The sequence below is a fragment of the Nicotiana sylvestris genome, chromosome 3, assembly GCF_000393655.2.
Source record: "Nicotiana sylvestris chromosome 3, ASM39365v2, whole genome shotgun sequence".
NCBI classification, from domain to species: Eukaryota; Viridiplantae; Streptophyta; class Magnoliopsida; order Solanales; family Solanaceae; genus Nicotiana; species Nicotiana sylvestris.
This window is the reverse complement of record NC_091059.1, coordinates 121059447-121131535: the sequence shown is the minus strand read 5'-3', so window position 1 is coordinate 121131535 and position 72089 is coordinate 121059447. Positions and strand designations below refer to the sequence as shown.

Below are 72089 nucleotides of genomic sequence, written 5' to 3'. Positions count from 1 at the left end.
AGATAGAGATGATTGACAGGACAATAACAGCATGTCATATCAGATCTATAATTATAACAATAACAGCCTAAGGTAAAGACATGAACGTATACACAGGTATTATTAATTCATGATGGCATTGGGTTGCACGCCGCAACATGTTTTATTAGTGCTTGGGCGTGATCTACCCCTCCGGAGTCTGACATACCAACAGTGAGTGCATGTATCGTACAATGTTGAGTGACTGAGTGTGGTAAGCGAGAATTGAGACAGTCAGATTGAGTACTCTAAGAGTGTGAGTACGTGAGGTTTTTATTATGTTGCATCACATGTGACATGCATGTTGAGCTATAGATATGGAGATGTAATATTCGTCATATTAGTATTGAGCTTAACTGTTAAACCTGGAAGCATGTCTACATTCCTGTACTGTGTACCAACAGATTAAGACTTTCTCTGAGATATTATTGTCATATTTCCTGTCATTTTTGAAATTTTAAATTCTTTCGACGCTTATTCTAGAAAGTTGGCATTTTGGAAGTTCTAGAATTTCATAAGTTTGGTTTGAAGTAGATTTTTATGTTATCAATGTTCATTTCAGGTTATGAGACTTAGAATAGGTTTGAATTGTGATTTATGTCATGTACACAAAGTTTGGCGTCATTCCGGATTGTTCTGATAGGGTTTGGATGCGTTCGTCAAAGTTTGAAAGTGTAAAGAAGGAATTTCATTGTTGATTTGTAATTTGGATGTTGTTTGATGTGATCCGAGGCCTCGAGCATGTTCTTGTTATGTTATGAAACTGGTTGGTGTGATTGGAAGGGGTCCCGGAGGCCTCAAGTGTGTTTCAAGATGGTTTCGAAACAAGTTTGGCTGATTTGCAACTGCTGGTGCTGGTGTTTGATTTTTATCTTCGCGAACGCTAAGGGATTCATGCATTCATAAAGAAGGAATTTTGGGATGCTAGGATTTGCCCATCACGAATGCAATGAAGAAGACGTGAATGCGGAGTAGAGGTTGGGAAAGCCTAAATGAACGCGTGTTGGCAGAAGCAAATGCGAAAAAGAAGCGGAGCTGGGGTTTGCCCATTCGCGAACGCGGCTCGTGGCTAGCGAACGCGAAGGGCAGGGGTCGGAAGGCTTAGTGAACACAACGAGGAGGTCGCAAACACATAGAGGAATGGTTGGAGCTTTTGTTTTAGCCTTCGCGATCGCGAAGGAGCTCCCATGATTGCGATGAAGGACCGGTCTGGGCAGATTGTTTTAAATTGGAATTTTTGCTCATTTCACTCTTTTCCCTCTTGGTTTGGGTGATTTTTGGAGATCTTGGAGGGACGATTTTCATCATTTATGTCAAGGTAACTAATTCCCGGACATTATGAGTTAAATACATGGTTTGTATATGGATTTATACATGGAAATTAGTAGAAATTTGGGATTTTGAAGAAAAACCTAGAAATTGATATTTTTGGATTTTTACCACGAAATTGGACATGGAATTGGGAATAAATCATATATTTGAGTTTGTAGAGTTATGGGTAAAGTTTATTTTCGAAACGTTTTGGAATCCGGGCACGTCGGCCCGAGGGTTGACTTTATTGACTTTTTGAGCGGTGTTGGGAACTGTTATAGATTGATTAATTATAAGCATTGGAGTCCATTTTGATTGAATCGCACATTTGTTTGACTAGTTTCGGATCGTTTGGATTTGAATTGAAGAGTTAGAGAGGCATTTGGGCCGGTTATAGAACTTCGGAGCGAGGTAAGTCTCATGCCTAACCTTGTGAGAGGGGGAACTACTCCTGCATGATATTCATTATTGTGTGCAATTAGTTATGGGTTCTATGTACGCACGAGGTGACGAGACCGTACGTAGCTAAAGCATGATTTTATCCGGGTAGACTTAGGACCTTATCGTATAATATTTAAATTGTTTGGACTCATCTTGCTAGTTTAATTAATTGAAATTTTAACTAAAAATGGATTTAGAAACAAATAAATATGTTAGGCCAAGTTTTATCACCTTGAGTTGTTGCCAAGATATTTGATAAATGTAAAGGGGTGTACTTATTATTGTGCTCATATTCTTATTGTAAACACGTATCTTGTAATTCGGTAACTTCCTTCCTTTCTTGTGGAGTGCGCCGAGTGCCTCGGCAGTATATAGATGAATCTAAAGTTCATGCCACACGACCCTCGGTAGTCTACACATTATTCCGGATTAGGCCGAACGACCTCATCAGAATCGTGCATGATATCGCTAGTAGTCCGAATATTCACGAGATAAACCTTCCGCTGATGCCCGGCATTTTATGGTACTTCTTATTTATTTGGTAATGGTACTTGGCATTTTCTGAGATATTAAGGTAGAATACAAGATCGAGAAATTTATGATTTAAAAAAATAATTGGAAAATTATAAAATTACAGATTTACTCCACTATTGTTGTGCACTTCATATCTGTTATAAAATATCATATTATTTACTTGGACTTCTAGTAAGTGTCGATGTAGAACCCTCATCACTAATTCTCCGGGATTAGGCTAGATATTTACTGGGTACGCATTGATTTACGTACTGATGCTGCACTTTTGCACTAAATGTGCAAGATATGACAAGTCATTTAGTGATCATCTCTGCGCGTAGGCACATCTATTGAGGAGACTTTATGTGAGCTGCAATTCAGGTTACGCATCGTAGTCCACCGACTCCCCACTGTATTATTTATTTATTCTAACTTATTTACATTCTGGACAGAAGTTGTATTATTGTTGTACTCCTTAGAAAATTCTTATACACTTGTGACACCAGGTTTTGGGGGTTCTTACAGGTTGTTCGTTATTGTAATTGCGTATTTATTATCATTTTGCCCTGAAAATTCTATTTTATACCATTAAATTAATGGGGATTATGATTTTGAAAGAAATAAAATGAGTAAAAAAATTCATAAATCAATGTTGGCTTGCCTGACGGTGGCGTTAGGCGCCATCACGACCGATAGTGGATTTTGGGTTGTGACAGCGGGTCCTGAATGTCGTCTTCAGAATATCCGAGTCATGAATCTTCAATTGTTGATACCGAGACCTCAAACAATCTTAGAGAACATTCTAGCTCCCTAAAGCTGGTAAAATAAATCATCAATGCACTACAAAGGATACTTGTTGATTGTAACTTCGTTCAATTGCCTATAGTCGATGCACATCCGCATAGTACCATCTTTCTTCTTCACAAACAGAACCAGTGCACCCCAATGCGACATACTAGTCCTAATAAACCCCGTATAAAGAAGCTATTGAAGTTGCTCTTTCAATTCTTTCAAGTCTGATGGTGTCATACGATACAGAGGAATAGAAATGGGCTGAGTGCCCGGCAGCAAGTCAACACCAAAATCAATATCCCTATCAGGTGGCATACCCGACAGGCCTGCAGGAAACACATCCGGGAGGTCTTGCACTACCGGAGCAGAGTCAATAGTATGAGTATCAGCACCAACGTCCCTCACAAAGGCCAAATAAGACAGACACTCCTTTCCTAAATAACGAGCAAAATATGATGATACATACGAATAAGTGGAACTAGGGACAAATAATATAGAAGCATCGATGTGTCATAGCGAGATAATACCTGTGATCACTATGTCTGAAGCAATAGCCTCTGGCCTGGCAGGAATAGCACAGAATCGAGCCTAACCGCCACCTGATCAGCCTTCCACTCTAGGGCGACCTCTAGCTGCCTGAGCCCCGCCCGAGCTGGTTGAGCGGGTGGTGAAGTAACTGGTGTGGAAGTCGCAACCTAACTCCTCTGCTGAACAGGACCTCCCAAAAGGCGGGTATAATGCCTCTTCACATGACCAAACTCTCCACACTAAAAGCAATCTTGCTTTGACGATGCTGGCAAGTATTGAAGCGGATCCAGAGAACCAGAATAACTAATATAGGGTCCTAGCACTGAGGAACCTTGAATTGATGGAACACGAGATGATCTCTAAGCTGGGAGGGCATTGAGAGATTACTAACCTGGGCGAGCATTGTATGAACCATGTATAGATGATGCGTCATGATGAACCGCACGAGTTATCTGAGCAAGCCTATAAGGACGACCCGAATGACCCCCAGAAGAAACATTGCTGAAACCACTGAACTATGAGGCATCTTGGCATCCCTCTCCTCATGCTCCTGACTATCGACCATTTCTAGTTGCTAAACAATATCAACCACCTCGTCGGACCTAGCTCCTGATACATTCTCTCGAGTCACAACAAAGTGCAGGCCATAGTTGAGGCCATCAATGAACCTCCTAATCCTCTCCCTCTCTGTGGGAACCAACCAGATCGCGTGACGAGCCAACTCTGAAAATCTCATCTCGTACTAGGTCAGAGACATACCCTCATGGCATAGCTACTGAAACTGCCTACACAGCTCCTCCTTATGGGTCGGTGGCACAAACTTTTCCAAGAAGAGAACGGAGAACTCTTACCATGAAAGTGGAGCGGCATCGGCTAGCCCGATCCGCACATAGGCCTCCCACAATCTAAGGGTTGCCTGCAAAAGCTGAAAAGTAGTAAAAGAGACCCCACTAGTCTCCAAAATACCATCGTGTGAAAATCCGCTGGCATCTATCCAAGAAGTCCTGAGCATTCTCTAACTCAGTCCCACTGAATGATAGAGGCTTGAGCCTCCTAAACCTATCTAGTCTCTTTTGCTCCTCATCACTCATAATGGGACCCACTTGGGCTTGAGCATGTAACCGGCTAGGTTGGTAGTACCCCCGGTATCTGAAGACCCTGCATCACCTGCTCTGGAGTAGGGGAGACAGGAGTTTGAGCACTTCCCCCGGCCTGAGAAGTGGGTGGTGCGGCCTTAACTGAAACCACCTGAGCAAGGCTAGTGCATATAGTCAATATCTGGGCCAGAGCCTCCTAAAGCCCTAGAATCACAATGGGGTGGGCTGGTCCCACCGGCTCAACCACATTTGGAATCTGCTCCTAAGCTGGAGCAACTGATGGGTCTACAAGTGCTGCTCTAGCTGTCGTACGAGTTGTACCTCGGCCTCTACCGCAGCCTTGGCCTCTCGTGGCCCTAGCTTGTGGTATTGGTGGTCGTCCGCCCGATCCAGTAGCATGTGTCCTCATCATGTATGAGAGAATAGAATAACAGAAGTGTAGTTTCCGGAATCAACAAATTCGCACGACAATAATAAAAGAAAGTGAAGTTTTCCTGACGGTTCGACAACCACTCAAAGATAAGTACAGACATCTTCGTACTGATCCGCAAGCCTCTACTAAACCTGCTCATGAGTCGTGAGACCTATGTAACCTAGGCTCTGATTCCAAATTGTCACAATCCAAATCTCACATGTCGTGATGGCGCCTATCGCAATACTAGGCAAGCTGACAATCAGAATATACCATGCATCTTTAAATTTGGAAACATAGTAAAATAAGCTCAAGAGTAAAATTTCATAAATACTGATAAGTAAATACCGCGACTCAATACAATATCCCCCAAAATCCGGATGTCACTGAGTACATGAGCATTTAACTGACAACATAGTCTGACTGCTAAACATTGTCTAGAAGGATAGAACGATACAAATAACTAAAAAGAAGGAGAGTCAAGGTCTGTGGATGCCAAGGCAGCTACCTTAAAAGTCTCTGATAGATAAAGCTCCAAAGCTAGCAACCGTCGTGCTCAAAAGTACCTGGATCTGCACACGAAGTGCAGAGTGTAGTATGAGTACAACCGACCCAATGTACTCAATAAGCAACAAGACTAACTTTGGGCTGAAAGTAGTGGCGAGCTCAACTCATCCTCACCTGCACGGAAATACCCATCGTGCCATTACCTCACGATAACATACAAGCATAACAATATAAATGAAATGGCACGGCACCATCCTTCGTGCTTTTACTCTCAAATGATATGGCACGGCATCATCCTTCGTGCTTTTACTCTCAAATGATATGGCACGGCATCACCCTTCGTGCTTTTACTCTCAATAATGTGGCACATGATCACCCTTCGTGCTTTACACTCTTCCTCACATGATAATGTATATAAAATGGCACAGCATCACCCTTCGTGCTTTACACTCTTCCTCACATGATAATATATATATATAAAAAAAATGGAACGGCATCACCCTTTGTGCTTTACACTCTTCTTTACCAAGCATATGAATATCAATAAAATGACAAGGCAGGAAGTATAAAAAACATCGAGGAGAGTGTTTTAACGATATTCCAAACAAATTCCAAATCACAACTTTCCAAGTCAAAAATGATTCAACAACCTTTAAGAATCGTATTATTACAATACTTCCACAAATCTCACATCCATTACACAATTATAGAGTCCAGTATTTCAAGAACTTCGGCCGTAGTAATGTAGTAGTGATTTCGCATAGAGATGACCGAATTAGACATATTAATATATTCTCAAAATTTCCGTTAAGTTTGATCAAGTCATAATAAGCTAAGTCTTGAATTCTATCATCTAATATCATGTTCTTAGCATTTAAGAGTCAAGTAAGGCATGAAGCAGGAAGGTCACGAAGTTCTACAAATACAAATGTAACAAAATCTACCCTCGAGCAGGATTAAGCCCGGCACATACATATACGCTTGTCACATCATATATGTATCACCTCCACGTGTAGCAAACAATGTCAAATAGGAGGAAAAATTCCCTTAATAAAGTTAGGCAAGACAATTAACTCGAACAAGCCAATTACAATACCGAGCAAGCCAAGCGATGCTCCAAAAATGCCATCACATGCGTAGTGACCTCTGAACGGCTCAAAACTAGCCAAAAGCAACTCAAACACATCAAATAAAGCCCGAGGAAACAATTCCAAATGATAAAGATCGAATCTTAAATCAAATCCCAAATTCGGTCAAAAATCGCACCCAGGCCCACGCCTCGGAACTCGACAAAACTCATAAAATTCGATAATCCATTCAATTACTAGTCCAACCAAACTAGTTTCACTGAATTCCGACTCCAAATAAATGTTCAAAATTCAAAAATTCATATTATAAAACTTTAGGCCAAACCCCCAATTTTCTCTTTAAAATTTATTAACCAAAAGCTAAAATCGAAGATAGATTCATTGAGTATAACTAAAACCGAGTAGAGAACACTTACTCCAATTCATATGGTGAAAATCGCCTCAAAAATTTCCCAATTCCAAACTCCCCAACTCAAAATATGTTAAATGAACAAAACCCTCATTTTAACAATGTTCTGCCTCGTTTCTTGTGCCAAATAATCTCAAAACTCACTTTTAATACAGCCAATGGATTCCTTGTGAAATTCTAGTCAAGTTAGGATCTTGAATCACTCCATTTGATCTTATATTTAAAGAGATATGTTGGTTTTAATATTTGGAAATAGAGCTGATTTTTAAATACGAAGTCACTGGCAATTTCGTAATTAATCTGAACAATCTCGCAACCCAATTCGTAGTAAAATGACCATAAACTACTCATACGAGATCCAAATTCAATGATTCTTTTTGCTATGGCTCCGTAATTACGATACAGATCTAATGCTTCAATAAAACAGAAATTGGAACTCATTTGCTTAATGCAGTACCATTTTAGCTTGAAAAAATAACGTCGAATCATAAAAAAAAACGAGCGCAACACAATCCAAACATATCCGAAACTCACCCGAGCCCCTCGGGACCACGTCCAAACATATCAACAAGTCCCATAACATAACACGAACTTACTCGAGGCCTCAAAACACACATAACAACATTGAAAATGACGAATCACACCTCAATCCAAAAATCAATGAACTTGAAACTTCAAACTTCCACAACCGATGCCGAAACCTATCAAATCACGTCCGATTGCCCTCAAATTTTGCACACAAGTCACATTTGACATTACGGGCCTATTTCAACTTTTGGAACTGAAATCTGACCCTGATATCAAAAAGTCCAAACTTTGTCAACTCTTTCAAATTTAAAGCTCCCTAGTTGAGAATCATTCTTCCAAGTGAGTCCCGAATAAGCTGAAAACCAAAACCGACGATTCACATAAGTCAAAATACATCATACGGAGCTAGTCACGCCCGTAAACTACCGAGTGAAAGGCAAATGCTCAAAATGACCAATTAGGTCATTACATCCTCCACCACTTAAATATACGTTCGTCCTCAAACGTGCCAGGAGTCGTTCCAAAGCTATCAAATCACGATGTAACCTACTAAGCATAAACCCAGGGTGATTCCACGTCACCCTGCTCCATATAAGCCCTCCAACACAACAAAACTAGAGATCATTACTTCAACCTTGCTCCTTAAACCTTAGAACCCAATCTCTATCATATAGAATTCATTACGAGACTTGAATCCCTCATCTGCACATCATATAAGCCTGAACAAGCTGTATCATGCCATAACCATAACCCAAGATGTAATCACATGATATACCACATCACTTCGGCACTCACAGTGGGAATTGCTGACCACCATTAATGACCAAAAACAAATATGGTGCCGGTAGCAAACCTCCTATCGGTTAGAACCTCGTTCAAAACCTTCATGCCCTATCGATGATGAAAGAAACACGCATAACCGCTTAACCATTCATCTGATCAATAAGCCAAGAAACTCACTCGCCCGACCAGGGCCATTATCCAAATCCTTAACAACATATAGTGTTATTCTTCCAAACCTTCCTTATCCCAATATAATAGCGCAAATCTCAGGTCTAGAAACCTCATCTCAGCAAATACAAGCAGCCCCACCGACAAGTACCAACAATAATCATGTGGAGCCCCACACAACCCGATTCTGTGCCCCAACAATTAATAATTCAAACATGACAGATAACAATAAGAAAACTAAATAAGAAGACTACTAAGCAAGGTAAGCAGCCAGGGAAATTTTAGCATTTTACTATGAACTATTTTCAACAAGGTGAAAGCAAAATACACGAAATAGGAATAAAAAGTCACATTTCATCACTGTACCGTTGCGGCATGCAACCTTATCCCATTACATCAATCCACAAAGGGTACCCATCGAGCCATAATACTCGGTCTCACTGATCACATGTGCGTCAATATCAAGCACAACCGAGTGCACAAAAATATAACACTGGGAAAAATTATTAGGAACAAACAATACTGAGAAGGACAAGCACAACCATGGTGCAATAAGCAAATCAACATCATGAAGGTCACCTTGCCTATAATGTCATGAGTCCTAAACTGAATCACAATATATGTGCGAAGAATCATGTAACCCTCACATTCCGCCATAGCATAAGAGAGAAACATATAACATAAACCAAGGCGCGAATAACATCCATTACGCCCGATGATATATATATATGGTTACAACTATGCAAGAATAAACAGGTCCGTTCCAATATAGAATACACATTCTTATTAGGCTCAAAAGCAACCCCCAAACCAATTTCCAATCATCCCCCAAACATGCAATTAACCTTCCAAAAGCCCATAGCAGCCTTTCCATAACACCTACTATCCATCATCCAATCCTCGATATTTCTTCACAACTCGCAATCAAGGAATAGTTTGCCAACGAGAACAACCATCTCTGAGACTCACGAATACCATAATCTTCATATCTAATCTCAACACCGCCACTCAAAATTGGTGACACGTAACTCATACCCCCTTACCTTGCGGAAAAAAAATACTCATAAGTCAAAACACAATGTACCTGCCAACAGGCGAACTCTCCTCCGGTGGGAACATATAGTGCCAGCAAGACCTTAAACACCCTAAATCGATCATGTCATCAACAACTTATATCCTTCCCTCCAAAACTATCTACATCCTTGTACATGCAACCTTTCAACCCCACACAGTGCCTCGCCTCTAACATGCTAACTCGCAACACTATGAAAGTCTCATAGTCAACTCTGAACCATAAGCAAATTGAACACCTCATCACCCGAGAATCTTTCATTTAACTCAATCTAGGAGAACACCACCACAAGTAATATAGCTTCTATACCTGTAGAAAACATCAACTCCGACCATGTTCATAACCATGATAAATTCTCTAAAACTTAGTAACACATAATTGAGTAATCAGAACCAATCGCCTCTAACTTAATCGAGTCACGCAGACTGCCAACCCGAAAGTAACTGAATCCGATATGACCGCCCTGAGGGAACTTCCTAGGAACCCGAAGCCATTTCTTGTATCACTCGAATATTGACATGTAGACATTCCTTGACAAGGAAATACGACAGATCCGATTACCATTCGCTACCGTTTTCAAGCCCACCCATATTCAAAAGTCCTTAAAGGCTACATAAAACCTGGAACTCGCCAGAACCTTCTCGATAACCACTCATCTTACTCTGATCTTCAAATACATATCTAATACGCGTCGAGCAACCCGTGCTTCACCAACATATGATTATACAAAGAATTAACCAAACAATCCCTTGGTCCGAAAATTGATACACCTCATGATCCTATAATCCGGTCATCATTAGTAGACTCCACCACTTAGCTTGAAGCCATAGATCACCTCATCGGCACCCCAAAGTATCATATCTTCATAGCATGCCCCGATCCCGCATGACTATTTAGCTGAATACTTTAAAAACTCATGCAATACTGGTCATAGAACACCCCGAAGATACTGCCAAGTGCTTACCCATCATTGCAATAGTCAAACAACTTCCTCAAATGCTTTGAAATGATCACATATACACTTCATGGAATGGAAACCTCATACGAGACACACGATCCAAACTCATCATGCAGGAGATGGCTCACTGGTTATACTCAAATCGATACCTTGCCATGAACCCACCTTAGTCACAATAGCCAGTCCACCATCCAATCTTCCCAAATATGTGCGTACCAACCAGACATATGAACCCGCCTCATACCACAAATGAACGACTAGAAGATTTAACATTGCACCTGCTTCTGAGGCTAGACAACAAATCGTAATCTATCTGCAGCATCACTGATCGTCGGCACATAACAAATACAAAGTGCACAACACCACATATGAGCAATTGGGAGGAGTCAACGTCGTAGATTTCAAGCTGAAACAAGGCCGAATGATAAGGAGAGAATAAAGGGAATTTTTTCCTAAATGCCATGCAGCCTTCCGAAGATAGGTATGGATGTCATCATACCGATCCGCAGGACTCTACCAGACACTTGCTCATGACTCATAGAACCTACGAACCTAGTGCTCTGATACAACCTTGTCACGACCCAAAGATCCCTAGTCGTGATGGCACCTAACTTAACCCGTTAGGTAAGCCAACTAACAGATAATATAACTCAATAGAGATAATAAAAAATTAAAGAATAGATAATTGAACAATTACAATTTACCCAAGACCTAGTAGTACGACTCATGAGCTTCTAAGACTTAGAATTTACAAAGCTGGTACGAATAAATATACGTTTTGTTTGAATGATACATAAATAGAATAGTAAAATCTAAACTACCAAGGATAACAGGCAGCTATACCCGGAATGCGCGAACATCTTTCGAATCAGCACCCGACATCACCAGCAGCTCTGCTCTAGAAATATGTACATATCGTATAGAAGTGTAGTATCAGTACAACTGACCCCGTATACTGGTAAGTATTTTATCTAACCTCGTCGAAGTAGTGACGAGGCTTTTAGTTAAAAGATGCTTATTGTTGTAACATGTACATTAGATTAATAGTAAAAGCAGTTCAAAGCATAAAAGATAAAAGTACCATATATAACTCTGCGAGACAGTCAACAATTACTAAAAGGAATCAGAATAGAAGATTTACAGTCTTTCCTAGTATGAGAAGTATATCCAAGATATCAAGTCAAACGGCACGGTAACACCATTCGTGCTTCTATCTCTACCTCACCATATATAAAATAATTTTTGTGACAAATCAATTAGCACGGCAACACCATTCGTGCGTTCTACTCATCCTCCCAAATGTACGAGTAACAGAACCAACCAGATGAAAGAAATATCGATAACAGGAATTACAAAGTAGGAAATACGCAAGTAACAACAACGGACAAGGATACACATGTGGGTAGAGTAAAAGACTAAGCGAAAAGCACGTGAATAATAACAACAATTGGAAAACAAGAAATATCAACTTCAATTAACTAGCATATTGGAGGCCTAAGTACAAATACAACAAATAAAAAGAAAACACATAATCTTTACAAGTTGACAAATAAGAGCATAAATGGCTAGCATGGTGGAAGGCTTATACTAAAGTGCAGCAGAATAGATACGATATGAGCATAATTATAAAAGCAGGAAATAGACATGGTATTTACAAGTTAAGCGATAAAAGGTATGAGCAACACAACAACAATTGAGATAGAGATCAATGACAGGACAATAGCAAAATGTCATATCAGATCTATAATTATAACAATGACAGTTCAAGGTAAAGACATGAATGTATACACGGAAGACTAATATCAAACATAATGCATGTCCCTCATCCTTGCCTGAAACACCCATCGTGCCATGACCTCACGATAACATACAAGCATAACAATATAAATGAAATGGCACGGCACACCCTTCGTGTTTTTATTCTCAAATGATATGGCATGGCATCATCCTTCGTACTTTTACTCTCAAATAATATGGCACGGCATCACCCATCGTGCTTTACACTCTTCCTCACATGATAATGTATATAAAATGGCAAGGCATCACCCTTCGTGCTTTACACTCTTCCCCACATGATAATATATATATATATATATATATATATATATATATATAATGGGACGGCATCACCCTTTGTGCTTTACACTTTTCCTTACCAAGCATATGAATATCAATAAAATGACAAGGCAGAAAGTATAAATAACATCGAGGAGAGTGTTTTAACGGATATTCCAAACAAATTCCAAATTACAACTTTCCAAGTCAACAACCTTTATGAATCGTATCATTCAAATACTTCTACAAATCTCACAAATGATCCGTTACACAAGTATAGAGTCCAGTATTTCAAGAACTTCGGCCGTAGTAATATAGTAGTGATTTCGCATAGAGATGACCGAATTAGACACATCAATATATTCTCAGAATTTCCATCAAGTTTGACCAAGTCATAATAAGCTAAGTCTTGATTTATATCATCTAATATTATGTTCTTAGCATTTACGAGTCAAGTAAGACATGAAGCAGGAAGGTCACGAAGTTCTACAAATACTAATGTAACATAATCTACCCCCGAGCATGATTAACCTCGGCACATACATATACGCTTTTCACCTCATATATGTATCACCCCCGCAAGTAGCAAACAATGTCAAATAGGAGGAAAAATTCCCTCAACAAAGTTAGGCAAGACACTTACCTCGAACAAGCCAATTACAATACCGAGCAAGCCAAGCGATGCTCAAAAAATGACATCACGCATGTAGTGACCTCCGAACGGCTCAAAACTAGCCAAAAGCAACTCAAACACATAAAATAAAGCCCAAGGAAACAATTCCAAATGATAAAGATCGAATCTTAAATCAAATCCCAAATCCGGTAAAAAATCACAATGGGGCCCACGCCTCGAAACCCGACAAAACTTATAAAATCCGACAACCCATTCAATTACGAGTACATCCATACTATTTTCACTCAATTTCGACTCCAAATCGATGTTCAAAACTCAAAAATTCATATTATGAAACTTCATGTCAAAACCCCAATTTTCTCTTTAAAATTCATCAACCAAAAGCTAAAATTGAAGATAGATTCATAGAGTATAACTAAAACTGAGTAGATAATACTTACCTCATTTCATATGATGAAAATCGCCTAAAAAATTGCCCAATTCCGAGCTCCTCAACTCAAAATATGTCAAATGAACAAAACTCTCATTTTAACAATGTTCTGCCTCGTTTCTTGTGTCAAATGACTTCAAAACTAGCTTTTGATACTTTCAATGGATTTTTTGTGAAATTCTAGTCAAGTTAGGTTCTTGAATCACTCCATTTGACCTTATATTGAAGGAGATATGTTGGTTTCAATATTTGAAAATAGAGCAGATTTTTGAATACAAAGTCAGTGGCAATTTCGTAATTAATCTGAAAAATTTGGCAACCCAATTCTTAGTAAAATTACCATAAACTCCTCATACGAGATTTAAATTTGACGATTCTTTTTGCTATGACTCCGTAATTACGATATGGATCTAATGCTTCAATAAAAACAGAAATTGAAGTTCATTTGCTTAATGTAGTACCATTTTAGCTTGAAAAACAACATTGAAACATAAAAAAAACGAGCGCAACACAACCCAAACATATCCGAAACTCGCTCAAGCCCCTCGAGACCACGTCCAAACATATCAACAAGTCCCATAACATAACACGAACTTACTCGAGGCCTCAAAACACACATAACAACATTGAAACGACGAATCACACCTCAATCCAAAAATCAATGAACTTAAAACTTCAAACTTCCACAACCGATGCCGAAACCTATCAAATCACGTCCGATTGCCCTCAAATTTTGCACACAAGTCACATTTGACATTACGGGCCTGCTTCAACTTCCGAAACAGAAATCCGGCCCTGATATCAAAAATTCCAAACTCGGACAACTCTTTCAAATTTAAAGCTCCCTAGTTGAGAATCATTCTTCCAAGTGAGTCCCGAATAACCTGGAAACCAAAACCGATGATTCACATAAGTCCTAATACATCATACAGAGCTTTTTACGCCCGTAAAATACCTAGCAAAGTACAAATGCTCAAAATGACCAGTCGGGTCGTTACATTAAAAATTTTAAAATACTGAATAATCCCATTAACATCCCACAACCCGGTGTCATAAGTGCATGAGCAATTTCTAGGAAACAATATAGTACAATAACACGTACATGTGCTTGTGCAACAAAAATGCACAGGTAGTGTAGCGTGAGTACGAATACAACGTGTACTTAGTAAGTATCTCGCCTAATCTCGAAGAAGTAGAGATGAGATGTCGACTTTGACACTTACTAGTGGTCCAATAATATAATAAATCAAAGATTTTTATAAACATGATTGTAACTCAATAGAATGAAGCAATTAAACAATTCTTTATTTTATAGAAAATTACCAAATTTCCTTTTTATTTTTTTTACGTTTATCTCGGGCCAGGGAGAACAAATATCAACATTTATAATTTCTAAGGCAAACATTACAAGCATGTGCAAATCATGTCGAGGACGTACGGCCCGATCCAACAATATTTAATTGTGCACTGCCAGAAGGTCGAATGGCGCGAACCATAGATGCATCTATTTAATCTACCGAGGCGTTCGGCCCGTCCCAAAATAAATAAACACATTCAAGCAGTCAATCAAGAATTTATCAGGGAGCAACTACTCAGGAAAAGGCAAGTTTCTCTTTTAAAAGTCAAGAAATAATGTCTAGCCTTTTAGAAATTTATTTATACATTTGATATGTGTTTAAGCATTCTTAAATTGACAACAAGGTAGCAAATATTACAAGTAAAGCATGCTTTTGTGCCCTAGACTACCCGGACTTAAGCATAATAGTAGTTACGCATAGACTCTCATTACCTCGTGCGTACGTAACCCTCACAAATAGGAGCAAATAACCAATTAACTCATATATGGGGACAATTCCCTCTTACAAGGTTAGAAAGGAGACTCACCTCGCCCCGAAGTTCCATAACCGGCATTCCACGCTCTTCCGAAGACTCAATTGATGCATAACGTCCCAAAACTAGCAAATGATTATGTAAACCCATTAATACATGTTCGATTACTCATAATAATCCAATATATAACAATTTCTAACCCCGATCGAAAAGTTGACAAAAATGCTCTCGGGCCCACGTGCCCGGATTTCAAAAAAAATTGAAGATAAAGTTTGCCCATAACCTCACGAACTAAAATATATAATTTACTCTTCATTTCATGCCCAAAATCGTTGTCAAGATCCGAAAATCCCAATTTTCTAGGTTTTCCCTCAAACCCCAAGTTCTACCAATTTTAATGCTAAAATCTATACATAATCAATGTATTTAACTCAAAACTTGCATAAACCATTTACCTAAAGCTTGGTGATGAAAATGGCACTCCTAAGTTGCTCCAAATTGGCTCCCATGGAGGAAAAATGGTGAAAATAAGCCAAACCCTCGCTTTTAAAAGAACACACTGCCAGCCCGCTTCTCGCACCTGCGGTTCACCTGCCGCTTCTGCGGCTCCACACCTGCGGAAATTTCCATCGCATGAGCGGTCTCAGCTAACTCACCTGCGACCGTTTCTGCAGATCCAGGACCACTTCTGCGGTCTCGCTTCTGCGGAAGCTGCATCGCACCTGCGCCCCCAGCCAAGCCCAGCCATTTTCACTTCTGCCACACCAAGGTTGCGTCTGCGACTCCGCACCTGCGGCCAAAACCTCGCAGGTGCGGTTAATCAGATACCAGCTACTTCAATTCTTCTTCAAACTCCAAATTTGATCTGTTAACCATATGGAATCCACCCTAGGCCTCTGGGACCCCAACCAATTATACCAACCAGTCCCAAAACATAATGCGGACCTACTCGGGGCCTCAAATTATATCAAACAACATCGAAATCACGAATCGCACTCCAATTCAAGCTTAATGAAATTTAGAATTTCAAACTTCTACTTTCGATGTCTAAACCGATCAAATCACGTTCGATTGACTTTAAATTTTGCACACAAGTCATATTTGACATTACGGGCCTACTTCAACTTCTGGAATTGGAATCCGACCCCGATATCAAAAATTCCACTTCCGATCAAACGTCTCAAAACCTCCAAATTTCTATCTTCAGCCAAATGACTCCAAAATGACCTACAGACCTCCAAATTCACTTCTGATCGAGCTCCCAATACTAGAATCACCATACGGAGTTATTCCCGAACTCGGAATCCCAAACAGACATCGATAGCATTGAAATGCACTTCAACCCAAATTTATGGAATTCTTCCAAAAAGGCTAACTTCGATAATAGGTGCCAAAACGCTCCCGGGTCACCCCAAAACCCGATCCGGGTATACGCCCAAGTCTGAAATCATCATACGAACCTGCTGGAACCTTCAAATCCCGATTCCGAGGTCGTTTACTCAAAAATCCGATCTTAGCCAATTATTTCAACTTAAAGCTTCTGAAATAAGTATTTTCTTTCCAAATAAATTCCAAACTTCCCGAAATTAAATTCCGACCATGCATACCAGTCATAATACCTGAACTGAAGTTGCTCATAGCCTCAAACTGCCGAACGATGTGCTAGAGCTCAATACGACCAGTCAGGTCATTACAAGCTAAATCCTTAGCTAGGGTTGTGGCCCAACCCTAGTATGGGTACTTAATGGGTGATTGATTTAGGGCTTATTTATGATTGGGTATATGATATTTAGCCTAGTTCTTGCTTGAATTTGAAAATTAATGGTTGCAAACATTGATTAATGCCTAATAGACTTAGTCTCTACTTGAGAAAGAGACACTAAGTCTAGAAAAACTTGGCTAAAGTGAAACTGGTGTGAACTCAAGAAATTGATAATCCCAATTAAAGGGTTGAATCTAGAGATAGTAAGACCCGACTTGAGCATCTATACACTTGTTTCGTGAAATACCCATTTGGACTTGAGAAAGCGAAATTAGGTAAAATCACTCAAACTACCGAGAGGTATAGAGTGAGTAATCACGTGGGATAGCTATATTGTATCCTGATCAACCAAACATGCCCTAAAGCTCTCAATCCATTAGGTAACCATCTAGGCGGAAGTTACAACTATAGATCTTTTATAACCTGAAAAACAACAATACCAAAAATATTGTCTCTTAGCTTTTCAATTACAAGCATTAGCATACAAACTAGAAGTAGAAAAGAAACAACTGAATATGTGGAAGTGCAATCTTGGGCACGTCATACACTAGACTAGGTATATACCTAATCCCACATAAAGCTCTCTGTGGAATCGACTCCGACTCGCGTTGGGTATTTATAATTGCATCAACTGCCTCACAATCTCAATTAGTAGTGTGAGTTTGGGCGACATCATGCATGCCTTTACATCTCTATCCATCTTGCCTGCTTCTAAAAGTTGTGGGATATCTTTGTTATTTTCTCGTCCTTTTTTCTAGACCATTACTGTCTTGCAACTCCATAAAATCTATATAAATCCTTAGTACTCCACTTCCTACTCTTCCATTCCTTTACTTTCAAATCCCACCAACAACAATGAGTCATCATATAAAGCAATCCCATTACAGGCCCTTTAACATACATTCTGTAACGACCCGATCAGTCATTTTGAATATTTTCACTTTGTTCGGTAGTTTATGGGCATGAGTAGCTCCGTATGATGCGTGAATCATCGGTTTTGGTTTTTAGGTTATTCGAAATTGATTTGGAAGAATGATTCTCAACTAGGAAGCTTTAAATTGGAAGAGTTGACCAAGTTTAACTTTTTAGTATTTAACCTCGTATTGGAGTTTTGATGGTTTCTTTAGCACCATTGGGTGATTTTGGACTTAGAAGCGTGTTCAGATTTTGATTTGGAGGTTTGTAGTTGAATTTGGCTCGAAATGGCAAAAAGTTAAACTTTTAGAAAGCTTGACTGGGAGTGGACTTTTTGATATCAGATTCAGATTGTGGTTTCGAGAATTGGAATATTTTGTTATGTTAATCGGGACTTTCGAGCAAAATTTGGATTCATTCCGTGTTGATTTTCTATGTTTCTACACAAGTTATGGAAGTTGATAACTCAAGGTTCATTTAAGTTTGATTTGAGGTACGAATCGTCGTTTCGATATTGCTATGCATGATTTAAGGTCTCGAGTAGGTCTGTGTTATGTTATAGGACTTGTTGGTATATTTGGACAGGGTCCAAGTAGCTCGGGTGTGTTTCAGACGAGGTTCAGATCATTTTTCATTTCATGTTGAATTGCTGAGACTACTGGTTCTGGTGTGACCGCACCTGTGGAGTATTGGGTGCAGGTGTGGAGCCGCAAAAGCGACAGTGTCATTGCAAAAGCATGAAGGGGAGCTGGGTGTAAGGATCACAGTGTGGGTGCTTGGGCGCACCTACGCAACCGCAGATGTGGTTCAAGTGCACAGAAGCACGATCGGAGAAATGGGTTAAAGATTACAAAAGCGATGGTTGCTGGTCAGGGGCTCTTCGCAAAAGCGAAACATTTACCGTAGAAGCGGTGGTCGCAGTTGCAACGATTTGTTCGCAAATGTGAAAACTGCAGGGCAGAAGCTATAAAATTGAGGTTTTGGTTCTTTTATCATATTTTGAGATGTGGGACTCGGATTGAGGCAATCTTTGGAGAAATTTTCATCACAAAGATTAGGTTTTGAGTCGTTCGGAGGTCGGTACACACGGCATGGAAACTTTGGAGCATCGTTTGACCAGCTCGGTATTGGAATTGGCTTGTTCGAGTAAGTAATACTTCTAAACTTGGTGTTGAGGGTATGAAACCCTAAATTTACGTGTTATGTATTTGGTGTTGCGGTGACGCACATGCTAGGTGACGGGGGTGTGGGCGTGCACCATGTAAATTGTGACTCCATTATTTCTGTGGTACTGTGTAGTTACGTAATCATATATGTAACCATAAAATCTCTATGTACTAAAGTAATTAAGCTGCCAATCATGCTAGAGATTATGTTTAGGCTATATGTTGGTACTGTTAGAACCCATAGTGGTCATTTCTTACTGTTGACTTATTGATTTCATTGAAATTTTGTACTCAATCATATTCATTCATTATATATCATATCTTATTCTCTGTTGTTATTTATTGATAAATCATATCATTATTTTTGGGCTAGTTTCATGACATTAAGAGCCCATGAGAGAGAGACTTGAGAGATTGATAACTGAGTGAGGCTAAGGGTCTGATTATGAGTGACATTTATAGGATTGGGGCTGCACACCGCAATGGGTTTTACTAATTTATGATAGCGCCTGGGATGAAGGAGCCCCTCCGAAGTCTGCACAGACCCCCTAGTGAGTGCAGTTGATTATATATATGTGGATCGGGTTGCACGCCGCAACGAGCCTTATGACTACATATATGTGGATTGGGTAGCTTGCCGCAACGAGCCTTATGGCTATATTTATGTGGATTGAGTTGCACGCGGTAATGAGCCTTATAACTTTATGTGGATCGGGTTGCATGCCGTAACGAGTATTGTATAGTGCTGAGTGATTGAATATGTTGAGTATTGAGCATGGTGAGAGAGAATGCGAGACAGTGAGATTAAGTACTCTGAGAGTGTGAGTACATGAGTTCATCACTGAGAGGCATTGCATTTGACATGCGTGCTTGAGATACATGCGTAGAGATGCATTTCCTTATGCTACCCGGCTTTGGTGACATTCATGATTTTACTTGTATCTTGACATGTAGGCATAGAGATGTACTCACGCTATCTGAAAAATGAAACATCTTAATTATTGTTGAAAGAATTTTTGGGGAAAACACAATTTTCAAGCTTACTCATATTTTAGCAAATTTTCGATAAAAGATTTGGGTTTCACTGAGATACTTGAAAATCATATCTATTTTCTGGAACTGTGAACGAGCTGGGCATTCTATTTCTGAGATACTTCTTTTATTACTTGCATAATGTTATTATGAAATGTTGTTGGCTATTGGTGTCGGACCCGACCTTTGTTCTAGCTCGTCAATACTTTCAGCCTAAGGTTAGGTTTGTTACTTATTAAGTACATTGTGTAGACATGTTATTTTTTACCTTCCCCAAGATTTTTCATAGTTTAGCACGTAAATATTTAATTTAGGCATAATATAGCTATTTCAACTCATTTTTACTTTTTTACTTTATTTTATTACACGAAAACAAAAATTACAAAAAATAGTTTCATTATTATTTTGTAGTCATTTTTAATCTTGAAAAATACCAAAAATAGTTTTGTTTAACGGACAGTCTTATTTTAATAGTTATTTTACTTAAGTATGATTAATTAATAAATGAGGTCGTATTTTAGCCACGTTCGCGGAAAAAAAATAAAACTTGAGCTCGAGCAACCCATTTTTTAAGCCTAATTTTGGACCTAGCCCATAATTTCCAAGCCCATAATTCCTAGGCCCAAACCCCTAACCTAATCCCTACCCCTATATAATAGTACCTAATCCCTAAATTGGGAGAGACCCTAGACACTGATCTGCCGCTTCTCTCTAAAAACATCAAAGAAAAAAAGCCAAAAAATTACAGAGACAAAAAGACTGACCTAGAGCTAACACTAAGAAAGAACGAACCAAAAAAAAAAAGCAAAAGAACATCATTCTCATTTAGAGACGTTATTGATTTGTAAAGAAACACATAAAAAGGAGCTGAAAAATGGAAATCGGAAATGAAACAGAGGCAAGAACAAGAGGACCTTCTTCACGTTTTTTCCTCTCAATTCCACCCTCATTTTCTTCAATACAAAATCACACAAACACCATAAAAAGCTTCTAGTCATTTTCTCACAGAGAACCTCCCAAAATATCATTTAGATCTATAACCAAAAATCATCCAAAAACTCATGAATTAAGTTTCATCCTTTAGCCGTGAAAACGTTCCTTAAATCCAGCCTTTAACATCTTTCTTCTTTCATGAAACTACCACTAAAATGCTGCCAGAACTATCACTAGAGTGAAGGGTGACGAAAAGCAATCGAGTTCCAGCGGGCGGGTTTCGAATTTTAGCGCGACGAGTGGGCTTCGCTGGAACTCTAGCTGATGGTTCGAGGTTTCCGCGATTCGAAGGCCCTGTTGAAAGTTGTCTGATCATTGTATTGCTGTAATTAAAAATTCACAATCATCTATACAAAGGTTCATTTTCTTTCGATTTTGTTTCCTCTTTAATAATTTGGGGTAATTCATTTTTCTTTAACTTCAAGTTTATACGAATGAGTGTTTGATTTTTTTTTTTCAATATTCTATGTTTGGTTTATTACGCTGCTCATGCCAGGTTCAATTTTTTTTGCCCTTCTTATTAGTATATCTTGTGGTTAATCTCTTTGATAGTTGTGTTTTCTTGTCTATTTGAATTATTTCTTTTAAGTAGCTAGCTTAGCTTGATAAGGTAAAATTAGAGTTACAAGAGACTTCTTCAATGAATTCCTTGGTTTCAATTTAGTCATCTATCTTAGTGGCTAATCTGTTATGTACGTACCTATTATATTCAGGCCATGAATTTTAATTTAGTTTTGAATATTGGCGGGTAGTAAAAGATATACGTAGGAGATTATGTTGGGCTCGGTCCAAATACATGAAACGAGAAATTAAAAGAAATGAAGCATGAAATGAGTTTTTATTTATTTATTTATTTATTTTTATTTTGCTTTTCTTACTTGCTCTCTAGTATGCTTTAGGCTCGAATTGTCCGCTCGAGTACACAAGTCTAGAACAATATACCTAGGTTTTTAGCTTAGAATAACTCAGCCTCATACCGGATCTCTAGTAGGAACGCTTGTTTCCATCACGTGCATTTGACTTTGGGGACTCAACACAGGGGTTGGGTCCATCTAGGATAGGTGTACCCAAATTAAAAGACCATCCTGATGCATCTTACGTGCTACTTGCGTATCTATCTGTTTCGGCTTGTATGTTGACTGGCTTCTAGAATAGGGAAAGAAAAAAGAAAATCAAAAAAAAAAAAAGAGAAAGAAGAAAAAAGAAAAGAAAGTGAGAGGTAGATATTTGAAATATCCTGAAACTATGCCGAAATTTTGAAGAAAAAAAAGTCATTTCAAAATAAGTCAATTTTTGTTCCGTCAAAACTGACGAACTACGCGGGTCTGATTCTCACCGGATATGAGATACGTAGGCAAACCTCATCGGTTCGGCCCACAAACTTTTTTTTAAAAAAAATCCAAAAATATTTTTCATTACTTTCTTCTTTAGAAAGTCTTTCTTTAGACCCCAATTTTTTAAAAAAAATATATAAAAATATTTTCTTTTAATTTCTTCTCAAAATCAAAAAATATTTTTCATTCTTCTTTCAAAAAATTGAAAAGAAAATTCAAGGTTCAAAAATATTTTCTTTTTCTTTAGAAGCATTTCTATTATAAATTCAAAATAAAATTTCAAAAATCCAAAAATATTTTCTTTCTTCTTTAGAAGTTTTTTCTTCGAAATTCCAAAAAAAAACAAAAAGGTCGATATTCAAAAAAAATATATCTTTTTTCTTTAGGAGTCTTTCTTTGCAAAAATTTTGAAGAAAAATCAAAATCCAAAAATATTCTCTTTCTTCTTTATAAGTCTTTCTTTCGAAAAAATAAAATGAAAAATTTAAAATCCAAAAAAAACTTAGTTTATTTACTTTATTCCTGATCTTCCGAACTACGCAAGATCTGATTCATGTTCCCACATGATACGTAGGCAACACACGTCAGGTTCGATCGAATGGGTAAAAAAACAGAGAAAAGAAGGAAAAAGAAAGAAAGAGGGTATTTATTCTAACATGCTTGTTGTTTTGGAATAAAAGGTAGTCAGGGGTGGGCGGTTTGTTGGTTTGCAATGGCATGTAACAAAAACAATCCAAGATCTCTCGAAAATAAATGCATCTTCTCAACCAATGGAACAAGCACTATTCTTGTTGATCCAAGGTCACAAAAAGGCAAGCAGGCAAGTTGGTGGTGAAAAATCAAAAATGGAGGCAAATATGGGGTTGACTTTACCAAATTTGAGCAATAAGACATGGACTGCTCGGGATGACTATCAAAATTTGAGTGTTGAATCCAAAGCAATCAAAATGGTTAAATGTCATAGTAATGCTGATGTGCGAATGTGTGGCTAAGATGTCGCTTAGTAACTGGAAAATCACTCCTCCTTCAGCCATGATAGTTTATTTTTGTTGTCTTTTCTTCCTCTTTTGTGTTATCGGACTTTGTTATCCTTTATTAAATAAAAATCAGTCAGTCATTTTGTGTCCATTTTGTGCATAGTTCTTTTCACGCTAGTTTTAGTGACATGACATGCATGCGGTATTTTTGGCCAGATCTTAGAAAACTGACTTAGTCTTGAATTGAATAAGTGATAAAGAGACACTTTTGGATAAGAATAGACACGTGAAACATTTGAAAATAAGCATGAGCTAAGTTTATAAGGAACCAAAGCAGTCATGCTCATTGAAGTTAAGGATCTCTACCTTTTGAATCATTTGAGAAGATCGGGCTTAAGGATAATCGGATGGTTTGAAGTCTGTTTAGCACTAAGAGATAGAAAGTGTTTTCAATATAAGGTGTATTCCAGACAACTTGAAATGGATCAGTTAGTGACAAATGCATCTTCTAAATCAAGACAAAATCCAATAAAAGTCACCCAAATTGATAAGGGTCATTCACAGCGAGGAAAGTATTGCTCATACACTTTACACTGAAAAAGACCCAAGAAGACAGGCATGCCCATCAATGTTGTGATCGCGAAAGGATACTATAATTAGCATTCTCGATGCCGAGAGTCCCTCTTTCTGCTATCCAAACACTTTATATCCTTCACTACCCCTTTTGAGCATGTGTTAGTTTCTTTGACTACCCTCTTTTGGAATCAAGTTTAGAGTCAAGAGTCAAAAAATGATAAAAAAAATAAAAAAAAATAAAAATAAAAAGTTCATGTCCCAAGAGTACAAACTTGGGCAATTCTTAGAAAGTTCAAGTGAAAAAAAAATAAAGAAGAAAAGAATTGTCAAAGGTACATGCCCTCAAAAAAATAGAAGTCGGGGCAACTTGTTTTGGAAAACAAAAAGAAAAAAAAGATAGAAAAAAAGAAGGAAAAAAGACAGAGGAAAGAAAGTTGAAAGAAAGATAGTTAGGTCAAATGTTTGAACTACGTTAGATCTGATTCCTTAAAAAAGGATACGTAGGCAGCCTCACGGTTCGGTCCAACCAAATAAGAATTCAAAAAAAATCCCCAATAGCTGAAACTGGGTCAAAGATTTTATTTCACTTTTGAAAGAGTCGATTCCAAGAGTTGTAAGTCTACAACCCGCTTTATTTTGAGTCTATTTTGAGATTTCTTTCTTTCTTTCCAACCCTATCCAAAATCCTTCCAAATAAAGACGTCCCGATAGACCTTCAGGAAATGCCAAGAAAAGCATGCAATGAGCAACGGTTGTCATGCGACATAGAACACTGTCAGGATGCTCGCGCAAGAAAGCAAAAGAAAAAGAAAAATAGAGAAGAAAAATGAGAGAGTCTTACTAGTGAAAACCCTCACGGGCACTGTAAGTCGACGGTAAGTAGAGAAAATAAATGAGAGAGACTTGTAGGTAAAAATCTCTCGGGGCACCACTAGTCGAAAGTGAGTCATGAAGTTGATGCAAAGAATTGGCACAAACAAGCCTGACTTCAAAGGTCATAAGAATGGTAAAAGGTAAGATTAGATCAATTTGATAGATCATGTTGTTAAGTCCAAAATGCATGTCATGATCATTAAGACTAGTTATTGAAAAAAAACCTTCCTTCTATCCTTCCCGACAGGGGCATTTCTTGTTAATACTGTTTCTTTGCATCATTGTGGCCTTCACTCTGAGTCAGTCCTTGTCAAAACAAGCAAGAAAAGATTTCAAAATCTGTTACCAGCTTTTCAGTTGCACAAAGTAAATTTGGCCAGCACACTCGGTTGTTACTGTCAACGTGCCTTTAGGATTCATGCAAAGGCTCCCCCAAAAGACTCTTGTCAGTCTACTTGGCACAAGCAAAGATAACTGTTGATTCTCTCTCACAGACAAATTGCTCAAAAGCAGGAAGTCATTCAAGATATCAGAAAAGGTCACCTAAGCAAAAATCTCCAGTTGGGATAGGTTGATTGAGCCACAAATACAAATGGTACTGGGTGTGAAACAATTAGGGTTGATGCAGAGCAAAAGTCTCTTGGAGCCGACTCAAGCTGATTGAGCAGAAACCAAGCTACCCAAGACCACAAACCGACCACCATTTTCAAAACTGACAAATTTTTCTTTGTATGAAATAGGAACAAAGCAGTGCAAGGAAAGTGGTTCAAAAAAAGAGAAAAAAAAACAAAAAGAAAAGAAGAGCAGAGCCGACAAAGGGAAGTTTCTCAAATCTTTCCCTTTATTTGCCTTGTTATTGTGCATAAAATCTTGTCGTTGATCTTCACATTTTTCCTCATAGGATAAAAAAGTCCTAGTCTGATGGATTTTCTTCCCAATAGAAATATTAGTCTGATGAATCTTTCTCCTAAGATAACAAATCTGATGAACCTTCTCCTAGGATCAAAATCTTAGTCTGATGAATCTTTCTCCTATGATAAAGAGACCTAGTCTGATGCTTCTCCTAGGATCGAAATCTTAGTCTGATAAATTTTTCTCCTAAGATAGAAGACCTAGTCTAATGAACTTTCTCCTAGGATAGAAATCTTAGTCTGATGAATTTTTCTTTTAAGATAACAAAAAAGGGATTAAAAAAGGACCTAGTCTGATGAACTTTCTCCTAGGATCAAAATCTTAGTCTGATGAATCTTTCTCCTAAGATAGAAAACCTAGTCTGATGAATGTTCTCCTAGGATAATTTGAAAAAAAAAAAGGGAAGAATGGATTTGAAAAAAAAAAGAAGGGGTCAATTTTAGTTTTCTTAAGTTATCAATCTTTAGTTGTCTTGAAATTAAAACCCTCCTGGATAATGAGATTTAATTTTAAAAGTTTTTCAGGACCCTCTTAGATAATGGGATTTTGTGTAAGTTTTACTTGAGGAAATATAATTTAGCTTTAAAATTTTGACTCTTAAGATGAGATTTAATTTTAAAGTTTTTCAGAACCCTCCTAGATAATGGGATTCAACTTTTAAACTCATAGAACTCTTTTGAATAACAGGATTCGATTAACACTCACAGATGTTCCCGGTACCAAACTGGGGTAGAAAAGTTTCTTTTGTTTTGTCTGTTTTGTTGTAGTAGCAGGCGCCCACATGGAAAATAAAGGAAGACAGTTCAAGTTTCAAGGAAAAGCAGTTTCAAAGGAAAGCATTTCAAGTTTCAGCAATCAGTCGCCCACCTGGAGAACAAAGGAAAGCAGTTCAAGTTTCAAGGAAAAGCAGTCTCAAAGGAAAGCAGTTCAAGTATAGCAATCAGGCGCCCACTTGGAGAACAAGGGAAAACGGTTCAAGTTTCGAAGGACGACAGGTCAAGTTTAGCAATCAGGCCCCCACCTGGAGAACAAGGAAAAACATTTCAGAATCCGATTCATGTTAGAAGTAGCAGAAGCTCGCCTTAAGAATGCGGGTCGACAAGGGTCCGAGATAACAAAAAAGAAGTCTCAATCAAGAATAAAAGAAAAAAAAAGTAAATCCAAAGTGCAGAAGTAGAGAAAAGATGTGGACTACTCAAGACATAATTGAAGTCACAGGCTCTGCATGTCCCTTCTTGATCTGAAAAAGCTGAAGAAGATTGAACCAACACCTGCAGCTAACAAGCATCAAGATTCAGATTAGAGTCCGTATGAAGAACCAACCAAGACTCAAGATCAAGCTTCGGAAGACTGATAGATAGGAATCTTGTAACTCGTAGTTGATAGGCTTAGTTAGTCTTGTTCATTTTTTATTTTTGATGTAACAACGAGATCGCGGACCGGAACCTCGATGGCACCTCGACCGGCTCTCCACCTCGGTATATTCCATCATCTCACTCGCCTCTGAACTACACGTGGTCTGATTCCTTTATAGCCAAGGATATGTAGGTAGCCCAGATACCAGGACTCGGTCACATTCCCCTTTTCCCTTAGTTTTGGTCTCCTTAAATAAGGGTCGGTCATAAAACCTGTCTAGTCGTTCTTTGTCCGAAAACTCTTCGCGTTTCCAGTCAAAAAGGAGCAGCTGTAGACATGTGATTTTTGACCCTCCCCAAGATTTTTCATATTTTAGCACGTAAATATTTAATTTAGGCATAATATAGCTATTTCAACTCATTTTTACTTTTTTACTTTATTTTATTACACGAAAACAAAAATTACAAAAAATAGTTTCATTAATATTTTGTAGTCATTTTTAATCTTGAAAAATACCAAAAATAGTTTTGTTTAACGGTCAGTCTTATTTTAATAGTTATTTTACTTAAGTAGGATTAATTAATAAATGAGGTCGTATTTTAGCCACGTTCGCGGAAAAAGAATAAAACTTGAGCTCGAGCAACCCATTTTTTAAGCCTAATTTTGGACCTAGCCCATAATTTCCAAGCTCATAATTACTATGACCAAACCCCTAACCTAATCTCTACCCCTATATAATAGTACCTAATCCCTAAATTGGGAGAGACCCTAGACACTGATCCGCCGCTTCTCTCTAAAAACATCAAAGAAAAAAAGCCAAAAAATTACAGAGACAAAAAGGCTGACCTAGAGCTAACACTAAGAAAGAAAGAACCAAAAGAAAAAGCAAAAGAACGTCATTCTCATTTGGAGACGTTATTGATTTGTAAAGAAACACACAAAAAGGAGCTGAAAAACGGAAATCGAAAATGAAACAGAGGCAAGAACGAGAGGACCTTCTTCACGTTTTTCCTCTCAATTCCACCCTCATTTTCTTCCATACAAAATCACACAAACACCATAAAAAGCTGCTAGTCATTTTCTCACAGAGAACCTCCCAAAATATCATTTAGATCTATAACCAAAAATCACCCAAAAACTCATGAATTAAGTTTCATCCTTTAGCCGTGAAAACGTACCTTAAATCCAGCCTTTAACATCTTTCTTCCTTCATGAAACTACCACTAAAATGCTACCAGAACTATCACTAGAGTGAAGGGTGATGAAAAGCAATCGAGTTCCAATGGGCGGGTTTCGAATTTTAGCGCGACGAGTGGGCTTCGCTGGAACTCTAGCTGATGGTTCGAGGTTTCCATGATTCGAAGGCCCCGTTGAAAGTTGTCTGATCATTGTGTTGCTGTAATTTAAAATTCACAATCATCTATACAAAGGTTCATTTTCTTTCGATTTTGTTTCCTCTTTAATAATTTGGGGTAATTCATTTTGCTTTAACTTCAAGTTTATACGAATGAGTGTTTGATTTTTTTTTCAATATTCTATGTTTGGTTTATTACGCTGCTCATGCCGGGTTCAATTTTTTTTGCCTTTCTCATTAGTATATCTTGTGGTTAATCTCTTTGATAGTTGTGTTTTCTTGTCTATTTGAATTATTTCTTTTAAGTAGCTAACTTAGCTTGATAAGGTAAAATTAGAGTTACAAAAGACTTCTTCAGTGAATTCCTTGGTTTCAATTTAGTCATCTATCTTAGTGGCTAATCTGTTCTGTACGTACCTATTATATTCAGGCCATGAATTTTAATTTAGTTTTGGATATTGGCTGGTAGTAAAAGATATACATAGGAGATTATGTTGGGCTCGGTCCAAATACATGAAACGAGAAATTAAAAGAAATGAAGCATGAATTGAGTTTTTATTAATTATTTATTTTAGTTTTATTTTACTTTTCTTACTTGCTCGCTAGTATGCTTTAGGCACGATTAATAAATTATCGTGGCCATGGGTATGGTTCCCGTAGCATGGTTACGATACGTGAATCTCAATTTGGGTGTGCATTTATTTGACCCAAATCCAAATCTCAAACAACGTTAGATAAAATGTGACATGGGCCACAGGTGCATTTATGTGACGTGGTTCAAGACATGTTTCAGCTGACGTTGAATCTTTCTCCTAAAAAATAGTTAAGTAAAAGCGGTTATAAAATTAAAATTGTACCATATGTTAAAACATGTACTAAAATCAGATAATAGTCCAATTATAACAGTTGAGCGACCGTGCTAGAACCACGGAACCCGGGAATGTCTAACACCTTCTCTCGGGTTAACAGAATTTCTTACCCAAATTTCTGTGTTCGCGGACTGTAAAACAGAGTCAATCTTTTCCTCGATTCAAGATTTGAACCAGTGACTTGGGACACCAGAAAACAAACCATCCCAAGTGGCGACTCTGAATTTAATAAATAAATAATCCCATTTCGATTGTCACTTTAAGTTGGAAAAAACTCCCTTATTCCCCTTCCGGGGTGTAGGAAAAAAGGAGGTGTGACACATGGGGTCGGTTGTACTCATACTATACTTCTGCACCTTGCGTGTAGATGTTGGATCTTGATGTTGTTGTGTTCGACGGGAGCTGGATTTGAAGATGTACCTGCGTTTCGGTTATGGTTGCCTCTTATTCATGGTAGCTCTAGACTTATGAAAGATCTAGTCATGTATATTTCAAACAAATAACGTGCTTTATTTCATTTCAGCTTTTAAAATTCTAAATCTTAGATGCTCATGATTTGTACTACCAGTCCTTGGGGAATGTATAAGATTCATATATTTATTTACTTAATAGTGTTATTAAATTTTATTGAAACTCGTTAGTTGTTAAATTGGCTTACCTAGCGGGTTGGATTAGGTGTCATCACAATTAGTTGGATTTTAGGTTGCGACAAGTTGGTATCAGAGCTCTAGGTTCATAGGTTCTGCAAGTCATGAGCAAGTGTCTTGTAGAGTCTTGTGGATCGGTATGTTGACATCCATACCTATCTTCGAGAGGCTACAAGACATTTAGGATATACTTCTCATCTTTCTTTCCTTATCTTGCGACATTAATTCAGCTTGAAGCATAACTCTTTGAATTCATTCCACGCATTCGTATGTGCATGTGAGCACTGGTATCAGCTCTGCATCGACGGCTTGTGATTCCATGGATGAGGTGCGAGATATGATTTTGGTGTGTTGATGATGGGCCAGCCTGGAGGACTTGAGGCTGGATTTTGACTGTAGCTCGAGCACGGGAATTTTAGTTATGTGAGCACGTGCATTTGGACTTATGAGTCGGATAGTGACCCTATTAGTGAAATTTATAGCTCAATGAGTGGTTGGATGGCTATATGATGAGTATGATGTGACTGCGAGATGTGTTCATATGGTTTGAATGTGACAAGAAGAGTCTGCTTGAGATGTAGAAAGGATTATTGGGTGTTTGATTTCTATCTTGATTTGACGTATTGGCTCGAGTTATGGGTGTGTTGAGCGAATCTTTCATGTTGGTTAATTATGGAACGAATTAGATTCTCATGCTTTGTTGATGAGTTCAGAATAAGGAAGATTAAGTGATCGCATAATAGCTGTAACTGTGGAAGGGTATAGAGAGATGTCAGTTTGAGGAAAAGTAGGTGGGTTATCTCCTGCGGTGGGTCCTGAGGTTGTGTGATCCCTATGTTGTTTTGTAGAGAGTTCTCTTTTACCATTATATGTGTTGCAATTTGAGTTTGGATTTCTTATGGAAGTTGGCTTGACTGTTGCAATGGTGAATGCGAGATTTTGCATATGATTTGAGGTATTATATGGTTTGTGTTACATGAGCCTATGAAGGATTTAGTTGAATCTCACTGTGGTATTATGGCAGTAACAGAGTTTGGCCATTATGAGTTATTGTGTGTTTTGATCTATGGCTTTGGACCAAGTGAGGGAGTCTGCTATCGACGAGTTGATTGCATGACTATGTGTTGTATTGGTTTCGGTTTGAGGTATACTGGTGAATTAGTTATGACTTGTAGAGGTTGAGATCGAGGAAGACTCGAGTAAGAGAATTTCTGGATGTGGGTTGTATTACACTCTATGGGTATACGAAAATCATGGAATGATTGAGTGGTTATTCGTGAAGGATGTAGTGTGCATGGAGTAGGAATTTGTTTGGTTGCATTAAGGTGGGGTTACTTCCTTGGGTGTTGTTGTGCTAATGGGGCATAGATTGTTTGGCCCGTTTGATCGGTGCAATTGAGATATGAGCAGAGTAAATGACTCCCGAGAAGGTTCTAATGAATTCAGGGGTTATATGTAGCAATTAAGAATTTTCAGGATTTGTATATTGCTAGAATCTGAGATTTACATTAGATGGCGTCGAGACTCATGGTATTTCTTTATCATTGTAGATTTTACATTTCAGTATTAGGGAGGTGAAGCAAACGACTTTAGAATTCATAGAAAGTCCTATCAGAGTAAGTGTCTCGGTTGTGGTACTTTAGGGGTGCTCAAGAGGGAATACATCGGCTTATGGCCTATAGGGCAGTGTGATTTTATTCTAGGATCTCGTGGGGGTAAGATTTGGTTAAGGATAGTGGTGTTCTGGCAAGGAGAAGTGTCACCTTGAGGGTAATTCGAAAGGAACTTGGGAAAATAGGACAGTTTAGTAGTAGATTGGATAAGCACAGTAATGGATATGATCGATTCTTTTGGCACTTATGATGTAATGAGTTTCTACAGGTGTTTTGGGGAAATACTCTTAGGTTTTGGTGACTCGTGTGGCTTGGTGGAGTTAGAGAGATTCAGTTCTGATGGCTAGATTATGTGCAAATAGGTCCCGGAGAGTTCTCGATGGTTTCTACCATGATTTGATATAGGTATTTCCTATTGGCATGAGGAGCATGTTGCGTATTGTGATTTTCTCCTGGATGAGATCAAATGAAGGTTCCTGACTATTCAGGTATGTATTCTATTGGTGGCTCAGAGTTGATTATGAGATTCTTGTACTTTTCATATGATGTCATGATAGATGTGGTGTGTTGTGTGGGATGGAGATTTGCATGTGCAAGGTCATGGTTCGGTTTTGAAGGGAAGCTCATGAATTCTTAGTCAGCATGGACGGTTTTTGATGTTTAGATGAATGTGATAACTACTTGGTAATGCTTGAGAAGGGTGCGCATTTCAGTAGGTGCACTGTGTTTTGACTTACGGATGCTTTATTGGTATTGCATCACTCTCCTAGTTGATCGACTGCTGATTTTCAAATATTTCTATGCGGCACGAAAAAAATTAGAGAAGTATTCCTCGTGGGATGATCGTGTATGAGAGATGAGTTAGACATTCGGACGGTGGAGATGGGATCAGATTTGGTGAATCGTGTGTTCTATGGATTTAGAGACTAGAGTTCTCAAGAGCATATTGTTTCGTGGTTGTGGACTGTGAAAGTGTGGCCAAGCTAGTCGGGAGGATGGTATGTGTTATGGTTAGGTCACGGTGGACCTTCGGAGGATTATTTATCTATTTGTGGATGACCAATGTTGATTCGGGGCCCATTCGTACGCCCAAGGAGGATGTGTATTCTACACCGAGTTGAATTGTTTGGCTCTATACTGCTATTATTGAGGGATGTGCCACTCGGCTAGTTGTTGAGCTTATTTTTGTTTTGATATATTTTTTGAGTTACTTTAACGACCCGACCGGTTGTTTTGAGCTTTTGCACTTTGCTTGCCAGTTCTCAAGCAAGACTTACTCCGTGTGATATATTATGACTTATGCAAATTGTTGGTTTTGGCTTTTAGGGTAATCGTAATGAATTTGGAAGAACAGTTCTCAGTTTGAAGCTTGAAATTTGAAAGGTTTGACCAAGATTTGACTTATTTGTATATGATCTCGGATCGGACTTTTATGACTTGGTTAGTTCCGGTTGATAGGTGAGATTTTGATATAGGGGTCGGAACGGATTTTTGGAAGTTGCAGTAGCTCTGTTGTGTCATTTGTGACGTGTGTGCAAATTTCAGGTCATTCGGACGTGGTTTGGTTGGGTTTTGATCAAAAGCGTAATTTGGAAGTTCTTGGAATTCTTAAGCTTGAATCCGATGTGATTTTGGTGTTTTGATGTTGCTTTGAACGTTTCGATGGTTGGAAAAGGTTTGAATGAGGTTATGGGATATGTTGGCATGTTTGTTGAGGTCCCGTGGGCCTCGGGTGAGTTTCGGGTGGTCAATCAGACCATTGTATGTTGTTTGGAATTGTAGAAAATTGTTGATCAGTGTTGCAGAGAAATGGCCTTCGCGTTCGCGAGCAGGACCTCGCGTTCGCGAAGGGTTAGCTAGTGAAGGCTGGAATTTTAGCCTTCACGTTCGCGAGGAAGGCTCCGCGTTCATGAAGAGCTGATTGTTTGGGCATCGCATTTGCGGGTGAATCTCCACGTTCGCGTAGAGGAAATTGGCCAGCTAGGCATGAGGTGTTTTATTCATCGCGTTCGAAAGAGAGTTAACGCGATCGCGAAGGGTCAAACTGAGGAGCCATCGCGTTCACGAGTGGCTGGTCGCGATTGCGAAGAGTGATTTTGGGTCAAAGTTATTTTGTGCTTCGCGAACGCGAGGCATTGACCACGTTCACGAAGAAGGTTTTTGATGCCTGGGCAGAATATTTAAATAGCCATTGTTCGCGATTTTGGGGCTAACTTTCACCATTTTTTGGGCGATTTTGGAGCTTTTTGAGAGGATTTGAAGAGGGATTCAAGAGATAACACCTGGAGGTAAGATTTTTGAACTCAATACTCGATCCTATGTTGATTCTTAATTATTTAATCATAAAAATGTGGAAATTAAAGCCTAAAAATTGGGGAATTAGGGCTTGGATTTGGAGAGTATAAATTGGGAATTTGAAGGGGCAATTGAGGTTCAATTTTGATGTTCTTGGTATGTATAGACTCGTGAGAGGATGAGGATTCTATTGATATGACTTTTATTGGATTCCGAGATGTGGGCCGGGGGGGCGAATTTGAGCAATTTCGGGATTTTTTATGTAAATTGGATATTTTCGAGTGGGCTTTGTTCCCTTAGTATATTTTAATAGTTATGTACTGATTGTGGCTAGATTTGGAGCATCCGGCGGTCGATTTGTGAGGGAAAAGGCATCGCAGGCTAGAGTTTGGACCGGATCGAGGTAAGTAATGATTGTAAATACTATCCTGAGGGTTTGAAACCTCGGATGTCACATTGTTGTGCTACTTTGAGGTAACGCGCACGCTAGATGACGAGCATGGAGTCGTGCACTGTTGGGGATTGTGACTTGGTCCGTCTCGTACGACTGTTAAGTCGCGTATTTGATTTTAAATCTTATGATATTCCATAATTTAGAGATTGATATTATATTTGGGATGTATGTCATGTTTGGGGCCTTGTGCCGACCTGTTTAGACCCTTAGGGGCACTTTCACTATTTTTCCTCACTCTATTTGTTTGAAAGCAGATCCTCAGTCATGTTTTACCTGTTTATTGTTTAAATCTAGTTTTATCACTTTACTTCTTAAAATGTGAAAATTGTTTGGGCTGATTTTCCTGTTTTACTGATGGTCGGAGAGATCGTGAGGTTGATGACTGAGATGGACTGAGGGTCTGATTGTAAGGTTAATGACTGAGATAGATCGAGGGTCTGATTGTGAGTTAATGATTGAGGGAGGCCGAGGGCCTGGCTGTGAGGATTATACATTTATGGATCGGGCTACACGCCGCAGAAATATATATATATATATGGATCGGGTTGCATGCCACAGCGATATGTTGGATCGGGCTGCACGCCGCAGCAATATATGGATCGGGCTGTACGCCGGAGCAGTTACTCTATGGTACCTATTGAGTGTGAGTGCTAAGTGTGAGCGTTGATTGGTAAGAGTTGAGTCACGAATGACTGAGAGGATTGCCCGAGGGGCTATCTATATACATGTACACGAGTGATGCTTGCCTATGGGTCCTGGTTATGAGCTTAGTGTTTTTTTCACTCCTCCTTAAAGTGAATTTCTATCGAATATGTTGATTTAATTATTGCTTTCACTCATCTTTAGACCGACCCCTATTGAAAATGTTGAATAAATGTTTTAAGCAACTTTCATTTAAACTGAAGTTTTAAGTTATGAAATGGGTATGAATTTCTATTTTGCTAAGAGGTTGTATACGAACTATGTTTCGCCCGAGGGGCCGATTATGATTTTTATCACTTTCACTATATATATATATATATATATATATATATATATATATATATATATTTCATTAAACCTATATTGAAAAGGTTAGAAATATAATTTTTAAGGGATTTTACTGAAGTGGGAGTTTAACGAAATGATTAGAGTGGTATCCTGATTTGGAAACAGGTTGTTATCACTGTGGTGCTATGACGTGGTTGACGTATTTTCTTACTTCTCAGTCTTTATTTACTCTTATTACTTACTGGGTTGGAGTACTCACATTACTTCCTGCACCTCGTGTGCAGATTCAGGTATTTCGGAACCCGGTAGTGGATATTGATTGCTCAGAGGCGGAGTCATCGAAGTTAGCAAGGTGGTTGTACGACGTTCGCAGCTCTACTTTCCTTCCCCTCATTTTCATTACCGTATTTAGTACATTTTTAGACTCTTATTGTATTCAGACCTTGGTAGATGCTCATGACTAGTGACACCCCGATGTCGGGTTTGTGTAATTATTCTGCATTTTCTTTTCTTTAAATTTCATTATGAGATTATTGATTTATAAATGGTATAAAAATAACTTTTATTGAAAAATGGTTGATTCGGGAGTTGCGTCGGCTTGCCTAGTTTCACGATAGGGGCATTCACAATCGGGTCAGTTTTTGGGTCGTGACAAGTTGGTATTAAAGCGTAGGTTACATAGGTCTCACGAGTCATGAGCAAGTTTAGTAGAGTCTCGCTGATCGGTACGAAGACGTCTGTACTTATCCTCGGGAGGCTACAGAACCTTTAGGAAAAACTTCACATTCTTGAATTCTTATCGTGCGCCATTGATTCAGCTTGGAATGTAACTATTTGAATTCCTTCCACGTGTTCGTATGCGCACATGAGCACTCAGTATCAGATATGCATCGATGGCTTGTGATTCGCTTATCGAGAGGCGATATGTGATCTCTGTGTGTCGATGTTGGTCCAGTTTGGAAGACTTGGGGCCGGATTTTTGCCTATAGCTTGAGCCCTGAGCTGTTGATTGTGTGAGCGCGTGTTTCTGAATCTATATGTTTTGTGGTATCCCTATTAAGGGAAGTAATAACTGGATAGCTACATGATGAGGGTGAAGTGACTGCGAGATGTGTTCATATGAATCGAATGAGGCGAGAAGGGTCTGCTTTGGGGCAACAAGAAATATTATTTACTTGATTTTCATCTCGATTTGAGGTATAGCCCTGAGTTATGGGTGTGTGAAGAATCTTTTCATGTTTCCTAGCTGGGAGTGAGGTAAATCTCATGTTGCGGTATGAGTTCAGACTTAGGGAGATCAAGCGACTGTGTAATGTCTATGATGGTGGAAGGTATACAGAAATGTTGGTTTGAGACAAGGCAGGTGGGTTACCTCCTGCGGAGTGTTCTGAAGTTGTGTGATCCTTATGTTGTTTGTTAGAAGATCTCATTTACAAGTGAATTATATGTGTTGAAATTTGAATGTGGGTCACTTAAGAGAGTGGATTTGACTGTTACGAGGGTGAACGCGAGATTTGCAGAAGGTTTAAAGAACTAGATGGTCTGTGTTTCACGAGCCATGAAGTATGGAGTTTAATCTCACTTTGGTACTATGGCGGCAATAGAGTATATGCGTTATGAGTTATCATGTGTGTTTTGATCTATGTCTTTGAGACAAGTGAGGGAGTCTGCTATTGATTAGTTGACTGCACGGTTATGTGCTATGTTGGTACCAGTTGAGGCGTACGGAAGAATCGGTTATATCCTACATAGTTTGAGACCGAAGATGGCTCGAGTAAAGGAAAATTCTTGACAAAGGTTATAATATGCTTCATAGGTGTGTGAGAATCACGAAATGTCTTGAGTTGTTGTCGGTAAAGGATGCTTGGTACATAGAGCAGGAAGCTGCTTGGTTGTTTTAGGATGAGGTTACACTCTGCGGTGTCGGAGTGCTATTGAGGCACGAGTTGTTCGGTTCGTTTGATCAGGCTAATTGCAGTTTGAGTAGAGTGAATGACTCTCGAGAATGGTTCTGATGTGTCCAAGATTTTACATGTGATAATTGGATATTTTCAAGTTGTATATGTGGCTAGAAATCGAGTTTTCATTGGAGGATGTCAAGACTTATGGCATTTATATATCAATTATGGGAGATCTATATATCAGTATCAGGAAGGTGAAGGTAATGGCTTGGGATTTGCAGAAAGACTCTTCAGGGGAGGTATTTTGAACGTGGTGCTTTTGGGAATATTTAAGAGAGTATTCAGAGGCTTATGAGCCTTAGACGGTGTGGTGTTATGCTCGAGTCTCGTGTGACGATTTTGGGTCGAGGATTGTGATGTGATAGCATGAATAAGTATCAAGACAAAGGTAAATTCAGAGGACTTGTATAGATGGGATAGCTTGGTAGTAGGTCGGCTCGGCAGGGGAAAGGATATGATGAGTTCTCTAGGTACTTATGAGGTAATGGGTTTCTACATGTGTTTCGCGACAATTCTTTTGGGTTTAGCGACCTGCATAGCTCGGTTGAGTTAGAAGGATTCAGTCCTGATGATTTAGTGTTGCGCAAATGGAATTCGGAGTGCTCTAGATGGTTTCCACTATAGTTAGAGAGGTATATTTTTCCTATTGACATGAGGAGCATGGGATGTATAGTGATTTTCTTCTAGATGGGATCAATGGGAAGTCATTGGCTGGTTGAGTAAGTAGCTGCTTGTAGCTCAGAGTGGTTTGCGAAGTTCTCGTAACTATCATTTGGGTGGTATAGTATATGCAGTATGTTGTATGGGGTTAAGGTTTGCATGTGTAAGGTCACAGTTCAGTTTTGAAAGAAAGGTCATAAATTCTTAGATAGCATAGGCAGCTTCAGGTGACTAGATAAATGATATCACTGGTTGGTGTAGCTTGATGAGGGTATACATTTTAGAAGGGGCGATGTGTCTGAGTTATGGATGGTTTATGGGTATTGCGGCACTATCTCACCTAATCGAATGATGATATTCGAGTTTGTTTGGTGGCACAGAAAAATTATTGGTGTACACCTCATGGGATGATTGAGTATTAGAGGTTTGTTGTATATTCGAGCGGCGAAATTAGGATCAGATATGGTAATTCGTGTGCCTTATGGACTTGGAGACTGAAAGTTCTAATAAACAGGTTAACTCGTGGTTGTGGACGATAAAGATGTGGGCAAGTTAGTCAGATGACAGTATGTGCTATGATTCAATCATTGTGAACTTTCGGAGGGCTATTTATCTGTTGTGGGTGACTAGAGTTGATGTGTGGTTTATTGGTAAACCTATATGGATGTGTGTTCTGCATCGAGACAGTTTTGTTAACTTCGAGTTGCTATTGGTGAGGGATGTGTTGATTTGGTTGTTATGGAGCTTTTAGTAATCAGGGGGATCTATGAGTTATCTTCCGTGTTGCGAGACGTCAGGATTTATTGGTTATAGGCACATGTGGTGCGGTGTTATTGGGGCCTCTTAGTGGAATTAGAGCGGGAAAAGCACTGGGTATTGCTCGGTGGATGGCGTATCGGTTATGTCCTTTCGAGTTGTGTGGTGTTATGTAATTGCCTCGCAGTGGTTATGATGATTGCTTTGGTTTTAGACATCATATTGCGCACGATTGTCGATTTTAAGCATAGTAACTTAAGGTGTCTCATATGGACCAGTGTTTGGATGAGGTTGCGCGTTGGGGCAAAGCTATGTGGAAGTATGATCCTACGGGTTAGATTCGTGTGTTCTGTTTCTACAATGTGTGGCGGGTTCTCAGCCTTGTGTTGTGGTGGTACTAGTGAGCTTGCGGTACAATTCTTTTATTTGAGTCATTTTCATGATTTGAGTAAGTTTGGATTGTGGCTTATTGGTGCACGGATTGCACAAGTCGTGGCGTTAGTCTGTATTGATGTGTCAATGTCACCAGAGTAGTGGTGTTGGATTAGATGAGATCGTCGGGATCTTTAATGATTGCAAACGGATTTGATTTCAGTATGTTGAAAGGATAACATCGAGGTTCGGCACAGAAATTTGCTATGGTCTTTGCCAAAGTAGAAGTGGCTTCATGAATGGTTGATCTAAGAAAACGGTTATGGCTTACTGCGTGTTTCATTTATCATTGGCAGTATATGAAAGTGTTGGAATGAGACTTTAGTTGATAAGAGGTTTCCTATCGATATTCGGTTGTTGTGTGTAGCTGATGTGATTAGAAGTTATCGCTGCAAGCATTTGAGTTATGTGGTATATCATGTAATTGTACTGAGGTTGTGGGTATGGGTTATTACAGCTTGTTCGGTCTTAGTCAGAGTATAGATGTGAGATATTGATCTTGTGGATGATTTCAGAAGTGGAAATGTGGTTCTAAGGTTCATGGGCTAGGTTGGACTGTGAAATTTCAGTTACATTGTGTTATCGGACCTATACGAGATAGGGTGACGTGGGATCACTCCCGGGTATGTGCATGGTAAGGTTATTCAGCGATTGGTCGGCTTTTGGAACAACTCTGGACACGTTCGAGGACGAACGTATGTTTAAGTAGGGGAGGATGTAACGACCAGACCGATCGTTTTGAGCTTTTGCACTTTACTCGCCAGTTCTCGGGCATGACTTGCTCTGTGTGATATATTATGACTTATGTAAATCGTTGGTTTTGGTTTTCAGGGTAATTGGAATGAATTTGGAAGAACAGTTCTCAGTTTGAAGCTTGAAATTTGAAATGTTTGACCAAGATTTGACTGGTTTGTATATGATCTCGGATCAGAATTTTTAAGACTTGGTTAGCTCCGTTAGGTGATTTGAGACTTAGAAGCGTGATCGGAATGCATTTTCAAAGTCCGTGAAAGGTTTAGGCTTGAATTGGCGAAATTGAGATTTTGGCAATTTTCCGATTGATAGGTGAGATTTTTATATAGGAGGCGGAATGGAATTCCGGAAGTTTCAGTAGCTTCGTTGTGTCATTTGTGACGTGTGTGCAAAATTTCAGGTCATTCGGACGTGTTTTGGTTGAGTTTTGATCAAAAGCGTAATTTGGAAGTTCTTGAAATTCTTAGGCTTGAATCCGATGCGATTTTGGTGTTTTGAAGTTGCTTTGAGCGTTTCGAAGGTTGGAACAAGTTTGAATGAGGTTATGGGATATCTTGGCATGTTTGGTTGAGGTCCCGAGGGCCTCCGGTGAGTTTCGGATGGCCAATCGGACCATTGTGTGTTGTTTGGAATTGCAGAAAATTGCTGACCAGTGTTGCAGAGAAATGGCCTTCGCGTTCGCGAGCAAGCCCTTACGTTCACGAAGGGTTAGCTAGTGAAGGATGGAATTTTAGCCTTCGCGTTCACGAGGAAGGTTCCGCGTTCACGAAGGGCTGATTGTTTGGGCATCGCGTTCGCGTAGAGGAAATTGGCCAGGTGGGCTTTAGGTGTTTTAATCATCGTGTTCGCAAGAGAGGTAATGTGATCGCGAAGGGTCAAACTGAGGAGCCATCGCATTCGCGAGGGGTGGTCGTGATCGTGAAGAGTAATTTTGGGTCAAAGTTATTTGGTACTTCGTGAACGTGAGGCGTTGACCGCGTTCGCGAAGAAAGTTTTTGATGCCTGGGCAGAATGTTTAAATAGTCATTGTCCGCGATTTTGGGGCTAATTTTCACCATTTTTTGGCGATTTTGGAGCTTTTTGAGAGGATTTGAAGAGGGATTCAAGAGATAACACCTGGAGATAAGATTTTTGAACTCAATACTCGATCCTATGTGATTCTTACTTGTTTAATCATAAAAAATGTGGAAATTAAAGCCTAAAAATTGGAGAATTAGGGCTTGAATTTGGAGAGTGTAAATTGGGAATTTGAAGGGGCAATTGAGGTCCGATTTTGATGTTCTTGGTATGTATATACTCGTGAGAGGATGAGGCTATTGATATGACTTTTATCGGATTTCAAGACGTGAGCCCGAGGGCCGGGTTTGAGCAACTTCGGGATTTTTTATGTAAATTGGATATTTTCGAGTGAGCTTTGTTCCCTTAGCATATTTTAATAGTTATGTACTGATTGTGGCTAGATTTGGAGCATCCGGAGGTCGATTCGTGAGGGAAAAGGTATTGCGGGCTAGAGCTTGGACCGGATCGTGGTAAGCAACGATTGTAATGTCTTGAGGGTTTGAAACCCCGGATTTCACATCGTTGTGCTACTTTGAGGTGACACACATGCTAGATGACGAGCGTGGAGTCGTGCACCGTTAGGGATTGTGACTTGGTTCGTCCCGTACGACTGTTAAGTTGCGTATTTGATTTGAAATCTTATGATATTCCATATTTTAGAGATTGATATTATATTTGGGTTGTATGCCATGTTTGGGGCTTTGTGCCGACCTATTGAGACCTTTAGGGGCACTTTCACTATTTTTCCTCACTCTATTTGTTTGAAAGAATATCCTAAGTCATGTTTTACCTGTTTATTGTTTAAATCTGGTTTTATCACTTTAATTCTTAAAATGTGAAAACTGTTTAGGCTGAGTTCCTTGTTTTACTGATGGTCCGAGTGATCGTGAGGTTGATGACTAAGATGGACCGAGGGTCTGATTGTGAGGTTAATGACTGAGATAGATCGAGGGTCTGATTGTGAGGTTAATGACTGAGGGAGGCCGAGGGCCTGGTTGTGAGGATTATACATTTATGGATCGAGCTGCACGCCACAGAAATATATATATATATATATGGATCGGGCTGCACGCCGCAACGATATAGCGCTTGGGCTGTAAGAGCCCCTCTGGAGTCTGCACACCCCCAATGAGCGCAGTCGACTATATATATGGATCGGGCTGCACCCGCAGCAATATATGGATCGGGCCGTATGTCGTAGCGGTTACTATATGGTACCTATTGAATGTGAGTGCTGAGTGTGAGCGCTGATTGGTAAGAGTTGAGTCACGAGTGACTGAGAGGCTTGCCCGAGGGACTATCTATATCTGTGTAGTTACCTGATCTTATATGTAACCATGAAATTTTTACGTACTAAAGTAATTAAGCTGTCAATCATGCTAGAGCTTATGTTTAGGCTATATGCTGGTATTATTGGGACCGATAGTGGTCGTTTCTTGCTGTTGACTTATTGATTTCATAGAAATTTCGTACTCAGTCATATTCATTAATTACATATCATATCTCAGTCTCTGTTGTTATTTATTGATACATCATATCATTATTTTCGGGCTAGTTTCATGACATTGTGAGCCTATAAGAGAGAGATTAGAGAGATTGATGATTGAGTAAGGCCGATGGCCTAATTATGAGTGACATTTATGGGATTGGGCTGCATGCCGCAGCGGGTTTTACTGATTTATGATAGCGCTTGGGCTGAAGGAGCCCCTCCGAAGTCTGCACACACACTAGTGAGTGCAGTTGATTCTATATATGTGAGGATCGGGTTGTACGTCGCAACGAGCCTTATTGCTATATATATGTGGATCGGGTTGCATGTCGCAATGAGTCTTATGGCTATATATATGTGGATCGAGTTGCAAGCTGCAGCGGGCCTTATGGCTATATGTGGATCGGACTGCACGTCGCAGCGGATATTGTACAGTGCTGAGTGACTGAGTGTGCTGAGTATTAAGCAAGGTGAGAGAGAATGCGAGACAGTGAGATTAAGTACTCTGAGAATGTGAGTACATGAGTTCATCATTGAGAGGCATTGCATTTGACATGTGTACTTGAGATACATGCATAGAGATGCATTTCCTTCTGCTACCCGGCTTTGGTGACATTCATGATTTTACCTGTATCTTGACATATAGGCATAGAGATGTACTTTCCTCACGCTATCTGAAAATGAAACATCTTAATTATTGTTGAAAGAATTTTTGGGAAAAACACAGTTTTCAAGCTTACTCATATTTTAGCAAATTTTCGGTAAAAGATTTGGATTTTCACTGAGATACTTGAAAAGCATGTCTATTTTCTGGAACTTTGAACGAGCTGAGCATTCTATTTCTGAGATACTTCTTTTATTACTTGCATTATATTATTATAAACTGTTGTTGGTTGTTGGTGTCGGACCCGACCTTGTTCAAGCTCGTCACTACTTTCAACCTAAGGTTAGGTTTGTTATTTATTGAGTACATGGGGTCAGTTGTACTCGTACTACACTTCTGCACCTTGCGTGCAAATGGTGGATGTTGATGCTGCTATGTTCGACGGGAGCTGGATTTGAAGATGTACTTGCGTTCCGGTTATCGCTGCTTCTTGTTCATGGTAGCTCTAGACTTATGAAAGATCTATTCATGTATATTTCAAACAGATGGCGTGCTTTATTTCATTTCAGCTTTTGTAAATTCTAAATCTTAGACGCTCATGATTTGTACTAACAGTCCTTGGGGTATGTATAAGATTAAGATATTTCTTTACTTAATAGTGTTATTAAATTTTATTGAAATTGATTAGTTGTTAAATTGGCTTATCTAATGAGTTGGGTTAGGTGTCATCACGACTAGTTGGATTTTGGGTCGTGACACCTTCCCTATTTTATAAAGTTTTAGCCAGTTAAACGAATATAAATTCAAACAAACAGATATTTCTCGAACACAACTTTTAAGAAGAGTTTCCAAATCATCTTAAGCCTTCCTAACACATGATATCATGAATAAAATCTATCAATAAAAAATCACAAAAAAAATTTCAATAGCTATTCAGACTTAATTCATCCCATTTTTGTCAATCTCAGCCCATACACCAATTTTAGTGCTTTATCAAAATTGGGTTATTATGAGTTCTTACTTTTTTCCTCAATTATAAAGAGTGACGTGTGTGAAGAGGCAGTTATGAAGAACCTGAAAATATACTCGCGATTCACAATTCATGGAAATATAACATATACAAAACAAAGTAAAGAAAAGGAAGAACAACATTCATTAGGAGTAAATTTAAATATCCTTTTTATTTTTAAGTTAGAAGAATAATAAATATCAATACCTTAAGAAGGCAAATCAGCGAGAAGAAGGCAACATCAATGAATTGGACAAAGAATAACCCTTAAAATGGTGATTCTGCATCGTCTGGTTGGAAAACACAAAATCTAAGGAAATTTATCCATGAAATTGGAAACAGTTACATAGATCTAAACGAAGCAAAGAAAGAAAGAAGACAAAGTAAAAACAAAGAAGATGTGAACAAATATTAAGAGAATGATACCTGAAATCTAACAAATAGATAAGAAGATGAAAAGAGCTACAAGTATTGTTGAACTCTTGAAGGAGAATTGAATTACTCCTCCGATCGATTGGAATAGAAGAGAAGGAAGTCGGAAGAGCAAATGTTTTGGACCCATATTGTAAAATGAATAGATGGAAGGTACTTTATCCTTTGAGCAATATATCGACCATCTTTCTTTTTCTATATAATAGAATATATAGATTCACTTATTAAAACTTTATCTATAACTTTAATAAAGTAAGATTAAAATAATATTCATATAGTCAAAAAATCCGACAAAACTAAATCAATCCAAACTGATATAGTTGGTTTGATTTGGATTGGTTTTAATAAAATCCGAACCAATCCGGTTCATGTACACCCCTATATCATGTGAAAGGCCTTGACAGTTTTCATTAGAAGCATTGGCCGTAAGAGAAGGATATAGACTTTCCTAAGAAGGTCTTAAAGTCTTCATTGTTTTTTCCCGTCTTGCTTAGGAAAGACATATCATCGTCCAGAAAAGATCCTTGCATTGCTCAATGTAATTGAGTCTTAAAGGGTAATTGCATAAGTAATCTCTTGGCCAAATACATAGACATCTCCTTAAACTTGACATCAAATTCCACTTAGATACCTCAACTAAGGCTTGTTCTTATTGAACACTTGAACTCCATATAAAATATGCCCATTAAACACAAATTTGACAATTTCAAATCAACCATAATCCGTGAATCTCACTCTCTTTTAAAATGGAAAACCAAACCAATAAAAATTTTACATGTCAGCAAAAATAAAATTTAAAAAAATCTGACCAGAAAAAGAAATAGAAAAACGGAGTTGATGGCCGAAAATACCATTGCATAGCATGTCGCTATTAGGTAGTTTATTTAGGAAGAATACATCGAAAACCCCTTAAAGTTGTCCCCATTTTTCACTTAGACACTCCATCTTAAGTCTGTTCCACTTGGACACTTTAACTAGACATTAACTGTGTCATTTAGAATAAAAATTGATAAGCAACTAAACACAAAAAATACGTGTAATTCACACGCCAGGATAACGAATAAGATGGAGACACGTGGATTTAATTTAAATAAATAAATATTTTGAAGAAAAAAAAAAGTTAAAACAAAAACAAGAACCCCAACCCCCTTTCGTCATCTTCCTCGTAACTCCTCCTCCCTTCTGTCTTCTTATGCCAAAAAGGAAAAAACAAAGGCAGCCCATGTTGTCTTCACCACAAACTCACTCCTGCCATCATTCTTCTTCCTCCTAATCTCCATATAGAAATCAACTAGTAACAATTTTCCTGTCATGGAATATTAACCCCAAATTGCTGAAAAATAAATCCACCAACAACGAACATTAGTGATTTAATTTGTTTCTAATGGCCAAATCTGGATCTTCCAAAGATATCCATGTCGCTCGGATTAGATCTGCAATGAAGATTTTAGTGATGCCCCAAAGTAAAAGCACTAATCCAGCAAGCTCGTCGGTGTCGGAACCTACGTGTTTCAGATCCAAAGAAAGTGTTCAAAAAATTTATGGCATCAGAAAGGAGAAGGGTCAAAATTGTATGGAAATCATGAACGACCTACAAATTGAATTTGAGTTGAGAAAAGAGGAGAGAAACGAAGAAGAACAAATGTGTGGAATTTTTCCGGCAAACTTATTCCGGCAATGAAAAACAAAGCAGATCATGGTGTGTGAAAGAAAATAAGGAAAAAGAAAGAGAGAAATTTTAAAAAGAAAAATAGATCTGTCACGCTCTGAAAAATGGTGTAATACACGCACTATGCCACATCAATTTGTGTTTAAATGACACAATTAATATTCGGTTAAAGTATTCAAATGGAACAAACTTAAGATGGAATGTCTAAGTGAAAAGTGGGGGCAACTTTAATGGGTTGTCAATGTATTCTGCCGTTTGTTTGTCCTTCATTCGCTTCGATTCTTCTTCTTTCTTTTAAAACAAATTGTTACCAAAGATGCAAATTAGAATGTAGTTGTGGTGGTGGACGCCCAAATCTGATTAAGGGGAGGAGGTGGTAGTAATAATGGTCAGATTGATAAAGAAGAAGACAGTGGTGGTAGTGGTCGAAACTAAAGGACGAGGAAGTGGTGGTGGTGGTGGTGGTGATGTGGCAGTAGCGTGGAGTCTAAAAAAGAAGAAGATGGTGGTTAATATGGCGGTCGACGGTCCAAACTGGTAAAGACCGAGGAGGATATAATGGTGATGTTGGTTGTCGGATTTGAAGGAGAAGGAGGTGATGGTGGTAGTGGCAGCGGCCGAATCTAAAGGAGGAAGAGGATCTAGTGATTATGGTGGTCAATTGCCAGATCTGAAAAAGAAAGTAAGTGGTTGAGATGGCCGAAGAAGAAGAAAATAGGTTAGAAAATTGTTAAGAAAAAGTAGCTGTCGAAGATTAGTTTTCCAGCCAAAAAATTGCATTTTCCGGTGAGCAATATACATGATAAGCTTTTTCACGCCCCCATAAGATGTGACAAACACATACTGTTACATGTTATCAAAATGTATTTAATAGGTATATTTTATTGAAAGTTTAGGTGTTTAATAGGAACAAGCATCAGTTAAAGTGTCTAACTGAAATTTAGCGCCAAGTTTAAGGGTTTGGATATGTATTTGGCCTAATATCTTTTCTTATGAGAACTAGGAATCATCCTCGTGAATAAACTCTACTCTACCTTAAGAAGAGTCCGAAACTTTTCTAATGCCTTTTTGGGCAAAAAAATACGTTTTTACTACTAAAAAAAAAGTTACATAAATAACTAAAACACAGTATAATACTGCGTTTTACTTTAACGGAAAGTTAGTCGTTAAAGAAAAACACAGTACTATACTGCGTATTATTAAAAAAATAATTTTTTTTAATATTAATATTGGGCCAGCTATATTTAATTAAAGCAAAACGCAGTATTATACTGCGTTTTGCTTTAATTAAATAAAAAACTCCTTCTTCCCCAAGACAACGACAACCATCACCATTAAAAAAAACTCCATTGCTGGTCCCCTCCCGGGCCCCACCCGTCGGTCAAATTTAAAAAAAAAATTTGGGCCCCACCCGTCACCCAAAAAGCAAAGAGTGTAGGTCCAGCACACAAGACAAGCTTTGGATTCCTTCATTCGGGTGCAAAATTTCGATTTGAATCAATTTCAAAAACTTAAATCGAGGTATTTCGATTTTGTTTATGTCGAAACTCATATAGTACATGCATATTTGTATTGTTGAATATGTTTCCATGTTAATTTGTGTTATGTTTATATTTAAATTTGTATCTTATTTATACCCTGATTGATTTATTAGCTTTGGGACAAAAAATTGTTAAAATTTGATAAATAATTTTTAATGTTAATGTTATGTTTTTATTTGCTTAAATAATAAATAAACATTATTTATTTAGTTTGTTGTTCATATTTGTATGTTATGTTTGTTGTTTTTATATGTAATAGTGACCTTTTAGCGTAATAAAATATAGAGCCTTTTCGCGTAGTAAAATATAGAGCCTTTTAGCGTAGTAAAATATAGAGCTTTTTAGCGTAGTAAAATATATAGCCTTTTAGCGTAGTAAAATGTAGAGCCTTTTAGCGTAGAGTCTCTATAGTTTAAGTATGTAGTAACTCTAAACTCTATCCAATTACATTTTACAAAATTAATTATTTAATTTATAAAAATAAACTTAAAAAAGTAAAAAAAATTAATATATGTTGTCAAATTAACTCAAATATCGAGCCTGAAACCCATACATAATTATTCAGTCCAATATTAAAAATAATTAATTATTTAATTTATTAAGCTAACAAAATAATTAAGGATAGGTTGGTGCTACCGGGCCTCAAATATCGAGCCTGAAACTCATACATAATTATTAAGTCCAATTCAAGGAATTTTAATTCAATTTATTAAACTAACAAAATTCTAAAAATTTTGAAATTGACACGCATAATAATTAAGGATAGGTTGGTGCTACCGGGCCTCAAATATCGAGTCTGGAACCCATACATAATTATTCAGTCCAATTCAATAATTTTTAATTTAATTCCTTAAACTAACAAAATTCTAAAAATGTTGAACTTGACACGCATAATAATTAAGGAAAGCTTGGTGCTACCGGGCCTCAAATATCGAGTCTGGAACCCATACATAATTATTCAGTCCAATTCAATAATTTTTAATTTAATTCCTTAAACTAACAAAATTTTAAAAATGTTGAAATTGACACGCATAATAATTAAGGATAGGTTGGTGCTACCGAGCCTCAAATATCGAGCCTGGAACCCATACATAATTATTCAGTCCAATTCAATAATTTTTACTTTAATTCCTTAAACTAACAAAATTCTAAAAATGTTGAAATTGACACGCATAATAATTAAGGATAACTTGGTGCTTCCGGACCTCAAAAATCGAGACCGGAACCCATAGATAATTACTCAGTCCAATATTAAAAATAATTATTTAATTTATTAAACTAACACACACAATTAATTTTCTTTAAATTATAGTAGACGACATGGACTTTCCGCCTGCGCATCCTGGACTTGCCGAGGATCAGCTATTAGTGTTGCAGGGCGACCATAGGTCCTCTTTTGTATGGGAGGGACAGCTATCGGATGAGCCTCTCCGCGCCAGGAGACCTGACGATTTGTGGGAGTTCATGGCGCAGCATCCTTTCCATGCCCGCGTAGTCGCGTGCCTACAGGCTACGGGCTTCTATACGATTTTTCGGATTGGGCGGATGCAGCTTGATTGGTCTCTCATCATGGCCTTGGTAGAGCGGTGGAGACCAGAGATGCATACTTTTCACTTGCCCACTGAAGAGACCACCATCACGTTGGAGGATGTTCAGGTTTTGTACGGGCTGTGCGTAGATGGACGGGCCGTGGCACTGCCCTAGTACATTAGATCCATGACGCGTGGATAGTATTTGGATATGATGGGGCAGTTTACTGGTTATAGACCTCACGGTGACTACCATTGGGGTAATGTTGTCCCACGAGGCAGGGGTAGGGCACGAGGGAGGGGTGCCTCACGAGGTCGCGGGGGACGGAGAGGAGGTGGTCCCCAGCAAGGGAGCGTTGAGGCACCTGTCGACCCATCTATTGAGGGACATGATGAGGATTTTGGAGATGAGGATCTTGGAGAAGATCAGCCGGGTTATATACCTCAGATAGATGATCCTTCCAGCAGCATGTCGTCGTACAACCTTCAGCTATCTCTGCCAGCATCGCAGGTCACCCCGTCAGGAGCATTGTCGATCATGGGTACATTTGACGGGGATGTAGACCAGTACTTTGCATGCCCATCTATCGTAGCTGAGGATCGGCCGACCCGGGACGTGGATGGCGGGCGCAGGTTGAGTTATGCCTCATCCCCGGCGGTTGATGCGGATCTACCACAGGCGCGGGTATGTTTTTATTACTTTAAAATTTCAATTTGTTTTCTTTTCCTTAATGAGATGCCATTAATTAATTTTTAACTCTCTTATGAAGGCTTCGTCCCAGCCCATCTTTGAGGCCACTACATGCTTTGATAAGGACACCACGGATGCATATACTCAGGAGGCCGACGAGACCACGGTGAGAAAATATTTTTTGACTTAACACGTACAATACAAATATACATTGCCACATGCTAAGATTAGTACTTGTTTTGTAGGTTGTTGACGGCCCGACGGCTTATTCTTCCGATCCTGCCAGAGTTGGTGTCGATGCTGCTGCACATCCTCACATAAAGAGGCGGCTTGATGATGATGATCCAGATAGTGTACCCGGGTGATAGGGGATGCGACTCAAGCCAGCAGCAGCACTGAAGCACACAGGCTGCGGGACTCATTAATTTACTTATGTTTTTACTTTGTGTAAATAGTGCATTATGTAAATAATGGTAACAATTATCTTTTAACAACAATTTTATTTTAATTGCATTTGAACAGCATTTTTACTTTAACAGTACAACACAAGCACAAACCTTGCAAACCTAACACAAAAACAAACAGTAGAACTAATGAAAACACTGGACAAATGAAACATAAAGATACACTACAACGCTCAACACGTACATGCCATTGTTTAGTCACTACCGCCTAGTATTCTCTGCTTCATCCACTCGAGCTTGTTTTCCAACTTTGTTTTCTCTTTTTCCGCCTCCTTGAGTTTCGCCTTCAACTCTGCAATTTGAAGGCTGGATTGGCGCTCTCTGTCCCACTGCCCCGTACACACATCATGAAGATGATATAATTTGTCTTTGCAATATTCATGCTCATATGGTTCATCAATCCATACCTTAAAATTGCATGTAGGTACGCCGGTTGCCTATAAAACATGTTCATACACGCCCAGTAGTGGCGTCCAGCTTCTTCCCAACAATCGTACATCATGCTTTTGATTCCACAGTCGCACTTTGGGCAATAAAGGGATTATCGAGATATTTCTTAAAGAGAAACTTTGGTTTTATGGAAATATTTGCTATAGGTTGTTGTTAAGCGCAAAAAATAACTAGAATGCACTAGTTATTTATAGGCAAGATTTCACATATAACGTAGTATTATACCATGCTTTGCATATTAAATTTCTCTGAAACGACATTGTTTTATCACATGGTTTTCAGCTTTTTCAGAACGACATGACAACTCAACAAAGCGTAGTATTGTACTGCGCTTTACATATTATTAAGATGCAAGGAAACAACTTTTTCACATGCGTTTCTAGATTTTTCTGATTGACAAGACAACTCCATAAAACGTAGTACTATATCACGCTTTGCATATTACAAACATAGACTTATACCACGCTTTGCACATAATTTTTTTTTAAAAATTTAGATTGGTGTTCTTTAGTAACACCAATACGTTGAATATTTGAACAATTCTATGAAGAAAATAATACATTATGTAGATAATGGCAACACTTCTAGTTTAACGACACACCTTATTGTGACAGAATTTGAACAACAATTTTATTTAAACATGACAACACAAACACAAACACAAACACGGCAAATCTAACGATACACATAACAAAAACAAACAGCAGAACTAATGAAAAGATACACTAGTACGCTCAACACGTACAAGCCACTATTTAGTCACGACCGCGTACTACTATTTTCTCCAACTACTGGAGTTGGTCTTCCAGCTTTTTTTTCTCTTCTTCTACCTCATTGAGTTTCGCCTTCAACTCATCAATTTCTTGGTTGGTTCGGCGCTCGCGTATCGCTTTCCTCGTACAGGTAATATGAAGATCATAAATTCTTTCTTTGTAGTACTCCTGGTTACATGGTTCATCCATCCATACCTCAAATTCACATGTAGGCTTGTCGGGTTGCTCGTCCTCCTTGTTCATACATGCCCAGTAGCGGCGTCCACCATCTGGCCACCATTTGTACAAACTGCATTTTTCTCCGCAATAGCACCTTGGGGACATAAACGGGTTGTTCAGACATTTCTTAAAGAGAAACTTTGGTTATTGTTAAGTGCAGAACATAAGTAGCATGCGCCTGTTATTTATAGTCAATATTTTACACAAAATGTAGTATTATACTGCATTTTAGTTATTGAAGTTAAACGACATGACAACTCAACAAAACGTAGTATTAAACCACGCTTTACATATTAAAGTTATTTTGCAACAAAACAGGTTTTTCACATGGTTTTCAGCTTTTTCAGAACGACATGACAACTCAACAAAACGTAGTATTATACCACTCTTTACATATTAAAGTTATTCTATAATTAAACAGCTTTTCTTCAGTCATTCCAACTTTTTGAGAACGACAATACAATAGATAAAACGTATTATTGTACCACGCTTTACATATTAGATTTATTTTTTAATACGTATTTTTTTTATTCCACATTCTTGGTCTTATTTACTAACACAAATAAGTTTAATATTTGAACAACCATATCAAAACGTCACGTTAAAAAATAAGATGTAACAAGATTGTGGAACATAATTTTATTTGATATATATTGCAACATACACAAGTACAGACACATATTAAAAAAACAAAACAAAAGACTAGGGGTATCCTTGATAGTTGGGTACATTCGACGAACTTGCACCAGGAGCTGGATTACCACCGCACGCACACCACCTGAAGGACATTTACGATGGTCGTGTCCTGGCTGCGAGCATATGCCACATTTACACGCATAAACGGTGTCACCAACATCCATTTGGTTCCGTATATGCATTCTCTTTTTCACTTGCATCTTGCGCAAATGGTCCTTGTTACATACCATCTTAAAAAGTTCCGGCGGCCAATAATGCTCAGCACCTAATGGCTGCAATTGTCCGCTATACGTGTCTACGTATTCAGCAACACTGTATTGCCTATCAATATAGTTGGTTGCCCCATATCCAACTTGTTGAAAGCACTTCAACGCATGTGTGCACGGCATGTGGTAGATGATCCATTTCCCACAAGAACAAAACCTTCTGGCTTCATTCACCGTCTGTAGATTATTCCCACGGTGTCCGCGGATAGCGATCTTAACTTCAAAAACACCCTAGTCATCATCGTACTGTAGAAACGAATGCCATTGTGCTCGCCTCCTGTACCTTTCAAATCTTCTCATGGGTATTAGCATAAATTGAACACCCCTGTCCATCAATGCCGATGCAGGTTCATGCCTTTCAACTAACCTCTCCGCACTCTGTTTGAATGTCATGCGGACCATGGCAGTGACAGGCAGTCCACGGGCAGACTTCAACAAGTTGTTGAATGACTCTGACACGTTTGTAGTGAGGGCTCCCCATCGTCTGCCGCCATCAGCATGCAATGTCCACATGTGAAGCTCATGTCCCATCAACCAAGTATAGGCTCGTGGATCTATCTACCGAATCGCTTCCATGTGCCTGGTGAATTTGTACTGCTGGTGCTCAGTTGCAGCCATCCACATTAAGTCATGCAAGGCCTTGTCAGGATATTTCTTCTGGAAATTGGCCTTCAGGTGCCTCACACAGTAATGGTGGTATGCATATGGTTCCTGCCATTCAGGAAAGTGCCATACAGAACTTAAAACACCACCATATCGATCAGATATTAGACAAATACCTGAACGTTGTTTGATAACGTGCTGCTTCAAGTGGTTCAAGAAAAGCGTCCACGTCTCTTCGCTTTCGTTGGCACAAATGGCAAAAGCTAGTGGAAATATTTGTCTGTTGGCATCTAGTGCAACTGCAATCAAAAGCTTAATATCATACTTTCCATAGACATGAGTATCGTCTATGAAAATTACAGGACGACAATGCACAAAACCATCAATTTGATGCTTTAAATGACCAGAACACATAGTTGAAAATATATTTGGGTCTATCCGGACTACGCTCACACCTCCATTCAACAACAGTGTCGGGGTTAAAGTGTTGTAGTGCGGTCATGTACCTGGACAGATTTGAAAAAGACTTATCCCAATCGCCATAAATAAGTTCAAAGGCACGTTTGCGACCGAGATATGCCTTTCTTTTGGTTATAGTACAACCATACTCTTGGTGGACGGCTGTAATACACTCTTTAATCTTGAACCTAATGGACACTTCCAAATATGGAATCAAGACAAGAGAAATCAAGTCCACATCCAGGTTGAAGTGATTCTCATTGAATGTGTCCATTTCACATCTGTGGGTGCTAATAAATTTACCCACTTTCCACAAACCTGATTTCTTCTTGCTGGCACGCAACATCCAGTGACAACCCATAAAGTCTCTACGGTATACAGCCTTGTATACCTCCGTAGTTGACTCACTTACTATCATCTCACGGCACTCTCTTATACTGTAGATTTTTACAGTCCTAATTAGGCGAGCTTTGTCGAGGAAATACATGCCCTTTGTCAGAACAGCTGGTCTAGACTCATCCCACATTGCTGACTGAATTTCGTCATCATCCCTTGTGAGGGCATCCACGTTCGGCATACTTAGAAATTATCAAGGTAAGGAATATTACGCTCATGAAATGGCACGTAGGACTCGTACACTCTTGGTCTAGCGGGAGGTGGAGGAACATGCTCCCTCGTCAGCTCAGGTTCAACATTCACTTCCTCCTCCTCATCACCCTCATCATGGAAGGGTGTGTCATCTCCAGACTCACCCGCATTGTTGTCATAAACACTATCATCTTCCTGACTCTACGCGTCTGCCAACTCAAGAGTGAATACGTCGTCTATGGGCAACTGTGTGAGGTCAGCAACATCAAGAAGCTCGTTTTCACTACACAAAAAGAACAAAATGATAAGTTACCCAACTAGATAAATACTTAAGAAATAGATATATCACTTTACTTACAAGTCGTATTGTCTTGACGTTTCATGATGAATATTTTCTTGTTGGTGATGACCTCCGGATGGACCACCGTGGTCCAATACTCCAAAACTACATATATTCCAACTAAGGGCGGGGTCATAACTTGTAAAATTCATATCCGGACGGTACCCCCTATGAAAAATATGAGTGTTAATACAAATCCAATTCAAACATAAAATAAACATCGCTAAAGCGTAGAAAAATTGAAGTTTACCAGTCGTCTTGTGGATTATATAAAGTAGAAAAATTATTTTGTGGTTGCTCATTCGCCGATGGTGACAAATTTAAATCAAGGCAAGCTCTTTCATCGGTAATCTGTCCGGCAAAAACTGCTCCAGAATAATCACCCGATGACTGGGGGTATCCCTACTATGCACACCCTCATTATTGGGAATGTCTTCCACCTTGACGTACATTTCCAACAATTTTATTACAATAAATTCCCTGTATTCATCCGGAATTCGTAAAAAATCTCTAAGAGTTTCATCATCTTCGATGTTAAACTCAGAGTAATAAGCAAACCCCTGCGGAGTCACTGAATACGTAAATCTACCGGTTACTTTAAGGTTAACCGAACGCTTCCTTTGACTCATTTTTTTACGTAACAACGATACTAATTTATCGTACTCCATTGTAAGCGGCAATTTAATATGACACCGTGGAAGTGAGCTATACCTCACAGAGTTATTCTCCAGCACAACCTCACCCTCCCCCCCCCCTCTCAATATAATGAAACCCTTATTTTTGGCTCTTCAGACATTGTAAAAAAATGATTGATAAGAAGAAGAGAGAAGTATGAACGAAAGTTTGAAGGAAAGTATTGAATGGATTTTCATAAAATTCAAACGCCTTTAAATAAGCTTGGGGTGCAGAATTTTTTTATGAAAAATGCAGTACAATATCACGTTTTATGTATTTGAATTATTGGTATGTCAGTTATCCGCAGAACACTTATTGGCAGGCCCAAATTTTAAAGCAAAATGCAGTACTCCTTAAACGCAGTATTGAACTGCGTTTTTCTTTAATTAAATATAGCTGGCCCAATATTAATAGGAAAACACAGTATTATACTGCGTTTTCCTTAAAAAAAATATTTTTTTTTAATAATACGCAGTATAGTACTGCGTTTTACTTTAACGGCTAACTTTTCGTTAAAGTAAAACGCAGTAAGTTATTTATGTAACTTTTTTTAGTAGTAAAAACGTATTTTTTGCCCAAAAAGGCATTAGAAAAGTTTCGGACTCACCTTAAAGGAGATGTGGAGGCAATAGGTCCCATGCAGTAGGCCCCATCTCGATTAAGTATTAGACTATTACAACCTTGAATCCAATCTTAAAGGGAAACTCCACTCTATGATGGAGATGTTTCGACCGACCAGTAAAAGACATGTCTTGCAAAGATGGGGGATTGGAGCTAATCTTTTCGTGTGCATATATTAATCTTTTCAGGTTATCTTAGCGAAAGAAGTATAGTAGGAGCAAATCTCCACATCATATATTTGTTTGTGAGATGACAATCACTGAATTCAAGCACAGCTCTGTTGAGCCAAAGTGTGCCCGAAGCTGCTCCAAACGATATGGTAGTCCGAAAATTGTTACGACGGCAGCTATCATTTAAATATATTGAATAATTGAACCCCTTGCATACGAGACTCAGGGCATAAGATTTCAGCGTGTGGAAAATAGGAGCATGGACAAATGAGAAATGAAAAGAACAAAGCAATGATCCTAGTAAATGGAGGAAAATCCATCTTTTTATAAACAATAACTATAACAATAACAATAATAATAATAATAGAAATAATCCATGAGAACAATAGAAGAAATTCCTCCAAACTGAGAAATTCTAAGGTTAAATGGAATACAAGATACAGACATTCACAAAAGAGACAAGTTCGCGGTCAAAGGACTTGGCAAACTATATGTGTATCCACTCCGCCCCAATACTCGTGCGAGGCGAGGTTAGTAGGAATCTATCACCAGCTAATAAGTTAGGAAAGAAAAGTTGGTAGAGCCAACAGCTGATAGAAGAAGTTCATTAGGATTAGGAAAAGATAGCTAAATTACCAAGTTCTCGTACGATTGTTTCCATGGTTGGTCTCTCCTCTGGACATTCATGTGTACATAACAAAGCTATTTTTGCTAGTTTTGCAGCCTCAGACTCAGAGAACCTTCCACGGAGATTCGCGTCCATCAAGTCATGGAGTTTGCACGACTCAGCAGCAGCACGCATTGAACTGGTGAATTTTCGCTTGCCAGAGAGAATCTGAAAAATTAGTACTCCAAAGGCATAAATATCACTCCTCTCCGTAAATCGGCCTGTAGTAGAGTACTCTGGAGCTAAATATCCCATGGCAGCACTGGCCTTGAGTGCTGAGAAGACGATATCATTTGTGAGAAGCTTATGCAGGCCTGAGTTTGAAAGCAATGGTTTGAATCGCTGGTCAAGGAGCACGTTCTCGGCACAGATATTTTGATGCACTAGAGCTGGCTTATTCACCTTACCCCCGTGCAAATACTCGAGCCCTGCTCAACAAGATAACAGATAGATAAAGGGTAACCCTTTGTTAGATCCACATCCACTCTACAGTAAAGCGCCCCAAATTGACAGTTGTATTAAGTATTACGCTTGTTTTTAATAGCACAAATCAATATAAGAAAAAACCCTTTCACTTTAAGGAACGCCCATGCTAGTAAGACAAGGCTTGAAAAACACAGTAAAAACTATCCAACAAAGTCCTATATAAAATCTTGATATGCAACTAGTTTCTTTTTTGTGCTAAAAAGTACAGGAGGAGAAAGTCAGAAACCAACAGCAATCAAGGATCTCTATGTCTCATGAGTTGGCTGGACAAGAATACATATGAATTCTTTAGACATTTAGCCATGAAATGCCTTTTCTGTTCTCTTGGGCCTAACCAAACTGACTTTTAGTAACAGGCATGCTTAACATCTTAATGCATGTTAAACAGTTTCTGCTCATAATACCCCTCAATGTTGAATTGCTGATAGTAAGCACTCAAAAAGTAATATAATCTCAAAATGTTGCATATTAAATCCAACAAGATAGAGTTTATTCAAAACTAACCTTTTGCAGTTCCACTTATGATAGATACCCTGGTGGACCATTCAAGAGCACGAGCTTCGTCCTCCTTCACGTCTAGGTAATGCAACAAGTTACCTCTTGGAACAAAATCATAAACGAGAAAACATTCTCCCCTGCTTTTAGAGCAGCAGAAACCTCTCAGCCTAACTAAATTTTCATGTCTCAGAGACGTCAAGATGTTTAGTCCTCTTAAAAACTCGGCTTCCTCTGACTTGCAGCTAATTTTCGTAATTCTCGTAACAGCAATAAGTGATCCATCTCTTAGAGTCCCTCTATATGTAGTCGAAAAGCTGCTCTTAGCCAATCGATTCTTATCAGCAAAGTACTGTGTAGCTGACTCCACCTCTTCCAAATTGAATCTGTAGCTCTGCAAAACCTCTTGGGATACACCACCATAACGCCGACCCTCAGCCAAGGGATCCCAACCACTCGAGTACTCAAGACTAACTAGTGGAGAACCGTTCTTCCTATTAACCTCCTTGGTTTGGTCAGTACTGAGACGGCTATCACACATATCCAGTCCACCTCCAAGTTTCTGCTTTCGTCTTCTATAGTGAGTGAAAGTAAGAACTCCTATAGCAGATGCAATAACAGTAACCACAATAACCCCTACAACAACAGATGCCTGTGAGGTTTTCGATGACTTTGCGCAGCCATTTCCACTGCAATTTAGATTGAGATTAGCTGTCTCTGGAATATCTCTAGTTGATAAACCACTCGAGCCACCTCCATAGGGTTCTGGTCTATTAGGATTCGAGCGATCCAAAGATGTACAAACTCTTAAGGATGGGAAACCTACTCCGCATAGTCCTGGATTGTTCTCATACTGGAATCCACCAACTAATCTCTTCAAAGCTTCAGAAGACAGAAAATAAAAGACCAGATAAGATATAATTTCACCAAAAAAACATAATGTAGGGCGAGGAAATATATTACCAAGAGGCACATTGCCCGAAAGCTTGTTGCTTCGGATATCCAAGACTTCAAGAAGGGGAGCATCTGCGAGTTTTGTAGGAATTGAACCAAAAAGATGATTAGAACTCAAGTCCACCCTCATCAACACTCCTAACTCCCCCAAGCTAGCGGGGATCGCGCCAGTTAACTGATTGGATTGCAGAGCGAGGACATTGAGCTTCTTTAGAGTCCCTAGTTGAGTTGGTATGCTACCACTGAACTGGTTATAGCATAGTTGCAAAACTGTACAATCCGCAACAAGATAATAAATTGATAAGAAACAGACTCCATAATCGAAATGAGGATGAAAATAAACACCCAAAAACCAAGATCGATGCCACCTTTTGGAACATACAGTGGATAAACTACTAGAGTATTTGGGGGGGGGGGGGGGTAATAATCTTTAGCATTTCCAAAACCAGAACAAGTTTCAATTTATATTTTACAATGAAATAATATCAAAAAATTCAGTGAGACATCAAGTATTAACAGCAAAGCTCCTAATTTTTCCAACAAGAGCTCAGCACATTTGGAGAGAAACATAGTACTAACTAACAAGGAAAACGTAAAAATCATTTCTTTTTATCACAATGCCACTTAAAAATGCCTAAAAATCAAACAAAACACAAGGCATAAAGAGAGAAGTTTCCAACACTAACCTTGCAAGCTGGACATATTACCAAGTTCGGGGGGAATCTCACCAGAGAGATTATTAACATTCAAATACAGATCACTAAGCTCAATCAAACTAGAAATTTCTCTGGGTATTTCTCCATACAAAGAATTATAATGCAAGTAGAGTCCCGTCAAGTGAGAAAGCCCAGCAATGGCCGGCGATAGTTTCCCAGAAAGCCTTTTACCTTGAAGAGAAATATTTGCAACTTGACCTTTTTCATTACAGGCAACACCTTCAAAAGAACCATCACATGGATCACCAGAAACTGTCCATGAAATGAGCAAAGCATTTTCGGGGTCAAGACTTGCCTTTAAGTCCATAAGAGCTTGCAACTCAGCATTTCCATATATGGGTTTTGGAGAAAAGAATGTGAAGAGTGTGAGGAGAAAGCAGAGAAATGGAGGAAAACTCATGTTACCCTTTTGACTGAAAATGGTGGAGATTGAGGTTTTTGTGGGTTCAGAGAAGTAGTACTTGGGGACCTGGGGTTACTGACGCACTTGGTTTCTTTTTCTCTTGAGTAGTACTAATGTTTCTTTAAATGTGTCTGCTTGCTTTAGTAGTATAGTGTTTTGTTTTTAAATATTTGCTTTTTGTTCTTCTGCTGTGTTTGTGGTGTTGTCCTATGTTCTTGGCTTTTGATAGAAGAGGGCAGGGACCGAGGTGAGGTTCGTATATCGGCGTTGGAAGCGTGCAGCAGTGCAAGTGAAAGTAACTATTCCAAGAGACACCAATATCAACATTAATACCCCAAAAAAAAAAGAGAACAAGTGAACGAACAAGGAGAAGGGACAAAGTTATTGGGCGCCCACATTGCTATTGGCTAAAATAATTAAGTGGTTTTGTTTTTTATATATAGTGATGTTTAAGTCGACATTAACTTTTAAAAATATCTTAACACATAGATATATATTATTGTTGAGTTGGTTGAACTCTCACAAATAGATTTTAGCTCGCCAGGGACAGAGGCAGCATATATTGTTGAATCTTGAGTCTAACAATCATCATCACCAAGAGCTTAATGGTCAGCCGGTGATCGAGTAGGCATTTGGACATAAAAATTAAGGTTTTTGAAGGAAAAAAAAAATTGGAGTTAGTGTTAGAACTCGAGTTAACTTTAGGCCATGATAGGTACTACGGTACGACTTTTCTCTCGGCGTATGTTGCTAATGTGCGCCAGCCATGGGCTAAAGAGCTCGTGTGCCATCCCAGAAGGCTGTAATGGTGTCAATGAACCAACCTACAACCTCAAGAGGATTGAATCAAGCTAAGAAAGGACATGCACCATCAGAAAGTAGCGAAGGAGGAAGCAAAACTCAAGCCCAAAATGTGATGGAAACACCAGAAATTGAAATCAATGAAACAGTATAGTAATCAATGAAACAGTGAATGAGAATGAGAAATCGTCGACTAACGTGGTCAAAGGAGCAAGTAATAGTCGAAGACTATCCTGGGCTGATGAAGTTGAAGAAATGGAGGAATTGGAGAAGAAAAGCTCAATTTAGGACAATTTCGACATAGGGAAAATCTCAAATGCAGGTTTCAAGCTGGATTATGTCTCGCCAAAGAAGCTAGGTGAGTCTATAGTAAGTGAAATCGAAACATAGGACATTAGTTCGAAGATTAATTACTGGAAAAATGCAGTAATGTGTTATGTTTTGGGGGAACACCCCCATTTCTCTGTACTAAATGGTTATACTCAACGTTTATGGGCAAAACATGGGATAAACAAAATTGCTATGCTAAAAAATAGTATAGTGATAGTTCAATTTGACATGGAAATTGAGAAGAATGAAGTTATTCAAGGTAGAATCTACCACTTTGATAGCAAACCATTCATAGTAAAGGTTTGGTCACCAGATATGGAGTTTACAAGGGAGGAGTTACTTATAGTGCCCATTTGGGTGAAGATGTCAGGGTTGGATTTTAAGTATTGTAGCCCTAATGGGTTAAGCAAGATAGGTAGTTTGATTGGAATGCCTATTATGGTAAATAAAAACAAGGAAAAGAAGACTGGATTGAACTTTGCCAGACTGCTCATTGAAGTAGAGGTAGATGTTGCTCTGCCTGATAAGGCTACTTTTCTGTCTTCCGAGGTTAAGCTCTACCTCCATCATCATCTGCATAAGGCTACTTTTCTGCCTTTCGAGACTAAGCCCTGTCTCCATCTGCATTTTGCATAAGGCTACTTTTCTGCCTTCCGAGGTTAAGCTCTACCTCCATCATCATCTGCATAAGGCTACTTTTCTGCCTTTCCAGACTAAGCTCTGTCTCCATCTGCATTTTGCATAAGGCTACCTTTCTGCCTTCCGAGGTTAAGCTCTACCTCCATCTGCATTTCCTGCATCGCATAAGGCTACCTTTCTGCCTTCCGAGACTAAGCTCTGTCTCCATCCTGCATGGCTGAAATATCGCCACTTTATTTTCTTGCATCGGCTGAAAGATCGCCACCTTATCTCTCTCGCATGGCTGAAATATCGCCACCTTTTATTTACGTCTTGCATCGGCTGAAATATCTCCAAATCCTACATTTTATGGGCTGAAAGATCGCCAAATTGTCCAAAGGCGTCATTGTTCGGAGGCACCATTTGCATAGCCCGAGAATGTCATGCCATGGCCTGAGGACCCCATTTTATATTTTGCATATCATTATTCAAAGGCATCATAGTTTGGAGGCATCATCTACATGGCCCGAGAACATCATTTAATGGCCTGCAAATTTTTATTTACGCTCATCATAGCCCGGGACGTCATGGTCCAAGGACGTCATCCTAACCGTCCAAAGACACCATTCATGGTCCAATGGGAACTTGCATCACGTTTAAATTTATGCACAATATATGTTTGTATTGCTCATTTGCAGGTAAACCGGCTAGCAATGGTCGTCTCATCAGGAGCGATCTCGCTCCAATTCCCACAGCCTATCGATTTTCAGAAACCTCTCTCAATCTAAACATCGCGTTCGTCCGTTTCAAATCTCCATCGGCATATTCCGTCAATGGTTACTGAACTACATATGGCCTGATTCCTGTAAAACCAGGGATATGTAGGCAGCTCAGAAACCAAAGCTCGGTCAAAGTTCTTTTCAATCCCCGCTTCCGGTCAAAATTGGTCATCTTGTCTTTACCCGACAACTTTTTCATCCTCCTCGGGTAAAGAGGGGCAGTTGTTGATACCCAATTTTTCCCTAGATAATTTTATACCCAAAATATTTCCAAAATAGCATATATGTGCATATATCAGCACATCCAAGAGTTTTGGTATTTTTAATGATTTTTAAAACCAAGTTATTGCCTATTTTAATACCATAAATCCAATAATTGTTCCCAAAATTATTATTTTTGGTGAATAACTTAATTTATCCTCATATTTACACCAAATTACAATTAAGGTGATTTTTGCACATTCTTACAAATTCGTTTGACATTTTTAAAAGCTAAATTGCATATAATTGTAATTATAGCCTATTTTGTAATTGATAGCATCTTATAATTATAAAATTAACCCCAGCATTTTTTAATTAATATTTATATGATATTTGTTTACCTAGCACTTTTAAATTTGTTCTTAAAATCGTTATTGCTATTTTTTATAAAACAAAATGGGAAAAGTGGCTATTTACAATCTAGCCTCAATTGTATTTCAATTTCAGCCAATTTGGCACCCCTAATTAACCCAACTCAGCCCCAAATTCGAGCCCAAACTACCCAGCCCAATTACCTTTAACCCGACCCAGCACCTACTCAACCGACCCAGCCCATAACCCCGTTCAATCTCGGTTGTTGATCACTTAGATCAACGGCCACCATTGATTCTTTCCTTTTTAATTTCAAACGACCCCTAAACTTACCCCATTTCTTCAGAGACGCCGCCTTTGAATCCCTTCTTTCTCTCAACTCTCTCTCAACCCACCTCAAACCCTAGCCGCCGCCTCTCACTGAAACCCTAATCCATGGCCTCCCAGGCTCATCGGAGACCTGTACCAGCCTCTCATGGCCTCTACGTGCTCGTCTATGAGGTCCTATGACCAGATCTAGAAGGGGTTTCGACCAAGCTTTTGCTTGATGACTGTTCTCCGGTCGTCTTCAACCTTTATCCAGGCCAGCTATGGTTATTCGAGTTCGATCTTCGACTTTCCTGCTTAGATTAATGGTTTTCAAAGCCTTTCTCATCGCCTGGGTTTCTTATGAAATCCTAATCTCTAAGGTTCCTTCGATTTTATTTCAGATCTGTCCTGGATCTATATGTGTTTGAACTTTCTAAGCATCTTTCTGAAAGTTTCTTTAATTTTTTGCTTTCAAAACTCTTTATTCTTTAATTAGGGTTTTATGTTAAGATATTTCGAATCTCCTCTCTGATTCTCAACATGTTATACTGTGTTTTGCTTGTGTTGTTTTCTATCTGAGTTAGCATGTTTAAAACCCTAATTTTTGAGATTTTATTTGAGTTTCTTAGTCTGTTTGTTAACATTCGTTTACCTTGTTTTTCTATCTGAGTTAGCATGTTTAAAACCCTAATTCTTGAGATTTTGTTTGAGTTTCTTAGTCTGTTTGTTAACATTCATTTACCTTATTTTTTTATCTGAGTTAGCATGTTGAAAACCCTAATTTTTGGGGTTTATTCGAGATTCTGAATTTGTTTGCTTGTTTCACTTGTTTATCGCCTCTAAACCTGACTGATTTTGAAAACCCTAGTTCTTTGGGGGTCTATTTGAGTTCCTGAAGTTCTTCATCTGTTGAAATTGCTCAATGTGATTCCTTTACTTCAACTCTCTTTTTCTTTATGTGACTCTTTTGGTTCTGAGTTCTTGCTACCTGTCAAACTCGACTATGATTTTCACTCGACTCTTTGCATGCCTCTGATCCTTTTCTCTATTACTAAACCACTGAAACCTGACTATCATGCTTCGAATGCTTGCTCTATGCTACTACTGTATGTTGTTTCTTTTGCCATAGCTTGGCCTCACATGTCTATTACTTGTGCATTCCTTTATATATTGAGTCCCTTATGTGATTGATTTTCAAACTCATAACTGATTTCAAAACTTTTCCCTCTTACTCGCTTGTTAAGGGTTAATAGATTCTCTTTCTTGGTTTGGCCTTACTAAACCCTTTCCAAAAATAAGCACAATCCTGTACTTGGACTTAAATACCTATTGTATGATTTTACTGCTCCTTTTATGGAAACAACCATTCTGCTTACAGACTGATTTTCTTTCCTTATTTTTGATCCTGTTAGTATCCGTTTGAACAATAATCCCTTGATTAAAGGGAAGTCTTGTGTTAATTGATTATGATTGTGATCATGCCCATATTTGTGTTAAAGCTATACTTGTTACCTTATTATTTACTCGTTTCAAAACTATAAATACCTATACTCTTCTCTTTCAAAGACACGAACACACACAACATAAGTCACTACTTCTTCTCTCAAATACTCTTAGTTTTTTCTTAAAAGCATTCGAGTTTTTCTCTGAACTCATAAGCTAGAGTCCTCTTCTCTGATTGTGCTTCGACTGCAAGTATTCTGCTTTTCTTCCTGCTTACTTTTCTGCAACTGGTATGTCTCTTCTTGTTTAAATTCTGCCTCTCTCCTATGTGTTTATGCTTCAGTCTTCTCTTTGTTTATTTTATTGCTTTTTGCAAGTTTGTTTATTCCTGCTCCTATATGAATCCCCATCCCTAAACCCTTTGTATGTTGAGTTATGGTTCAGAAAACATGACAACACTTGATATTGTTGTTCATGTATATGGACTGGACTCCCTGAGTCCTAAACTCTTTCAATTCCCATTCCCCTTTCCCTTTATGTGTATTATGAGCCTGAGACTTTGGTCTGGCAGTGTCCTAATCACTATCTAGACCATAGTCTGACCTTCAATAGGTTTGTGCTCTTCTTTGTTGGCTGAATAGGCCTGGTCAGGGGTGTGCTAGCCTATCCTATGGCTTGGCATGACCACCAGCCTGCCATGGCACTCCCTAACCCCCCTCTTGCACTTACACTCATTCTTAGAAACTAAGTTTTGCCCCTCTCTTGTGAGTCTTGCCTTGGGACCCCCCTGAGCACCCTCTGAACTTGGACACCTGAGGGCTGGCCCTTCCACACTGCACTATAACACTTTCTAATTAATATCTTGGGTGTAAGCATTGCCTGGAGTTCTTGAAACTCCTTGGATCTCTGAAACACCCTAGATAAGAGAAGGCTTTGGAAATCTGGATCTCGGAAGTGGTTCAATCCCATATTGTTAGATAATAAGTCTGAATTAGGCTGCTCGGATGTAGTTGTAATTTCTGATATATTTTTTATTTCTGTCTTATTTTTTACTGGTTTGTAATAATTTGTATAAACTCATGGAATTTTAGTGAAAAGGGGAGGGGATTTACTTTTATGCACAAAGGGCTAGAAATCATGCCTATAGGACTTTCACTGTTAATCTATGCAATCTCACAAGTAGAAACCATGCCTATAGGATCTAACTTTCTGATTTCTGCAACTATGCATATAGATACCATGCCTATAGGGATTTGCATTTCTGCATTTATAATGACATTAGGCAAACCGTTAGGTTTAATGATAAATCAGCATATAGATATCATGTTTATAAGGCTGTTAACGTTTGAAAGGTATTAAAATCAGTAACTCGTAGAGATCATGCCTATAGGAACTTCAGATCAGCATTGTTTCACTCGTCTAAAATAGTACGGACACTTTTTTCTAAAACAAGCGACTTTCTGCATGTTTTCTGAGCCCGTAAAACTTTTCTTGCAACCAAATCAGTGCATCTTTTTCCTTCTTGATAAATATTCTCAAATCAGTGCATATTTTCTGAAAACTTACTGCTTTCCTGATAATTTGACAAACACTTTTTCAAATCAATCTGAATTCACTTCTTTATACTTATCTGATAAACCTTTTGAATCAGTCTGCAATTCAGTTCTTTTGTTAAAACTCGGCAACTCTTTTTCTTAAATAATTATGTTTTCTGAAACTCGTTTTAAACCATTTTCTCTGTATTAAGTCTGCCATCTTTTCTGAAACTTATCTTATTCTGCAACTCCTTTACAATCAGTAGTTATGTCCCACACTTAAGGTAAAGTTGACTAATTAAAGTGGCTCAGTCTTTGACAACTGCATTCGAGCGAGCCTAATGCGGCTTCCTGTCTAAAAGTATGAGTTGAACCAGTCCGCTTATCGCTTTAATTTTAAAGACCAAACCAGTACATGCAAGACATGCTAAACTCCATGACTTATCTGATTTAAGGAGGTTTACCTGAGCCTTACTTGCTTATTTGCTTTCCCCTCTACTTGTATTATGTGTTTTTGATTGACGCCCTAGTATTTTTGTCCTTTGAAAAATCTCAAAAGGCCCCAAATATCTTTCCCTTTAGGATTAGTAGTCCTAAATGCCTCCGGGACTGATAGGATTGGGACGGGTACTAGCATGCAATAAGTAACAAAACTTTCCGCGCTTTAATACCTTAACGGGGTGGGAAGGGTAGAATATGGATATGATGACCGGTGCGCTAATATCACGTGCGGCCCCTCTTCTGAGGAGAGATTGATGGATATTGCATTGATGTGATCCATATTGTTTGTAAACCTAGGACCCCCTCTCCCCTTTACTTGTTAATTCTTTTAAGTTTTCTTTTAAACTTTCTAAACTCCTTCTACTTCTTTTCTTTTTCAACTTTTAAACTTGTTTGCAAAACTATGTGAAGCCCTTTGCTTTATTTTTCTACTTGTCTTCTTAAAGTCACAATTGTAGCATGGCCGGGAACCACACTTGTGGATCCTGAGGGGTGCCTAATACCTTCCCCTTGGGATAATTTCTAGCCCTTACTCTAATCTCTGGTCTCTTCATCTCAAACTCTTCTAAAAAGTGTCCTAATGCACTATAATCATTAGGTGGCGACTCTTCAACTTCTAAACCCAATTCTCGAAAGGGAATAGAGTTGTCCTCCCAATATCGTATACCCGATTTCGACCCGTAGAAAAGTGGGGCGTCGACAATCGAGTAAAAGACTTGTCTCACATGCAACTTAAAATAATCGGTAACATATTCATATTAAAAATCATGTGTAAATCATGCAAGTTATGAAAACATAAATTGCGGTAAGATTGTTACTCACAGTACTCGTGCCGAAATACCAAATGCTTCACCTCGAGCAATGCGTACAAATTCCTCCAATCAATCTATAATTACATAATATCGATCTCATGTTAATTTCCTTATTTAGGCTAATTCATAGCTATTTTAGAAAACTCAATCATCGGGGTTCATGTTTGAGTCTTAATTTGTGGATTTATATTTACCCATGCTATGAGTAATTTGAATTAGTCCAAAAATTTTGTAAATAAAAAGGTATTTATATTTAATCATAGAACTAGTTCATAATTCTATCAATTTCAAACTATTTAGTATACTTTATTTCTCCAAAATTAGACCTATCAGTACCTAACTCTTTAAGTTGAAAAATAGTATTTAAAATTTGATATTATATTTGGATATGCATTTTACTTGAAAAAATAATGTATTTTTTTTTAGTAGGAAAAAAGTGGAAAATAACTCTTTTTCGAAAAAACTCCAAAAACTTACAAATTTTTAAAACACATTTTTGAAAATAAAATTCGGAAAAGAAAAAAAAAATCTATAGACAAATGGGTCCTTAACTTGTAGCCGATAGACCAAAATACAAACAAAAGTATTACGAGTGACGAGATTTTTACCGCAAATATACTCGATCAAATACGTAATAACTTTATATAAACTGAAGTGTAATAAATATCAGTCGAATGTTATCTGCAACATGATTAATCGGCATGCAATGAAGTAAAAAATATACCATCTTTAGCACAATAAAGTAGTGAATTCGGGCTATTAACGGCTAATTTCTTATGAATAACACATCTAGTGATATAAAAAAAATTCAATATACACACATGACATAACCAATCTATTTAGTTTAATTCAATCCAATTATTTTTGGACATTTTTTATTATCATTATTTCCTGCTTTAATCACTTTCTTTACAGAATTTCCTGTAGTTTTCTAACTTAGCCCGTATCCGCGTAAGTTCATTTTCTTGCAAAATGATTTCGTTTGTGACTCTTTTAGTATTAACATTTTCTCAAGTAAACCTTGAAACCTATAGAGAAGAAGTAGAATCATCATCTTTAAATTAATCGACTGATCTTAAATTGAGAGGATTTGTAGTATTACCTCAAAGTCGAGACTAAATTTTCGGCTGCAACAATAACATTTCAAAAGTACTGTGAATATAATTGTAATAAAATTATTATGCCAATTTTCATATATAATAGTAAGTTACATTATTTATTAAAAAATTAAAAGGAAAGGAAATTATTATGAAATCAAATGGACAGAGTACGAATACAACTACTGCAAAAAAGAGTGAAAATTTACGGAATGGTGGAGATTTACCCAAGTCATGCAAAATCTGTAAGGACATGGCATGACTTTCGTTTCGAGCAAACTGAGAAATATTCTCCTGAAGTTGGTACTGCCAATAAGCCATATATAGCACATAGAGAAAATTGTAGTTTTGCATGTTAAAAATATGAGGCAATTTTGTTTTGGTGTTATACCTGCCGTGACGTTGAAGAATCTTTTAAGTTCAGCTCAATTAGTTTGAACTCTTCCTCAACGGACAACTCAATTTTCACTATCAACTTCCTCTTCTCGTACTATTTTTGAACAATTTACTAAAATCTTGTACTATCCCTTCCCTGATTTAAGCTCTAAAATAATTGAGAAATTGACAAGAGTTGTCTGAGGTTTGAAAGCAGTAGACAATTACCATATTCAATAGGTTATTCAGCTTGTACTTTGACTGTTGCAATAATGTCCTTGTTTAACCAAAAAATGAAATTTTAGTCAAACCTATAATTTAGAAGAACACGGGTTACTGAGAATCAAAAGAATATATAAAAGGAAGTAATTTAGAGAGCAAGAGAGTAATCAAGAGAAAAACAAGTAAATCAAAGTTTATTCCAATAGTGTTTTCGTGTCCTTACAATTGATCAGATATCTCCCTTTTATAGATATCTTGAAGATATACATTTTGCCCAAATCATAATGAGGCTATTATGAGTAATTAAAGACATTGAATGTTACGTTACATAATCATTACATTCAATATAAATTCTCTAACGTATTCCACATTTAATGCCTATTAAATGCCGTATCTCCACTCTTTTCTAATGTAAGATTCATTCCTTTTGATTCTCGGACATAAATGACTTAGATAGGTACGGGCGCTAATTTATTTGAATAACTACCCGTGCCTCTTCCTCTGCTATTTGCTCGTATCTGTTGCAAATCGTGCCTCTTGGCTAGTTTAATTCTTTGACCATTTAACCAGTCTACGTGTCTCGACACGTCACCTTTATATTTAAATACAATTTTTCCCAATACAGATAGTCCTCCCACTTTTTATTTATTCATTAGTTGAATATTTGAGAAGTGGATTTCATTAAAAGAGAATTTTTGTCACCATTAATGCTATGACAAAATTGACGCTTCAATTGTCGCTTCCATTTAATGCTCCATACACGTGTCATTTTTGCAATTTTGCAACCCTTTTTAAGGTTTTTTTTACGGCTCCACTATTCACGAAGTGCCAGTTATCATTATTATGGTCCTTCCATCACTGCACTTTTACCTTTGGCAGTTGCTTATTAATATAAATATAACTTATTTCCTTGTCTTTTACCACATAAAGCTTATTGAACACTTAATTCTTCCAATCTCAGTTCACTTCTTCCTCACATTATTCTTCTTCGCCATGTCTTCACCAAACCCTAACCCTAGGAGAGTTCCTATTGTTGATACCTTCCCTAATGCCCCCATTAGGCATAGAAGGGGAGGTAGGCTTCGTAGCTTAGGGTCTACTCGTGGTGGTGGTTCGTCTATACCTTCTCCTAGTTTTGGTCCTTCTTCTAGGGGTAAAGAACCCTCTAAACCATTACGTGAGCCTTTAGTAGAGGAGATAGTCCATACAGAACTATCTTTTTACCATGATAGGGAATCTCTTAGAAACCAGGTTTCCGCTTTAGATCGTACTGATGCTTACCCCACTCAAATTATAGAAGTTTTGACTTCTGTAGTTCGCAAAGACTGTCATTGGAGTAATGATTTTTCCATTATTATCTCTAATTCAAATCAGATAATTACTTCTTACTTGACTGGGTTCTCTTTTGTTTATACATACCTTTTCACTTTAGGGTTCAAACCAGCTATTGACCCAGTCATTCTTGAATTTTGTCGTTTCTTTAATGTTTGTTTGGGTCAAATTGGCCCAATCAAATGGAGGGTTGTTGCTTGTTTGAGGCATTTAACCAATATGGCTGACGTTTCCTTTACTTTCCCTCACCTGATTCATCTTTACTCCCCTAGGCTTTTCCGTAATGGCGTTTTTACCATAGTGGCCAGGAGTAAGAGGGTTTTGGTGAGCCCTGAAGATGACAAGGACCATGGCTGGTATGCCCGGTTTGTTGTTGCCCCCACTGTTGGCTTAGTGGGTGAGGACGTTCCCTTCCCTGAGAAGTGGAATTTTGCACGTAAGTTTTTTATCCTTCTCGTGTCTTTTTTCTTCAAGTTTATCAACTTTTCTAATTTTGCCCCTTTTTTTTTAGCAACCATGGGAGTTGTGGAGGATATTTCCAATTTTCGTGGTTGGGTAGATAAATTGCTGAAGACTGCACCAATAGATGGTAGGTCTTGGAGAACACTTTCTAACTGTTACGGTTGGAAAATAAAGACTCATGGTAAGAGTTTTTATTTCATCTTTCACGTATATATATATATATATATATATATATATATATATATTTCTTTATTGCTCTAACTCCCATCCTTCTTTTTATCAGGATTTGCTATTCGAGGAGTTACTGCTGAAGCAGTTGCGGCCTCTCGTGTCTCTTCGGGAACCCGTACTCCTTCGGGGACCCATACCTCTTTAGAAAGAGCCCGAGAAATAGTCTTGGGTTCTTCTTCTGCGAAAAGGAAAGTTGTTGAAGAGAAAGACTTTGAAGAAGAGGAATATGGGGGCTTCCTGGTGACGAGGCCACGAGCTAGGAGACGCATCGTCTCAGATGACGAAACTGAAGTTTCCCCTCATCTTTTTGTTTCTCTTAACGAACTTGTCAAAACCCCAGTAATAAT

General features: G+C 38.4%; 2 protein-coding genes and 1 long non-coding RNA gene across 5 annotated transcripts; 1 reads left to right on the top strand and 2 right to left on the bottom strand.

The window, feature by feature from the left end:
• Positions 1–14141: 14141 nt before the first annotated feature.
• LOC104227679 (uncharacterized) lies at positions 14142–45005 on the bottom strand. 3 transcript variants are annotated; one of them, XR_011406176.1, is made up of 6 exons: positions 44842–45005; positions 44623–44705; positions 27310–27391; positions 26820–27135; positions 15629–15699; positions 14142–14628 (listed from the first exon to the last, which is right to left on the bottom strand). It is a non-coding gene; the product is annotated as an uncharacterized lncRNA (long non-coding RNA). The 3 variants fall into 3 exon arrangements; XR_711171.2 differs by having other exon boundaries at positions 26982–27135; XR_711170.2 differs by having other exon boundaries at positions 27310–27385.
• Positions 45006–49377: 4372 nt separating this feature from the next.
• LOC104227690 (uncharacterized) lies at positions 49378–50672 on the top strand. Its single transcript, XM_009779992.2, has 4 exons — positions 49378–49713; positions 49810–50271; positions 50357–50443; positions 50523–50672. The coding sequence occupies exons 1-4, from the start codon at positions 49378–49380 to the stop codon at positions 50640–50642; spliced, it is 1005 nt and encodes a 334-aa protein (XP_009778294.2). The 3' UTR covers positions 50643–50672.
• A 6245-nt stretch (positions 50673–56917) lies between these two features.
• On the bottom strand, positions 56918–60665 carry LOC104238600 (somatic embryogenesis receptor kinase 4). The gene is made up of 4 exons (XM_009793000.2): positions 59890–60665; positions 59213–59473; positions 58259–59131; positions 56918–57696 (listed from the first exon to the last, which is right to left on the bottom strand). The coding sequence occupies exons 1-4, from the start codon at positions 60317–60319 to the stop codon at positions 57215–57217; spliced, it is 2046 nt and encodes a 681-aa protein (XP_009791302.1). The 5' UTR covers positions 60320–60665; the 3' UTR covers positions 56918–57214.
• Positions 60666–72089: the final 11424 nt, after the last annotated feature.

Bases quoted from the DNA above. Each gene is read 5' to 3' on its own strand.
- LOC104227690 (XM_009779992.2), top strand. From the start codon at position 49,378: ATGGACTTTCCGCCTGCGCATCCTGGACTTGCCGAGGATCAGCTATTA. The intron at 49,714-49,809 runs GTTTTGTACGGG...ATGATGGGGCAG, and splicing joins TCACGTTGGAGGATGTTCAG to TTTACTGGTTATAGACCTCA. The intron at 50,444-50,522 runs GTGAGAAAATAT...CTTGTTTTGTAG, and splicing joins AGGAGGCCGACGAGACCACG to GTTGTTGACGGCCCGACGGC.
- LOC104238600 (XM_009793000.2), bottom strand. From the start codon at position 60,319: ATGAGTTTTCCTCCATTTCTCTGCTTTCTCCTCACACTCTTCACATTC. The intron at 59,474-59,889 runs GTTAGTGTTGGA...CGGATTGTACAG, and splicing joins TAATATGTCCAGCTTGCAAG to TTTTGCAACTATGCTATAAC. The intron at 57,697-58,258 runs GTTAGTTTTGAA...CTTGTTGAGCAG, and splicing joins CATAAGTGGAACTGCAAAAG to GGCTCGAGTATTTGCACGGG.